This window comes from Lytechinus pictus, chromosome 19 (genome assembly GCF_037042905.1).
Source record: "Lytechinus pictus isolate F3 Inbred chromosome 19, Lp3.0, whole genome shotgun sequence".
Taxonomy (NCBI): Eukaryota; Metazoa; Echinodermata; class Echinoidea; order Temnopleuroida; family Toxopneustidae; genus Lytechinus; species Lytechinus pictus.
Window position 1 is genome coordinate 2,642,240 of NC_087263.1, and position 64,294 is coordinate 2,706,533.

The window sequence follows — 64,294 nt, forward strand, 5'->3', positions numbered from 1 at the left end:
ATTACAACTTCCGAAACACGGACATTGACTTGTCTGCATATAGTATATCATCTCTCCGTCACTCAATAGGCGCTTACTACTATTCGACCGCAAGATCGTGAATTGATGCAATATGTTTCACCCAAAATCACATCATTACTAGATAAAATTGATATGATATCAATCTAAAAGTAAACATTAACCACAGATCGGGTAGAGTTGTAACATTGGAATGTGATACCGTGATCAAGTGTTGAAATATACATCTCTGGCACAGATACGGGTATGAAAGTGTTTCTGTGGAATCGTCATAGCGCGAGTTATTGAAAGTGGATATAAATCACAAATTTCAAGGATTGCTGGCATATCTATAGGAATCGGAAAGATTCTCAGAAGGAAGCCGGTCTTAGGTAGTCTACAAAGAATGCAACTTATCTATTTGGGGTTTTCCTTTTGTTTTGAAATTGGAAGTGATGAATTGCAACATTATCTTACAACCCGCCCCACCACATTCCACATATCATTTCTTTTAATCATTAATCATATTTATTCCCTCATTATTACTCAATTTATTTGTCTACTCACGAATATTTCTTTCTATATTTTTATACATTTCGTTATAAGTATGGCAATGGCGTATAGGCAATGATAGGTGTATAGATATAAAAAAAAAAACGGTCAAAATATTTGCTCCCTCGCTTCGTTCGCTCGCGACATTTTATGTCATACGTTATGTGTGACCCCGTCAAAATGTGTAAGTCATTACGCAGCTTATATATGGGATCAAAATGAAACTCTGTCTCTCTTTTTTTATACCCTCTTGAAACAATGTATTTGGATAGAATTGACGGCAACAGCCAAGATAAATTTCATTTACCAAACAGTGGTTAGATAAACTTAGACATGTTTATCGAGCTGATATTGTCACTCTCATTTTAAATTCATTCACATATGTTGTCCTATCATCGACCTCACATTCATGTATCATTTCGCCTCTAGCATTGTGTAATAGTGAAACTGGAAATGTAAAAATGAATTTTAATCCTCCTTAATGACGAATTCGTTCATGTCATCAAACCGTTAATAAATATTAAGAAAAAATGACATGATCTCTCACTTTTACTAAATGATACCGAATGGAACAAAAATGATGACTGCAGTGAAAAAGAAAATAGTGCATGTCATTAATATTTCTTTCTTTCTTTTTCATCTTTCTTTCTCCTTTCTTTGTGTTCGTTTTGCTTTTTCTTTTGTTTTGTATTAAATTGTTTAGTTGTGTTTTATTTTGTTTGTTTTATTTGTTTTGTTTGTGTGTTTGTTTGGGTGGGGAATGAGTGCAATTTCGTTTCGTTTGGACATGTTGGATATATGTGTGAGCGTGGCTATAAATAGGAGCACTCGACCCTTTCTATTTGTTTATATTATAACTTTTCATTCATGTTATTAATGATTGGGCAATGGGTTATGAATTTAATGCTAAACATAATAACAGCCAAAAATATTTCCAATAACTTGTCTAAATAAGGATTGGCTAAAATATGATTTTCAAGAATAATCGCTGTCCAACGTAAACGCGAAACTGTGATTTGTTTCACCGTCATAATTTCCCAAAACTATATTTATTTGGAATAATGTTTCAACAGTCTTACCATACATAACACTTATTACACCATAATTAATCCAAAGTACATAATAAGCAAACTATACTCTAGGGTTCACCGAATCTAGGCCCCGTGTAAATATCACAAATCTCGTGGCTTAATATATCATTATTTTATCAAATTTAGGTCACAGAAATAAATTGATAGAGACGTGTTATGTTTCAATCATGAAGTCATTCTCGCCACCGGACAATGAATATATCTCATACATTCCCACATCATCCTCGGTGAAGAAAGGAAAAAAATCGAAATAATTTCCTTACAACAAATTGCTTCAGACAATGCTTCAAATCTCTTAATCATCACCATTCTTTTCGAAACTGCAATTGTTCATAAAACGCCTTCAGATAAATGGGGGATGGATCATAAAATTTTGACAATTTAGTAGTTTTGTTTTCGGCGGGGCCTAGTCATGCATTGTTTAGAAAGCTATTTCGCGACGGTTTCCCGGGGCTAGCTTTCTCTTTTCCGCCAATATCAAATTAAAAAAATAACGATAAATTGGAAAAATGAAAGACCGACCCGCAGTTGACTAAATCGTCATCAATTGCTAGGGATTAGCTTGTTAAAAGATGAAGAGATTGGTGCGTGTTAATGCGACTTTTTTTCGGTGTCTATTCGGCTTATTATTCAATGTACGAATCAAAACGGAAAGTTTCTGAATTAATTTGTTTGAAGAAGACAACAAATCCCAAGAATTGTTCATGTTTGAATGCTTCAAAAAGAAAAAAATCAGACAATTAAATTAATAATAAAGTTGACTTCATTGTTGAATGCCCCTTTTCCCCTAAAGAGTAAGTCAGCTTGGCAACTTGGACTATTATGATATAAATGAATACATATAGAATAGTATAAATATGATTTCGGATTTATTTATCTATTTCAGTTTTTTTGACCAGGGAAGGATAAAATGTCATTTTTTTAAACACTGTTCATCATACTATACTTGGGTAGCAATATCCCTGATGCACTCGCCCACAAATTAATCGTTGAATATATAAAAAAGGGAGAAAATATGGAGACTTTGATCATTTCTGTATGTTTCATATTAGATTGAAAATTGATTTGATGGTGATGAAATTATACTTTGCATTACCGAAATTGTTCTTGGCGATAGGTCCACCACAGTTTCAATTATAAAAGTAAAATGCCTACATAATCCCCCTAATTTATTAAGCTTTCATTCAATTGGTTCTTAACCGCTTGCTCCTGTGTTATAAAAATGTCAAGAAGCTCGGTTTTATAAGGCGATAAATGATTACTACTTCGGGCGATTTCATGGTGGCCGCACTCGACCACTGGGCGAGGTACCTTCCCTTTTGCTGGAGCTCGTGAATTGAAAATGGAATAAGAGGTAAAATCACTAGAATAATGTAAATAATGACACAACACACATACTTAATTGATAGATCACCCATGAGCTGTTTACAGTCGCTTCATGATATCAGATCTCCTAATTTGTTGCATAAGTACCCAACATAATTATATCGCATATAAAGGGTGTTAGGTATCTAAAATAAAATAATAATAAATAAATAAAAAAAAACAAATAAATAAACAAATAAATGAGTAAATACATAAATAAATGAATTTGATAAATTGGCATGTAGGACAATAATCATGATATCATTTTGTTATTGGAATGTGGAAATAAATAAATCAAATCAAATATTCAAGTAGCCTATAACTCACATTAGTGTATTATTGACCCTTTAACATATTTACCAAAGCATCAGACATGTTTTAAGCCTGTATGAATTATTATAATAAAAATAACAACAAAACAACATGTACATGTTCACGTGGTATGCTAACTATGTTATTTCTATTAGAAATTTGTTTGCAATTATTGGCGAGCAATAAATCAATTTAAAGAAGGCGCGGCAGGAAAGGCGGGCAAACTTTCATTGCGTTTTCAAGTTTAACGAATGAAAATGTGAATAATTTGAACATTACTAGAGAATGTGGAGAAGAAACAAAGAAAATGATTAATAGGAAGAAAAGACAGAGAAGAATAAGAGACAGAAGGTTCTAATGATAACAAGTATCAAATTTCAACGGATGTTTCAGTAGGTTGGACTAAACTTTTTTGTGTGTGCATCTTTACATTTTTTCCTGCTTTGTCGTCAATTGTCTTGAACTAAATCACATCCGTTGCTATGGCAACGAGTATGGGAATAATATTGCATAACATGAGATGAATAGAAGAAGAAAAAGAAGAAGAAGAGGAGGAGGAGGAGGTAGAGGAGAAGAAGAAAAAAAGACGAATAGGAAGAAGGAGAAGAATTAGAAGAAGAAGAAGGAGAAGAAGAAGAAGAAGGAGGAGGAGGAGGAGTAGTAGGAGGAGGAGAAAAAGACGAAGAAGAATTAGAAGAAGAAGAAGAATTAGATGAAGAAGAAGAATAATTAGAAGAAGAAGAAGAAGAAAAAGAAGAAGTAGAAGAAAAAGAAAAAGAAGAAGAAGAAGAAAAAGAAGAAGTAGAAGAAAAAGAAAAAGAAAAAGAAGAAGAAGAAGAAGGAGGAGGAGGAGAAGAAGGAGAAGAAGAAGAAGAAAAATACGAAGAAGAAGAAAATGAAGAAGAAGAAGAAGAAGAAAGAAAAAAATGAATTTGAATCTTTCTCTATCATCCGTGATCTATCCCTGGTTTAAAAAAAAAGAGGTAACCACTTGTTCCCTTTACCCAATCCATTATCACACTCTTAAAATAGACCTATCCAGGCTCCCCTGTCAGATTTCGGACTATTACGTAGACCCAGTCACATCTCTACATACACCAACGGTCCGTAAATCGGCAACACATTCTTAGGTCCATATCTTTCCTCACACACACTTTATTAAGTTTCTGCACATTCAAATCCATTTCGACAAAAAGAAAATGTATGATTGCAATATAATGTTTCTATTCGTTATACCAAATTGTATAATATATATATAACTTGTAGGTAATTTGGGAACCTGGTTGTGATTTGCAAAATACATGTGCTACCACGAGGGATCCACGATATACAAGCCAAGCTTCTCAGTGGACCTTCCATTTCCAGCGAAACTTTACTAAATTTATCGATAATTTTAGTGTTTTTTTTAATTGCAATGAGTACAATCACATTTTATTTGATTGCAATTTTATATTGCATGTATTATTTTACATTAATTGTTAGATATATGTCTGTTGGAATGAGAAAAGAAAATAAAACCTTAACTGAAAACTGAAACCAATAATTTGTTTTATGTCAATGTATGTGTATGGTACAACACAGATTACTCTCTAGTTGATTTTCTCACACTGTTATGATTATTATTATCTCGAGTGAGGGCGTGCAGGCAAAAGTCTTTTTTTTCAAATGCACGTTCCAACGATCCCTTCATCATATACATGGAAAATGAGAAATAAAATGTCATATCATCTTTGTTAACACAATTATAATCATTTTATCCTTTCTCAATTTTCTGCCTGGTTGAATGTTAAGTGTGACCGGGCCCATAACGCGGGTGTAGGTCTCCCTCATTCGATTCACGTCTACGGGGGAAATTGACATCAACGAGTGGATATCACATTAGATCTACAACCGATGGGTTGTACGATAACGAGCATGACGAGAGTGCGGAGTAAAGAAAAGAAACAAGAAAGAGAGAGAGGGGGAGAGGGAAGAGAGAGAGAAAGAAGGAGATAAAGATAATGATAATGATAGCACATAGTGTGGCAGTGATGCCGTGGTCGAGTGGTCTAAGGCGGCCGACTATACCATGCAAGTCCGGGGTTCGATTACCGGCACGGCCCTTGACCTATTTATTTTTATACGCATTGCGCTTTTATCTTGCATAAAGTAACTGAAAATGTTTTATGCTTTATTAATACCAACGTGTGCACGTGTTTTTTAATACATATTTTTCTTTACTAAATGAACATTTGAAAATAAGTAGGGAAGGTTAAGTGAAAAAGGTAAAATAAATATAAAGAGAAGAACAAAAAAATGCCTGTTCCCTCGTAACCTGAGAAAAAAAATCGTGACGAGAACGGCATATTGGAATTGCCCATTTGCTATTCATTTTGTGTCAACCACTATTATTGTGCATGTTTAATCCAACTCCTTCTCATTCTTCTTCTTCTTCTATCTTCTTGTCCTATTTCACTTTGAGGATTTCCTTGTGACTCCTATGACCAGTTCCATCGTGATCTGGGGTTCATTAATAACACTTAATATAAGCGTGTTTATATAGGAACCGTCGAACAGTCAACATAAGTTTAATCCTTTCTTCGTGTCTATACAGAGAATCCAAGTTCAAACTCATGCGAGATGTTCCTGTAAGTATAATACTATAGTACACTCTTTTGGCAAAGGCCTTGTCAATACAAATGGAAAAAAAACCCGAGAGGTTCTTTTCTCGAATCAACCGTGATCCGGAATGAGCTCGGGTTGTAATTCCCTGTATAAATACGAAGTAAATAGGTGCATCTAACCTCCAAAACTCCCGCATGAAGATTTCTTATTAGTTGAAATGAAGTTAACATAGTTAATTTGCAAAGTAAATAAAACGACCCCTAAGTAGCCGAAATCGTTTAAACTGTTGAAGGTAAATCATCATAACGTTTAGGAACAATAAAAACAATTTAAAACAAAAATAATAATGTCCTATTTTAAAAACATGTGTATACAGAAATATTTTGATATTTTATTTCAAAAGGTATATCATATAAAGCCTCCTACAACCTCCCACAATGCACCATGGCCTAGCCCATCTTCGTGTACTTTGTAAAAGGTGAAAAGAAAAAGTAAAGAATTTTGGCTAGAAATCTTATGGATTCCGTAGCCTCTCTCCTCTCTCAAGTTCATCATCGTGTGTGTCCCCAAGTCTGTGAGTCTGACATTCACATGGGATTTGTTCAAGGAAGGAAGGAAGGTGGGGAGTTGGGCTTGGGAGGGAGGGGTGAAACAGAGAGAGAGAAAGAGGGAGGATACAGAAGTGGAAACAAGACGGTAGAAATTTAGAAACGATTTGCAGAAAATGAAGAAAAAAAACAACGAGGCAAGGGGGGGTGAGAAGGAGAACGAGAGAGAGAGAGGGGGGGGGGAGAAAGAGGGGGATACAGAAGAAGAAAAAAGACGGAAATGTAGAAGTTATATCCAGAAAATAACTAAAACCAACGGGACAAGGAGAGAAGGAAAGGAGGGAGCTCGCGCGCATGTGGGTGGGTGTGTTTGTGTGTGTGCGTGTGAGAGAGAGAGAGAAAGAGAGGAGATCAGAGGGGGAGGGGCGGATGAGGATAGGTCCAGTCCATGAGGGCGACATGGAATGTACAAGAGGGCGATCGAGGGGAGAGAAGAAAAGAAAGAGTGAGAGAGGATGGAAGAAAAGTTTGGAGGGTCATGCGCACTGGTTGGAAATTTTATCAACTGTGATTTGATTGGGCATTAGCCGAGACTCGGCGAAAACGTCCTCGACGACACAGATTTCTCTCTCCCCCTCTCTTTCTTACTCTCTCCCTCTACTTCTTCCCCAGTCACCAACTACTCAAGTCCTTGCAGCTAAGGAGTTGTTTTACTTGAACCACCAGATGACATTTATTTGCCGTTGCCATACTACCGCTCACCCACTCACCCACACACCCCTAACTTAACTCCCTTCACGCCAACCCAACACATTTGAACTTCATAAGTTCATATCGAGGAAGCTCCTTCCATGTGCAAACCGCTACTGCAGGGGGCCAAGTTGCAGCAGCAGCAGCCACGCTCGTCAGGGTTAGAAAGTGAGTAAGAGAGCGCCGAGGGGGTATATGACAGACTTGGACAGCGATCGAGGCATTCGGCATCCAACCGCCACCCGAATCACTTTCCCTGACACCGCGCCACTCCAGCCTACTCATACACCCTCACCTATCTCAACTCATCCAGTTCAGTCATAGCTTCAACCCCGCTCGACAAGGCGTGTTCGCTCCCTGGATCCCCGCTACATCTCCCAGCCGCGATCAGGCACGGATGCACTTTAGGATGTCTGTAGCCTCTTAAAGATCTCTCTCGGGCTAACATTGCTTCTTTTTAAAAAAAAAGGACCAGTTCCTCGGGGCCTGCTGTCATATGTGGACTTGCTATCCACGCCATGAGGAGTGAGAACAGAGGGGAATGCGCTGGATTGTTTCCTCTTTTGAATTTGGATTCATTATGTACTACTCCGGTACGGATTTACTATTAGACTGGTATAAACGTGTTGCCCTGGAAACGCACCACAACGGAATCTTATTTTATCATCACGAGTATGTATGCTTTTTATTGTATTTTATTTGATGTTCTATTTCTATTTTCAATATCACATTAATGCCACTTTTCCTTTCAAAGCAAAGACGTTGTCGTACGTCGAAGGCAGGTTACCATCGTAGGATTCCTGGGTTATCTGGGTTATAAAGACACTCACTCTATTCGATCATAATGATATTTCAAACTAACTCCAAATTCCAAAAGAACATCAGGCGCTTTGAAGTTATTCGACTTTGTACATTCGCAGAATTTTGTTTTACCAACCTTTAACTTGGTTCAAATATGATCCTACCAACTACTGCATAGTTAAACAATTCCTAGCGTTTATTTAACTTAACACCGGTTTGAGGTTAGATTTGTAATTTGATGACCGATATACCTTCTTACAATTTATTGACATCTTGATTATGTTAATTATGGATATGGATGATTTTAGGACGACTATCTGAACTTGTAGGCCTACCAAGATGTCAGCATCCTAGTATATTAACTGCATGAATAGCACGAGTTGAATTGAGTAAATGTGATATTCTTCTTAAGCTGTTTTTTTCATCGAACTGATATTATTCTTTCCTTTTCATATTCTCTTGGTTCTTATATGATGCTATCAAGTCATTGATAAACGGGAGTCAAAATGTGCTCCAAGATTTTGTTTTCCCTTGCGGTGTATAACTTTCCTTTGGAATTGGTTTCCTTCACGGTCCATATTCCCAACTCGAGAGATTTTTTTTTCATTTTAAAACTATAAATGTCTTTGATATACGCTGTTAAATAAATGGATACTTTGGCAAATCTTTAAACAGACAGAGGCTGAGGTAGATTATCATCATGGTTGTCCCGATTGTTATTTTTTTGTCGAAATTGAATTTAAGGCAATGTTTCTACTGTAGTTCACTTGTGATATGTGATATCACATTCAATTGGCCCATAATGATGATTAGTATCTGTTTGAACACCCTAGAAACTTAACCATCACATCCAAGAACCCTCTGTAATATGTGATATTGCTAGATATAGAGGATGGATGGTGAATATATATATATATAATTTGGTTCAGGGTCGTTTTGACAGCATTGAAGTTGATATAATGGTATGCACCTTTCTCAAGAAGAAAAATCTTTATCTCTTTACAGTTGTATTTGAACACGTTGAATGACTTGTTCTATCATGCCCAGTGTCAGCTCACACTACTCAGATAGAAGTCTAATGTTCGGGCCATATATCTTATCCTCTCACACACGTGGGTTTCCATGGCAACCTCTCATGAAGTGTAACATCACACTCTTATTCTATTATTTATGGAAAGTCTCTTTGACTATGACACGCCTCTATTTAGCAATGATATTCAAACTACTGTTTGTAATAAGCCTGTTTCCCACTCACTTGCCCCTTCATTTTCGCCAAATTTGATGCTGTTGATGCTATGTTGTATGTGAATATAATTTCTCAATTAGCCTGATGAGGAAGCACACTTTTCTATACATCGTGGGGATAGCTTCGGAACCCTTTCTCAATTTCACACGTGCATTTGGGTCAGGTATATTTCGTGTTTGATCATGTTCTGCTTTTATAAATAATTTCGTCACTTGCCACTATCCATTGTGCAATACGTCTCGGATATTACAAGAGACATGGTTTGTTTATTTGCAAAGTGCGATTTCATTGCCAAAATGATTTCAGGGTGTTCGTGTAATCACCTTCGCTCCCGCAGACCAACTGCCTCCAACGCAATAGTTGTCGAACTAGATGTCAAAACCATGATTCGTGTCTTTGCCAGTTGTTCGACATGTCGCAACATCGGTTAGGTCTTGACAATGTTTCAATCATCGTATTTAATACCTTTCAACCTCGCCCCTTCACACGTTGGTTTGTGCACTATCAAGGAAGGGTTTGTAGGGGTGGTCCTTAAGGGGTCTGATGTGCGGCGAGGAAACCCCAGTGTTCGATTGACACTGAAACAGCCAGGGATAAATACATCTACAAATGTGCGACTGCCCTCTAATTCGGCGAAAGAAGTTTAGGTTGTGGTTTTATTTGACGCGTTTAATGGATGTAAAAAATCGTATTGCTGGATTGTATAACGCTTATCTACTATACATATCCCACCTCAATCGACATCAAAATTATAGTGGTATTATACTGGAAACTTCAACTTACCTAAAATTCCTAGTCTTTAACTTACCACTCCTCTCGAGATTTGCCAACGAGTCAGCGACGCCCCAAAATATTTATATTTTGTGTTATAATGGCCCCTATCTTCTGAAACTGTCTGTCTCTGCCCACCGCCCCGACCACTCCCTGTCTGGACTTCACATCTCGTCGTTCTAAGCGTGTGTGGTAATGCATAATCTTTTTCATAGTATCACCGAGTGTCAGCCATTATCTCAAAAGTCATTTGTTTCCCTCAAGTAGTTCACAATGGGTTATCAAACCAAGATTGAGTTCCAACTTAGCTTGTTGGCGACACTTTGGGTGCTTGATGGGCCCCTCCATCACTCTGTCCATGATATATATTCTCCCATAATTCTTAGTGCTTCCTCTTTGGTTCATTGTATTGATATTGTATTATAAATTAAAAAAAATATTGATGTCATAACAGAACTTCAATCTTTATGGTGCCCCCCTCCCCCCCCCCTCCTCTTGGGAGTGTATTTTGCAGCTAATGTTTTTTAGTCAAAACCTTTTCAGTATAAATCACTGTGCATGGGGCAACTGTTTTATGGATGTTAATGTAAAAATAAGTATTTGAAATGTTGACCAAATATCAAAATATGAAATCAATTCTGCCAGTTAGAAGTTATGGCCACTTTTCATCGGATGCCAAAGAGTTTGAGCTATAAACAGATAACTATGAAGAAATGTTTAGAAATGTCATTACATTAATTAATATATTGGTGGTAATGACATGACACATTTAAAAAAATGGAAAGAGTTCAGATCGAAATGGAATGAACAATTGACAAAGCATGAGACCGAGTAACCTAGAATTAAATCGTTATGCGTGGTTATAGGATCCGGGAGAAGGATAGAAAAAGTTCATGAGAATCTCATTCTTGAACCTGTCTGTACGTTTAAAGTCATATTCGAGTTGTGAAAGGATATTTTTACGAGTATTGTGTGTTTTGAATTTTGAAATGATATTCATAAAGAGTTAAATGAAACTAACCATGCATTGCAACGGGTCATTTTCCGAATGCCTTCAACTTCATATTATGTTTTAAGAAAATAGCAGATACGGTCTGGCAGTTGCGTTTGTAGTCCCATGTCCGCTCCATCATCATGCTCATTCTGGAAAAATTGCGTCAAGTTATTATCAGAATGTGGACCCATAAGTTGACAACGAGATAATCGATTAATCTTCTTATTATTATCAGTAGCCTTTCCCTGGTACATTGAGGCAGTTCCTTCAAACTCTCAAAGTCAGAGAAAATTCAAAAAACGAGACCTATAAACTTTAACTTTAATTTCTGCATTTCTGAATATTTCTGAATGATGATCCTACCTCCCCCAGCCATATTTTCTCTGTATCTTGTTTGTTCTCAACACACAACCTTTTGGGTAGTTCGTTCCGGCGGTGATGCCTTCTCGAGTTCGGACTTGGCCCTCGGCTTACCACCCCACCCCCTTGCTCCGGTTTTCGGCTATGTCACCACCACACCATGCTCTGCAAATATCAATCACTCAGTGAAGAGGGGGGGGGGGGGGATAACGAGACTTGGCTTATTAATATACATTTTCTAAAAACATGAAAAAAAATTACAGTACTACAGTGAAAGCTTTACGAAAAATTGACAAGGGCTACGAAAGTATTAGAAACTATCCTTTAAATGCCGAGAATTGTCGATAGAGAGTTTAGAGATATGCATTGTGCTAATGATGCGATATTGTTTCATTTTTTTTGTTTTAAGGCCTTGATTATTATTGTTCAACCTACTTTCAACTCTGTAACAAATAAAGCGTGGTTTTGTAGTCCGTAAGTAATGTTTTAAAATATGTCTCAATGTAAAATGGAATATAAAAACAAATCAATAAAATATTACAATCATCGCTTTGGGGCAAGTTATCCATGATTATTCATTTGTTTTGGTACTATGATTTAAACATGTTAAATAACAAAAGAAACATTGGTGTCATATTCAGTAACCAAAATGACGAAAACGACAAAATGTAGCGCTCTTTAGAGACAATAGTGATGAAAGATGTAGTCTTGTTTGATCATAAGATACTGCCTGCCCTGGGAAACAAAGCCGCCACGCATGAGAGAAATTTATCGCGTTTTTACGCCCCCGATGTTTTTAGTCACGTTTTCGTGTTAGAAATCATTCAATGTTCACATCCCATCAAAATAATATGTTTCCTTTGATTTGTTAATTTCGTCACTTAGCGTTCCAATTTTGCGTCCGCCTTGCCGAAGCCGAAATTGATTAAAAACACAAAGTTTGCCAGAAGTACAGGGCCCCCATCCCTCTTCCGCCCATAGAATTGTCATCGTATGATAGGTACATTCGAATTTGATGTGTAAGAGATTCAATGTGCGACAATTTGACATTTAATTCGCTGTATAGATAATGTAATTTTGACGGTGATTCGACCTTTAAACGAGTTAATGCGGAAAAATCATATTTTATTCTATTTTCAAAGTATAATATTACGCTTTTTAATTTCTTATAATGATATATTTTTTGCCAGAGTTCCGTTCCACCTTTCGAACAATATAATAAAACTTTTAACATGTTCAAAGTTTTGTCATTTGATTGCGATTTAAGATCTCTGAGAAACCAGTTTTACATTTCAAAATTATATTGCATTTGACATTTAGATCGACCTACTTTACTGTTTTTATAACAGTATAAGCTTCCTACATAACCTTACAGAAAAATCACATACCTCAAAGTTTAGCATGAACTTAGACATGTAAGAGGGGTGAACTCTCTTCTCAGTCATGGCGCACGTACTACCAGCTGTACCGAAACTAAGACAAAAACTACAACACTCATGGGACTGAACGTAGCCACGTAAATACGACATCAAAATCGTAAGGTGATGTTTATGCGCAAAAGAAGAAAGGAATGTCATCCCCTTTTCCTTGTTGATGTCTGTATCATTCTAATGAGATGGCCGTTGTTATTTTCTTTCCGAAATCAGAAACTGAATTCGAGAAATTTGACGTATAAATTACTCTGTCCTAATTGTGCAGATGGAGTTGAGATAAACAAGTTTTATCCCCAAAGGGATATGATAAAATGAAGGTATACTTAAGACTATTCAACGAAAAACAGAACCTGCATGACAAGAGCCATATTGCAAATGAATTTCTTACAAAATAAATTCCATAAATTAAGCATGAAGAATGAAAATAAGGCAATGCATTGACTCTAACCATTTAAAACATTCAATACTCTGAAATTCTAAGACAATGTACAAACATAAGGATTTTCCTTTAATTGTTGGGTTAAGGAACTCGAACGACAGACTCGCCGAATTTCTGCCATTTATCTTACATTTAGAACGCGATATGATTAAAAAACGACATAAAGAATACACGCCAAAATTATGTGGTTTTAGTCACTGCCCTTGTATTTTTATATCTCACCCTCTATTATGTATATGTAAGTTTTCTTACATAATAATTCAATGAATTTGATGATTTAACAATATCAAAAGCTGAATTCTAAAAGTTACCCGTCGCCTTCGAGTTCACTAAAAGGTGATATTTTCAATAGATTATCTCAGTTGAAAAAGCAACCAATCTTTCGCCTAGGCATCGAGCATAATCAAAGTTTACTTATTTGATTTGCTCAATTAGATTATAAGTCATTCTAGGTTTAAGACAATTTGGGCGATTTTTTTGCAAATGCTGGAATTTCAATTGCATTTAGATAACGATACAGTATTTGTTACTAGTAAAATTGTAATTATACAGGAAAAATATAAGAAATTCCTTGAAATTCATATATCGAGATTTTTACTAAATTAAAGATCGAGTATGTATTATTGGTTAATTATATTTTTCCGCGTGATGTTAAGACTAGTACATCGATAATATTCCCTTGCGATAGTATGTCATGTATGTTGCGTGTCTTTTCGCGATAGTTTGCGAATAAAATTGTGTGTACGGTTTCCGCTGTTAGTTTTATCTGATCAAGGCAATTATTGAGCTCATAGGAAATGTATCGATAATGGATTTGACTAACAGTTGTGATCGAGCGATAAAAGACACTTTTCTTGATGAAATCCAAAATTGCCAGTGAGCCCAATGTTGCGTCAAATCACGGTTATCAATAAACCCAATCTATGCGTGTGTGCGTATGTGAGGTTTGTAAACGCGCGTGTGTGTGTGTATGGAGGGGTTTAAAGGAGCTATGATTGTTTTTTTTTTTTTTTTATGTCTTACCTTTTTGTACGTGTGGTCTTTGAATTTTTAAGAAAACTGTTGATTAACTCTTAAGGACGAATCCTTGTACTTAGTTTTCTCACCCAGCAAGCTACGGCGGGCACAATTTTGATAGAAATTACCACTGGAGGACGTCTTTCATATTCCAGGTTCACAGAGAAACTTGTTTGTCAAAGTAAAACGATATCACCTTCTGATATTTTTTTTCTCGGGAGGGGGGGGGGTCCAGTTGGATAATATTATCTGGTTTATCAAAGTTTAAAGTCATTTCTTATATTTTCGATTCTTGTTAACAAATGGAGGAAATATTATCCCTGTATCCTGAACAAATATTAGCAAAAAGCGTAATGAGAGATGTACATGTATATTCAGCAATTACATTTAAAAACAATGAATTCATTGGCGATCAAAATGTCTTCTTGATTAAAGGCTATACAATTTCATCCTACAAAAGTAACAAATGAAATACACTATTATATTATCAGAATGATAACAGAGGTCAGAACTATGTAAAAAAAAATAGATTCTTGTAATAAAAATAGTAATCAGTGATCTCACTTTGTCTCAATGATCGAACGAATAAAAAAAAGTTAAATAAAAAAAATAAAGATAGCAAAAAACATATATAATTCCAAAATTAAAAAAGTGAAGGTCATTTAGGGGCTGGACGTGAGTGGCTGGACCTCCGTCTGACCTCTCAAAAAACCGCAGTTGTTTTGGGTTAATTAGTAGCGGTGAAGTCCAAACTTAGCCGCAACCAACATGACCAAGGTATCGGGTTCCTTAATTCCCCCACCCACCCCCAATATAACCCGCAGGTGAGCTAGGACCAGCTGACTAAGGTCGGGGTTAGGTCAAGTAAAAAACAATACTATTGATTGGGGTACAGACAAATGTACATTTCACGTTTGGAAGTAGGTGGGTGTGGTCAGTAGGGGCGTGCCATTGGCTTGGGGGTGTGTAGGTGTGGTCAATAGGGGGCGTGGCATCTTCTAGGTGGACCCTTGGTATAAAATGCACGGTTTTCATAGCCTGGGCGGTGACGACCTACCTTAGTTTTCCTGTTTTATTATTCCTTGTATGTACTGAGCGCAGCTGCTGAAGCGGTAGCTCGAGCTAAAGCCGGAGTAACGATAGTTGCAGTTTGTATCCTTTGGCAAAAAGCGATATATAAATATAAATATCATGATTATTATCATTATTCTCATTGCCATTCTGTCTGTCATTATTGTTATTGTGTTATTCTGTTTGAAACTTCAAACTTGATATATTCAATATACGTATACATCACGTACTGTACGCCTTACTTTGCTCACAGTTATTCACGATAATTCATGCATGATGCTATTCCATATGGTACGGACATTCACTGGAGGATATTATTATTTTATTTTCATGAAGAAACAAAAAGTCATAAAACATTTCTACAATTTTTCCTCTTTTACCTGTTCCTGACCCAGAAACTTCAACCTCACGCCCGCTCCAATTCCCCTCTTTCTAAATCACGATACGCGATTCAAGATGTTTATTTTCCCTAATTGGTTGAAAAAGAAACAATTGAATCTAGGTCATGTTTTGCCAACAAATGAACATATGAAAGGTTTTGTTTTTAAATAGTCACCCTTGAGGCTTAGACATAAAACAAATTTCATTTCTCTGTTGGAATAATTGATTTTGTCATGAGTGATACACTTTCAGAAAAATTCAGAAATAGATTTGTGTTGCTTTTCGATGTATTATTTCTTAAAAAGATCTCGCATTTACCCGTTAAAATTCAATACATATTTTTTGGTAATGTTATGCGGCAGATGTTAAAAATAAATATAATTTCAACCAGGTTAAATTGAATAGTTTATTAGCAATGTGACAATTGATTTGACAAAACTTGGCGCAAGAGACAAAGCTCTTGGCATTTTGTATGGCATGTGCATGTAAGTCAACTACATAATTTATATAATTTTACTTATTTATTCAGAGGTTCGAGTACTTGGCCAGTTCTTTCGAATGATGAAGATAAAAAAATTAATCTGTTAGTTGCTTTCTTGCAACCTTTCATGCTTTTCCGCGAACAATATGAAATAAAAATAAACAAGCACTTATAAAAAGGGCATTTTGATATGGCTTGATTTACCAGGCATAATCATAGCATATCAGTCTTAATCAATATTTGAATTGAGTACGAACAAGTGGGCTTTTGAGGCATCAACAATTGTGAATAAGATGGATATGTCATGGTTTTATGCAGAAATAATGAATATAAAAAAAACCCGCCAAATTATGTCTACGTTTTGTGTATTTTGTGAAACATATTTATATTTTAAAAAACCTAATATTCTGCCCATCAAACAAGCACGTGTCCTTGTACTTTATATAAAATGCCTTTTCATTCGTTCTATTTTTCAAAAAGATTTTCTTATCAAACTGATCAAATACAAAATATAATTCGAGTTTTTGTAGTCCCACACGCATTGACTGGCTATTCGAGATAATGTTACACGGAGATTGTAGGTATTATACGTTTCACTCCTATATAGTTCAAACTTCTCGCATGTGTTTTTGGCTCTTTCAGGACCCAATTAGGACCTAATTAGGACCAAATCTGGTCCGGTCAGTAGGTGCTAAGGGGTTCATTAAGTCATTAATCGGTGGATCGAATGGGGGACATGCGTTTACCTTGCTAACGAGTGGAGGACACTCACTTCTAAGGTCAATGTATGGGACTATAGGAAGGAAGGGATTAAAAGAGGGTAGGATTACTTCCTGTTAAATCCTTTACATTGCAAAAGCGCCGGTGTTAACACCAACTCGATGTGTATTATGAATACCACATAGAAGTGTATTATACAGGAGCACATTCGCTTTGGGATAGGTGTTTGTACACCTTATAGTGTTAAAAAACAGCAAAGGCCGAGCAGCTAACTAGTTAGTCAATTAGTTTGTGTGTTATGCTGTGAGAAATTCATAACTATACACATAATAACTTGAGAAGACATTAAATATTAACTACATGAACTAGATAAGCTTGTAATGATGAAATATATATTACAAATATAAGATAGTTCAAGTTTACTACGATGTGCCATATGAATGAATAAGGTTTCCTACTAAGACTTCTCGGCCTATGATATAAGCGTGAACAGCAAATCAAATTCATTGTACGAACTATCAAAATAGGGACATTTTAAGATAAAAAAAACACGAACGAGTCATAAATAGCTAAAAGACGAGACGAGGAACAGAGAGGAGGGTGAGAGAGATGGGGAGAGTGGGGGAGAGAGTGAAAAGGATCTCGAGGTGTAAACAATTATACTGACCAATGACTTAACAAATATTCCGTCATAATTATGAAGACAAAATGCGATCAATTTATGAACTGCTAAAAATAGAGCCGAGGTCATTATTTCTAAAAGGCAAGAAATGCCTTGCACTTTTTTCTCCTTTTTATCTGCACTGTAGAAGTCGAACCTGTCTTAAACATCATGAAAAAAGAGGCCAATATTTGCCAATTCATTCGTAGATATCATCACCATTACGTGTTATCTCTTAAGTTCCGATATACCGTTGAAATAATAGATGAAAGATATTGAGCTGCGGACAAAAACTCGTGCTGCACACCTTGCTTAACTTACAGGAACATTCTCACTGCAAACTTAAAAAGGTTAGCCTTTTACTAGTTGTGTGCATGCTTTCCCTGTCCACTTACGCGCGTTAACGAAATGAGTGCGCAATTCGTAAGGATGCGCACGCACGATAATGTAGACGAGTGGTAACGTGCGGCGGAAACTTGTACGCATCGGTATTACCGGGCTGCGACCAATTTGTGTGTGTAACACTCGACTTCCTCATGAAAAGATGAGGCGGAAAACGAGAAAATTAACAAGACTCACTCGAAGTCATCTGTAAAAAAATGTTTCTAATTATCAAGAAAAATGGCTTATAATACTAAAGTAGGGGAAAGAGAAAGAGAGGGGGTCGAATTAAAAGAAAGGAGAGTGCGTCGTATTTTTTTATGGTGGGGATTATTTCGTAAAGATAATGGCGATTTAAAATCCAAATTTATTAATTGATCCTATAAATTGTTCATGCCAAATTCGTAAAATTCATTGTCTCCAACTCATTGCGGTATTTTTATGTCCACTTGATAAATTAGGGCTTTCCTCAACTTTTTTATATACCTACTTAACTTAAGTCTTGAATCATTTTATTATGTTTTAAGATTCATCCAATTGTTTCGCCCACTATAATTAGTCGGGTAGACAACAAGACTTTTACATGGTAGAACATTAGTTAGCATTTGGCCTGTTTGTCATTGACACGGTTGGGTCTGGAATGTTTCAAACTAGATTTAGAGAGCGCCATCTATCAGCAGAGGAAATGCAGGATTAGTTGTCAAGATGCTTCCCGTCGTTACGCAGCAAAAATATTCTTATTAAGGCCTTTCGGTGGGGACAACGTGCGTGAGTGTGTCTTTGTTAAAGTGTGTATATGGGATGGGAATTGATGGTGGTGGGTGCCGTTAGATGATAATACACTGGTGTTTAGATGGAGGACGCCACACACACCCAAAACGTTCCACGATCAAGAAAAATATAAAAGAAAAAGAGATGAAAAAATTAAAACGTATTAAAAAAAATACGTTGTCGAAAGCTTACGCAAAATCACCCTTTTGTAACAAAAAATGAATTTGTAACTTTTGCGTTGCTCGCTTTTGATTTTTGGGGGGAATTTATTGGCCCTATACGCTATAATCCCAGAAATCTTTCAGTTTTGATTTGCCAAACGCAACTTTGTCATAGATGAATAAAACAACCCTGATTTTGTTTGTGATTAATCATTTTTGGCCAATCAATATCTTGCGAAATTCTCTGAAAATTAAACAGAATATTTCTTACGAGAGATTAGATTCCAAGCTGAGAGGGTGACCTACTAAATTATCTAATGATGGTTTCTAGGGACATTTCATTGCTGGTTGAATTCAATTGTCGTTGGAAATTGCTATGCGATGGACAGTCTTGGCAAAGCAAGACTACGATATTTTCATTCTTTTTTTATTTTTCATTCATTCCTTGCCTAACTCTTTAGAGTGAAACATGAAATGTTGGAATGACTAACATTTGGCTGAGAATGTCAATCAAGCGTTTTTCCGTCTCGATTGTAATGCAAGAACATGTAATATTCCACAGGGCCCGTAATGAATTCTGTTTTACCTTAACATAGACTTGGGAGTTCTGAGGTCTGCCTCGTTTTCGCTGATCCTTGCGTGGCACTTGATAATGGATTGCGGGATGATTAAAGTAGGAAGCAGCGAAACGAGTTGAACTGCACCATGGTTGTACGGCCAAACTTATTCAAAGTACAATAATCATTCTCTAAACAAAGCTAAAATCATGAGAATATATAAGGCCAAATAAAAAATGAGCACTTTAATACAGGAATGGAAGGATTCGATAAAATGGAGGTGGACACAGTAATAGATATCATAAAACCGTATTACATATTGCAATGTTACCAAAGCATACATCTGAATCCTCAATGAACATTATGAAAACTTGAAGTGAGAATCTAATAGAAGGGAAACGTAGAAAGGGTGATGAACTTGAAATAGAGAATACAAGAATATCCATCATCGTGGAGATAACATCAGTTTGCTTCCGATGTTGGTGCTCGGCTCTAAATGTTAGTGTAGGTAGCGGTAGGGACGACGAAAGATCTAGCGTTGACACAACACACCATGATTCACCTGGTGAATAAGAGTCAAATCTATCTGCAATTCCTGCGATCGAACATTGACCCTTTCACACACGTTTCCCATGCCTCCCATACTTTTTGTTTTATGATCATCCGAAAGGACAGCACCAGTCCTTTTTTACAGGAGTGAGGTTCTCTATCATAGTCTGGCGATGTCTTTGAAAATCCCGCTGCTGAAGCACAAGGCACGTCCCTTGCTCTTTCATGAAATGTTCCTGAAGGCGAAAGTTTTTCAATCGAATGAAATCGTGTGTATTTTTCATTTAATTGTATATTGTCTTTTCATCGTTTCCATTGCATTATGTACGCAGGGAATAATTTGATGCTTTACATTGAACGTCGGCATAAAACGGGATGTTGAATTGTATCAAGCTCAGCGCAGCCAAATACATTGCCTCCCGAATAAAGCAAAACAGAACTAGCGATGTCATGGATGTCGTGGATTGTCAATCACTGTGACTGATTGACCCATTGAGGACACCCTACCTAGGAATCCAACTCTATGCACGTCGCTTGCTTCAGTCGAATATCTTAGGGCTACAGGTGAAATTAAAACAAAAACACAATGCACAATGTCAGACCGACACATGGTATGTCATACGAAGTGACGTTATAATCTTGGTCCGTTTTGAGTCAGTTTCACATGTGAGCCTGTGAGACTGTTGCTTAATATTACGTGGGTACGATAGTTTCACTTCGAACATGTCGAAGTAAATTAATTACACTTTGAAATTTGTCTCTTAAATGATAAGTATTCCCCTGATAACGTTTTGTTGGTCGGGGCAGCATCGAACTTTTCCCCAATCGTGCTCGCAGAAGGTCTATTCGGATTAAAGAGAATGATGTTCAATGGAATGAGGTTCGACTCCCCCCCCCCCCCCTCCAAGCGCTCGCGATTCCACATGTGATGAGATTTTAAACAATAATTATGTTAGCATAATACAATTATTTATTTTGATGTTGTGAAATGTGAACTATCTTTCTCTAGGTCCTACTTTTGTACAGCATGATGTATTTACAGGGAGCACACACATCCCTCCCACACACCCACACTTCGCTCCCACTCTTAATCCATTCCCTACTGGAACCGGGTGATTTCTGTACAAGCCAGCACGGAGGGGACTAGCTTTCCCTCCTGGACCATGTTTTCTTATCTGAAAAATATTGTAGAGTCGGAAGTGAATGGACGAAGGCAATTGTTTTAATGACGTGACCAGTAGGGCTTGTTATCGCTCCAGCTGATTAACATATGCAGCGCACCTGCATGGAAATATACTTTCAATATCATTCCATAATTTGACCTGTTCGTCATCATTGTTTGCTGAGAAGCGGGGCATGGTGATAACCTTATATTCTCAATCCTTTTTATTAAAAAAAGTTTCTTACCGTTGTCTTTAGAAAATTAGTGGGGATAGTAGTAACCCTTATATAAAAAAAAATAAATACTGGTTTAGTTCTTTAACGTCTAAGCCCAATATTAAATAGATAAATGAAAATATTTTTCAAAAAATATTTGATTAAATACCAAAACCAATACATGTATATACGAAACACAATAAATGAGATTAACAGATAAATGGATAGATAGATGAATAAATAAAAATAATGATACAAATGATACTAATAACATCAAATAAATTTACAGCTAGTAATAATAAGCATAGACAAAACAAATAATTTTTTTTCCAAAAAATATTATGCAATAAAATGCAACATACGACGATTCAGAATATCATGCATGTCAAGAGAGCGAAAGAGAGAGGGAGAAATTAAATAATTGATTGCCTTTACATATCATACGAACAAGTATTGAAGCACATCCATAATATGCAAGAACTTGCGAAGTCACCGATTTTCTAACGAGCGTTTGACATAAATGAAATGTGCATGTGTCATTGCAAATAATTTAAAAGGAATTTGGCTTTACAAACAGGTAACAGCTCATCATAAAGCACACCATCGTATAATGTTTTACAGAAAAAAAAAGTTATTTGTCAACGCAAAGCTGAAGATGCAGCTCATTATCATCCTTTATTTTTCAAGTTATTGGATTACGCTACGGGATCCCCGAGGGGGCAAACTCGAAGTGACAATGACCTGCTACTTGGGAAATCACCTAGAGACGTAGTGTATCACGTTACTCCCGCTCCTATAGGAATTATGAATACACTATTCCGGATTAGATTTGGCAAAGGATCGATGACCAGAAGAAGAAATGGGATATAGACGATGATAAGAGAGAAGCGTATCCATCTTCTAACTATCATTCAGTCATGTCAACATGGTCAATGGTCATATATGTGTTTTTGTACCTTCCACTGGACATAGACCGATATCCACGGCTTTTCGGTTACTCATGTCACTTGCAATTTTCCGTCTTTGGTCTCGGGGGAGACAAAAATTGAAATTGGTTCTTCTAGAATTTCAAGAGCACTACAATTATAGTAGAAATTAATGGACTTGATACGGTTGTATTGTCCGTTGGTTTTCCGTTGACGAACCAAGATGGATTCAATGCGGGGATACTGTCAGGTAGAATTAAGATAATCAGACGAGACAATAAGCAGATCTTCCAAAGTATTATTCATCAAGTTAGAGAGTCACGCGTTAATAACAGATAATTTCACACCGACAATGTTTTGCATGAATGATTAGTTCAGATAGTCGATTGTTGATATTTCAAGGATACTCCCATGTATATATGGACGTCAGCGGCTTGATACCTGTTTCAAGTCAATAACTGTAAATGCGTGAAAAGAATCATCTTACGGACACAGCAGGTGTGATGTTATTCCCTTTCCGTCTCAGATTTTGGTTGAAGGCTAATTTTTGAACGACGTAGTAAAGAATGGCCAGAGATTATGAAGACAGTCAAGGTCGTGTGGATTTACTTTCTCAAATACCGGGTCTCGCTCGATTGTTTGATCAGAATGATCATCATGACTTGCAATAATACCTGGCGAAAGACATAATCGTTTTGACCAAACTTAATGATGTAATTTCATTATGCGCCATTCATTACGTTTCCATGGCCAAACCCATGTAGGTACCTGTCTGTCGATAGCTAGATAAATCTACTGGCTAAATTGTCCAAAGAGAACCTTTGAGGAAAACACTATAGAAATAGACCACATCATTCATATACATTTTAAAGCGCTGCGGGAAGCATTTCTAAATCTTGAAAATGCTATCTAAACTTGATTCAGCACTTAGTTTTAACCGTAGGTCCACTACCTTTAGATGACAGAGAGCCTGTTCAGACCGGCAGAGATAGCGCGATCTAGCGCGCGCTAGATCGCGCTATCTCTGCGGTGTGGAAGGTACAACGTCGTTTCGGTCCGCCCAACAGCGAGCCACGGCGAGCCAAAACGGCGTGCCACTGGAGCACCTCTTGGGGGTGGTCTAAGAGCCTGTTCAGACCGGCAGAGATAGCGCGATCTAGCGCGCGCTAGATCGCGCTATCTCTGCGGTGTGGAAGGTACAACGTCGTTTCGGTCCGCCCAACAGCGAGCCACGGCGAGCCAAAACGGCGTGCCACTGGAGCACCTCTTGGGGGTGGTCCACGAGAGATAGCGCGGTCTAGCGCGCGCTAGATCGCGCTATCTCTGCCGGTGTGAACCCGAGCTACGATAGCACGCCGGAAGTCATCTACACGCGGGGAATTTTATACTCATTCTATTTTGGTGCGATCTGAATCTGAATCGGTACAACTCAACACTCCTAATTTTATGGAGTAAAACGCGTCGGAACATCGTGAAAATAGAAATATAGTAAGTAATGCGTCATGGCAACAGGACCTCTCAAAAAAGGGGGTGCTACGATAGACCGCGCTATCTCACTGCGGTGTGAATCCGGCGAATGCCAATGGGCGGACCGTGGATCGCGCTACGATAGCGCGATCCACGGTCCGCCCACGGTCCCCCCTTGCGGTGTGAACAGCCTCCACGAGAGATAGCGCGGTCTAGCGCGCGCTAGATCGCGCTATCTCTGCCGGTGTGAACCCGAGCTACGATAGCACGCCGGAAATACAAGAGTCTAGAATCTAGATTAATCAAATTAGAAATACATGCACAATGTATACAACGCCATGAAATAAACGTAGGCCGGCTAGCATAATAGGCACAGCGATATCGAGCTCTCAACTAACTAGTACGGGTTCGTAATAGCGCGCGAAATCTTTGACCGCTCTGACCTCATGACGTCACGCGTCATGGCAACAGGACCTCTCAAAAAAGGGGGTGCTACGATAGACCGCGCTATCTCACTGCGGTGTGAATCCGGCGAATGCCAATGGGCGGACCGTGGATCGCGCTACGATAGCGCGATCCACGGTCCGCCCACGGTCCCCCCTTGCGGTGTGAACAGCCTCAGAGAGTAGTAGCGTAATGACTTTAAAAGAGAGAGAGAGGCAGACATGGCATAGGGCAAATCCCCCCCCCCCCCCACAAAAAAAAAGCTGCGAGGAAGCGAGCTAACAAACGTTTTGAACTCTTTTAATGCAAAATCGAATTATACTAAAGAAAGAATAATACCGTATTTTTACCCCTTTTTCTGTACCCCCCCCCCCCTTTTTTTTCTTGGTCGTGAATATTTGGAGTCCATGGCCCCCCAAAAAACACCCCATCTGTACACAACTGACAGGGAGCCAGCCATATTGATCAACTTGAATGCACATTCAGTTTTCAGTCATTTCGGAGGACTTGTGATAGTCACATTCTGTTTCGTTTAAATTCTAAAAAGCTTAATCAGAAACTTATACACTTTGAATTAAATGTGTTCGGGCATTTGTATAATTTTTTTTTTCTTGACGCGGCCATGGCAACTCTCTTATCGTCGGCTTCAGATTTTTGCTGAAAGTTTACTAATTCGGGCCGAGTTGCTTCCTTAATGTTATGGCTGTCTCAGAAAAAAAACTTCCTATCGTTGTTCGATCAATCATGATATAAGAGCGATGAGTGATCCGTTAGGGTGGGCGGAGAAGTTGTGATTAATCAGAGTAATCAGGGACACGTGCCCATTTGTGAAATTGGGGCGATACAAATAGAGCATAATAATGTTTGTAAACCTGGAAAGGTACATTACAGAGTTCGTAAAAATAATGTTATAGATATGAGATACCAACAATTACCAGGGGGTGTTTTACAAAGATTAAGTGTGACTTAGAATCGCACTTAAATCCCTTTTTGCGTGCGGGATAAAAGGCATGACCACATTGGTCGAATCATACCAAGAGGACGCGCACCCCTGCTTATTAATCAATAACATTGCGCGTTACATTATCATGTGCACGTCGGCATTTAAGTGCGACTCTAAGTCATACTTAAATCTTTGGGAAACACCCCCCCCCCCTGAAAAGGTACATTATAGAGTGTGTAATAATAATTTCATACATGTTAGATACTAAGAGTCACCTGCTTAGAAAGTGAGGGGTGGGATGTAGTGGGTTTTGAGAGGTTGTTTCGGGGTTGTTTCACACATTACTGTTTATACATGTTTTTTGTTTTTTAAGTGACCCGCATATGTTTGTTAGGTTATTAAATACGCATTTAAAATAGAAGACGGTAAAACCTACTTTCAATTTGTAACAAACTATAACATCATAATGATATGCGATTGCCACTTCTAGGACATAACAGAGTCTAGCGCGGCGATCCCGTTTCGATTTCTGTGTTATTACCATCCTCACTACCATGTCCTTCGGAAAATATGTAGATTTATCGGTCCTGTGGCTGCATGATTCCGAAAATATTTACTCATTTATGAACAGCAGCAGTGATACGACAGATAGACCGCACTTAATCCTACGTTATCAGGTTATGCATGCTATGGAAACAGCTTGTCCTCCGTACTGGACTCTTCGTTGGGGCAAGGGTATAATAATATTCAATACGTTCAATACACATGATCCAGTAAGTATTCCATAAGACGCTTATTATTCAGCTTATTATTACCCCAGTTTTTGTATTCAATCAGACTTGCCAACATACACTGTATACATATTCTCCACTCTCTGGGGGAGAATTCAAATACTGGAAGAAACAGCCACTGACCATGCTTTTCCGTTACGCATTAAAAAAAAAGTGTTACTAGAACCTAAGATCCGCCGTTTCGCACAATGAACATGAAATAAATTCAAATGAGGTCGCGGTGATTCAAAATATAGTACATTCTGCAATCAGCAATTTGAATGAAAAAGATTACGATTCATAAATTGCATTTCATTACACGGTGCAAAATGAAATAGAATGAATGACACTTACCCAAAGTAATATACAAACGGAAACATGCATTTTGAGTAAAAAAATATAGGTAAATAGCTTGTTTCTTATTTGAATATCATCTCAACAGTATGTATAATCCCATTTGACGTCATCCATTAAAGATGCTTGTAATATTTTTAAAACCCAATGTTGGGTAAACCTTTTTGATGTACGTAGGACGTACCGGCGATACCCTTGCAAAATGGAAAGCAAACTTGATAAATGAGAACAGGATGTATTAATCTTGGCCTAATAACCGATTGTGTGGAGCAGTGTTAAACAGCCACGCATAGGAACTTGTCTCTCAATCCAGTCATTTTTTGTGTCTTCCTTATTGACATATATATTCCATTTTCCCGATGGTGAAGACAAGTCAAGTTCTGCAAGTCATCCATAACTGAGATTTAGGAAGGGAATTTTTTGAAGGGATACACACAAAAAAAATCGACAATTTTAAACAGATTTTCCTTAAGCTGTATTGTGCACATCGATATTATGTGAAGAAATTCAGACATTTGTTTTTACTGTATTATGAAATCATTTATCTTGTTAAGTTCCCAACATTGCTAATGACATTTCAGTAAAGCTTACGGATTAAATATAGGTAAGCATAAAACCTTGCTGGAGAATATGTATATGAGCCCACGGATGAAGACTTTGGACACATTGAACAGATTTCCGCATTTTTTGGTAGCCAGTATCATGAACAGTATTACATAATTTTATTGCAACATTCCATATGATTGAATGCATTGAATGCACCTTGAAATAGCAAATAACACGATTTGAATAAAACAAAACCAAGAAGTTTAAACCATAGAATGGTTTTACCATAAAACATGTCATTATTTGAAAACAACATCATGGCACTATTCGAATTCGATGTAAATCTTAATCTAAATCTCAATCAAGCAATGGCACTTGCACAAGATGCACTTTCCAGTCGTACCTTATCTGGCTGAAGCATTTCAGCCTCAAGTGTGTTCCTTCGTGCAGACTATAGCTCTCGTAGTTTCCCGCGCATCTCAAGATCGAGTCCCGGGAGAATTCGCTGCACCTTGGCGCCACGTCATCATCACTCACCCTGCCAAAGGCGTAGATTTCCAAAGAGGGAGGCAGCGAAAGGGTGATCCCCCTAAATTTATCTGATGGCGGTCAAAGGCATTTAAAATTAAATTGCCTGAAAATACATTACATAGGTATGAGTACAGGTTTGGAACATTCTTTTAAATGTTCAAATAGTATTTTTTTTTCGCTCCTTCTAACAGGTTTAGTGTGCCATTGAACATTGATAATTTATGAATGCATGTGTATTTAGAATTAAAACAAACCAAAAAAAATGTAAAAATCATTGCCAAGGCAACATCATACTCATATAATTCTGAAAATGTAGGATTATTTAAATACAGGCATTGTTCAAGTGTTCGACTGTTTTGAAACTCTCGACATGGACAAACCTTTCAAAAATCAAACAGAATGGAATAAATTCAAATGGTATTGTTATCTCTCTTTTTTTCTTTTTTGCTAATGATCTGCTCTAGTTTTACATATGACGGGTTTCACTTTGATATCACAATAAAACTTAAAGCTATTTTCTTTATTGAATGTGTTGGTTAGGATAAATACTGTGTGCTCTATAATCTCACTGCAACATGTATTGTGACTCAAATGTCAGAAAGACACCCTTTGCTTCGAACAATGTTCAACTGGAATGGCTTGGTCATCCCACTCCATGCCTGGTTCTTATTAAGAGCTTTGACCTACTCAAGAAATCAGACCAACTCATCCCTTAAATTTATTCGCTGCTTCTTGTTCTTACACCCACTAATCCCCGCTTGAAGATATGTGGGACGGAAATGGCAAGGAGCAGCAACCTTACTCGTTTGAGACAGGCGTGGTCAGAACACACCAATTAGGAAACACGCTCGAAATTGTCGACTTCATTTATCAATGCCGCGAAATCCGACCTAAAGTGCAAATTACCAGCCCTCTTCCTAATTGTCCGTCTTTCCTCGTGCCCTTTAACGCCGGGGACTCGTCGCGGTAGCAGCATTGATATGAACGCATGGGACTACATAGATTGAGGTAATCCTACTCGTGGTGAGCTTAGCAACATGTCAGGTCCATTCCTTTCAATTGCCATCATTCTGACAGGGATCTCTGATAATGAGCAAGGATGTATGTTAGTTTAAGCTAATAATTATGTGTTTAGAAATGAGTGTGTACTGATTTATGAACTGTCAGTCGGGGGAAGATGATTATTTCGACATGTTGGGGGCGATTCTTGCTGGTGAGGTTCTGACATGTCCAGAGTTTAGCTCCTGGTCCCAAGGGATCTGATGAGAAACTAGTGCCGCTAGACGATAGCTTTTATACAATTACATATGTCTGAGCCTCGTCACTAGGGATATGAAAATATGCATGCTATCTGGGTGACACCTATTTACTATGAAATATAAAGCATTTACCAAATGGTAGTATTATAGTAATATTGCTAGTAAAGGTTGATATTACTAACCTACCAAGTCATATATTACTAACATTCCAAATCATACTAACCTACCAAATCATTTTCATTGAACCTGAGATGGCAAAGGCTAAAGCTGGTTCATGCCCTCGAATTAGTGGTAATAGATAATACTGTAGTTCTGAATAACATATACATACCAATGTTTTTGAGGGGTAGACTTTTTTGCAATTGGAAAATGTTACCATGATATATTTTACTAACTGCCCATTTAAGGTGTCACGAAGATTTGGAATACGCGAGATGATCTACAGTGCGTATAAAGAAAAGTTTGAAATAATGATATAAATATATACTTGTAATATCTATATTTGCAATTTCCGGGACTTTTTTCAAGATGTAAAACTTTTTATCGATACACACTGTTTGTTATTATAATGTCCGTGCCCTGTTAATTTTATTCGACATGAACTTCTGGCATGATGAGTGAATAATGATAACAAATAAACTCTTTATTTTATGCTTTTTAGTTTATCAATAAGATGTCGCAAAGTTGCAGTAATGCTCTCGTGTTTGTACTTTGTCTTTTTTGTCATCTTACGATTCTCTTTGGGGGAAACCTCACTCCTTGCAAGTATTAATTGGCAACATTTCCATGTATTCATCGACGCCGATTGCCATCAATGAACTGTCATTCGCACAAAGCACTGTTCACATTATGCCGTTGTCTTTGTGTTTACACTCGCATCTATTGTTTCATTAACCTGTTCACACGCCAATGACAATGTTATTACCATGATAACCACAGTTAACCATGGTAAGTGCATTCACACTTTCAAGTGACCAATGCATCTTGATATCTTCCTTCAAATAATTACATTCGTGTATTATTCAGGCAAATAATAAGCCTATGCAACAATACATGTATACTAGATCCTCCAAGCATTTTTTTTCTTCTGTCTTAGTGTTGACGTGTTCTGTTTCGCTTCTGCCCTTGAACCTGAAACTGACTTGTTGTCTCAATTTTCTGGGTGACACAGATTTTTATGAAGTATCACAGCAATATTTTCAGAAGCCTTTGGGGTTTGTTGGAGTAGTCGTGATTCATCCACTATTAAAAGAACCACGGGCAAATGCGAACCATGTCATGAGGCATCGAGACATCTAATGTCACTGTCTTGGTGAAGTAGTGAAACCCCCAACCCACACGCACACATATTCTCCACACACCCACACTCACTCACTCACTCACTCACATCCCTTACCTCCTTGAGTACCGTGAATACAGTCTTTAACATTGACACCAAAGGACGCTCAAAAATGCAACATGGATACAATATTTCAATCATAAGCTTAAAGGTACTAATTCTTCAAGTCACATTGGACAGGTAGAATAATGGATACTAGAACGATTCGATGAGATTTCAGTATTGTAATATAATTCAAATATATGTGCACATGATAAGTTGATATCATTTTTTACGCATCAGTGACCAGCATCATCTTTTGCATGGCTAATGGGAGCGCCCATGGAATAGGACATTGAAGAACTGCGATCTTATCCACAGACCAATGATATGTTTTAGCATTGACTTTACGATTCACTTTACGCACAACTGCCAACTGGGGGGTGTTTCATGAAAGTTGTCAGCACTGACTATATTGTCGGTGCTGACAATTCCAGTGAAATCCTTGGTTTTGATTGGCTGGGAGGCACTTGCCTCTGACTGTTACTATGGTAATTGTCGGAGAAAGCCAACTTGTCAGTGCTGACAATTTTCATGAAACGCTCCCCAGGTCCCCCTTTCATGTATTGAAAGATATATGCCTATGTAGCTGAATTAGCACCTAAGAACATGTACCAGCCGTGCGTAAAGACGTTCGTAACTTTACGATGAGCTTTATGAAACCACACCAGTTGCGACACCACACATGTGACATCTCAGCTCCCACCATTTAACCAAATTGAGTAATATCCACTCAAATCAACCTCAGTCATATGACAAAAAAAACGATAGACACACAGACAGATGGACAGACAGACAAGGGAACGTAGAGGGAGAATAGAATGTTCCGGTCACTTTTTTATGAGTCATCATGAGTATTTAACATATTTTAAGTGCCAAAGTGTATCAGTTCAGTCACAAAATGTGTAGATTTGCTTCTTCGGAGGGAAATGTTTTATTGCGATGTTGTCGACTTGGTTTATCTGCAATTATTATGCGCTCATTTTGACCTGGTTGATTTGGGTCAGAGACACAATATCCGTAATTGAAATTCGTATAATTAACAGAGTTATTAACAACCGGGTGTTGCATTAAATGTTTCGAATGGTCAAGGAGTAGTCATGGTAGTGGGCTAAGAAAAATGATGTTGGAATTTCAATGATCATTCGGACTTCCTAGAAATTGATCCATTTAAAATGTTGTCCAAAAGAAACATTCTCAAAACTTGTAAATCTCCTAAGAATAAATTCCCAAACTCTCCATTTTCTAATTCAGGCTTCTTGATACACTAATCAATCTTCAGACCAATCTAATCTCCAACAAGGACACAGTCTGCAATTTATTGTGCGAAACAAAGCAGAGAGCAGGTGCTACGGTGTCATTGAAACAATTGTCATTCTTGTTTTTTTTTCTGGTTGATGCAAGGTATGAATTTCAACTAATGGTGTATAGTCAACCAATTCCCTCAAAGAATGTGGGTAGGAAACTACAATGAGTCGTATAGGATGTTACTCTGTAACTGTTTCCGCCAAAGAAGAGTGCAAGCAAGGACACCGATCGGACGGTGCTAGACAAGGTGTAGGCCAGGTGTTTAGATGTCACCAGCGATGCCGGTACATAGAAGATCACTTAAGACCGTCAAATGATTTAAATTGTCGCAAGAGTCTGAACATGTAGGCCTATACAACAGTTAGAAATTCGTCACATCGAACGTCCCGGCCATTTTGGACATAGTAGGCGTAATTTCCGTGACCATAGTTACTGAAGCTCTTTCTAAAACAAAACAGAAGACCTCTTTGAACGGTCCTTCAACGTTTCTCAATTAAGATTTGACCATTTATGTTAGGCCAATTTTCTAAGACCCTTTTTGATGAGATTTGTCTTTAAAATTCAATTTCAGTGAGTGCTCAAGGTTTATCTGATTTCGGAATAATACATGTTCATGAGCGTCGGGAATTGCACCTCGAATCGTGGGTTGCCAAAGTTTGTTAGTCATGTTAATGATCTTACCACGGGAACCAACTCGTATTAGCTACCACAGACAGATAAAAAAAGGGAGGAATGATCAAAAAGTGCGGTGACCTTGATACGCTTATGTTGAGAGAATGTTAAGAAGTGATATAATACAACTACCTAACAATCTAACCATGAATAGAAAAGGAGTTTTAACGCGAGGCAGACACGGACATTTTTTTTTAGCTATATGGAGACGAGGAGAAGTAAATAAGCATCCCCGAAAACAAACTTAGAAAGTTTGTATTAAGCAAGTAATGCAAGAATCGTGTTTACATCAGACATAGGCCCCTGTTACATCTGAAAGTTTCCTACCCGAGACCCGACCGAGTCCACTTGCAACCTTGACTGGATTATTGGTGGATTAGCTTCGCGAACGGACCGAGTCCGAAATGTGGTCTGTTTACATTACAGCATTAATTCCCTCCCCTATCGGTACAGTTTCGAGCGGTATCCGATTGCTGACACCAAAGGGCGCTCTCGATCTAGGCTCTGATTAATTTGCGTGCTTACTTTTATAAGTTTTTTCTCTGATATTTGTTTGTTAAACTCGTCTGGTAGTGGTACGATGCAGTCATAGAATATCATTTCATGATGTGCATAATGTATACGAGTTTAAGAAATTTATTTGAATTATTATTTACTATTGTTACTTTATAAACTGCATTGTATGAAATTTGATTTGAGAGAAAAACAATAAAAAATCTTTAAAAAAAAATAATTTGCGTGAGCTAATTGAAGTTGTTTACATTTCATTAATCTAGAAGAATACTGATGATCCCAGCAGTCGTTGAAGATGTGATGACTTGAAAAGGATACGTTTAAACTGCTTCCTTCTTTCCACTCAAAGACTTTATCAATCACAATTCACCTGTCGCATGCCGCAAAACATTCGAAGAACGACGGGGCTGGGGAGGGGATAGCGCGCGCTATGACGTAATTTGACAGCTGGCGAACGGACCGAGATAGGTTCAAAAGCTTGTGTGTGTTTACATCTACAAATCGGTGGACCGGGGCCGGCCCGATACCTACCCGAGACTACCTCTGGATGTGGTCTCGGGTAGGTTCGCTAAAAGGTGGCCCGAGGTAGGTTTGGGATGTTTACATCTGATTTCTTTCCGACCCGAGGTAGGCCCCGGGCCGGCCCGAGGTAGGGAATCTCTCAGATGTAACAGGGGTCATAGTTTCTTGATCTCATAGACATAACCCGAGATGCCTGGATTTCCATGTTCTAGTTTAAACGATCACCGCTCTCTGTCCGAAGTCTTTATTGTTCTGTACGTTCAAGGCTACCGTACATTCATGCCAAAGGCTTGTTTCGCCGACATCCACTCTCGAATTTCAGGATTCTAATTACTGCGCTCATGGTCAATGGCAAATTCCTCACTTTTTTGGCGGGATAAACAAGTGCTGCCTGGCATGCGGTCGCCAAATCATGCAAAAACAACAACGAGTTTGTAGGCAAAAAATATATATACGAACTTGAATACAATCTGTAAAATAAATCGCACATATCTCCAAACGCTGTAAACCATTTTCGTCACCTGTTTCATTCGAAGAAGAACGCAAGTTGTCTAACGACAATCCATCCAATCGTAGATGGTATAGGGTTAGTGTGGACTGTATCCTAAGACAATTATGCCAAAGATTACTCAATTATCAAAGTGACTATTTCTTTTTATTATCATTATTTAATATCAAAAAAAATATTTGATATTATTTTTCAGCATTTTAAGGCCTCTTTACCAACACATACTTTCAATTTCCCTTTTCCTCGCTTAGGAATACCTACATTATTTACAATAAAGTCTTCACATGTTTGAACATAAGATGCAACAGTCATTTCCTTAAGACGGCGGATGGCATGCATGGTCCATAGTTACTTTACTATTAATAGTCGTGCTAAAAATTCATTTTTGATAAATTCGAAGATAACGGAGTCTCTCCCCTATTGGCCGTCACCAATATGACCGAGGACTGCGCCCGTACAACCTTCATTCGTGCTTCTTTCACACTCGCGATGCCGACTCCAGGGCCCCGTCTCACAAAGATTTGCGATTGATCTGATCAACCACAACTATGGAAAACCACCAACGTCAACATCTAAAATGCATGTTTGTTCAAAATATTTCCTACCTATGCTGCATAGTCCTACATTCATTGTTTTCGTGTGCTTCTCATTGTTTGCAAATGACTTTGTGCAAATTTTCTTAACAAAAAATTATGACATTGATGGATTTCCATAGAGATTGGATTGATCGGATCAACCGCAACTCTTTGTAAGACGGGGCCTGATCGACAAAAAAAAACTATTACGTTACTAGTGGCAGAAGATCGATCGTTTTGAAGTCGGTTTCGTTGGTGTGAGAGTAGAATAATGTTTCAAGCTTTAGTAGTTTAAAACTTGGTATGGACTGACTTAAGGTCCGGGTACATCCCTTGTGTCCCGAACATGATCTTATCAAGTTGATCTCTTTTAGAATCTGATAGAAATAACAATGTTACGTTTCAGGATATGGATGTTTTTACACGTCATCTAGACGAGGGATTTCCCTTTCGAATAAAAATCAGTGGAAAGTATTCCTCAACAATATCTGTTTAAGAGCAGAAGGTGTTAGGATTCTTGGTGCAGTGGTTCTGACACCAACCTTCTAACAAGAAGGTCGTGCGTTCGAACCCCATCACGGCAAAAATCGTCCTTTGACAAGACATCATTCTATATACGGTTCAATGACATTTGCTCCAGCGACAATAGCGCCTAATGAAAATATGTACGTTAAGCCAAACATTAAACGCAACCTCCGAAGCTAAGTACACCTTAATCTTCATCTTTACATTATTTCTTAATCAAAAACTATATTACAATCCAAACTCTAATCCTATGCTTTCTGAGATTTTAAGACAGGAGCATAATTATGTCTGCCACTCGGGTTTTATTGGTAAAATATTGCCACCGTCAATATTTGGTCTATGGACTATCGGCTGCTCACTAATGAAGTGGGGAAAGTGCATATGAATTGTTGTTCTAGTTATCATTATTATCGTTATAATTATTAGCATTATTCATGTAATTGTTATCATGATGGCTTAGTGGTAGAGCGCTTGTCTCCTGAACGGGAGGTCGTGGGTCCGATCCCCGCCGAGTCCTACTATAGACTTAAAAAAAATGGGAACGTTGTTGTCGAGGTAGTACTAGTAGTAATCCAAATAAAATAATTTTCATTCTAATAATACCATTACTACTGCTAATGATAATGATAACAATAACAACCATAATCAGAACAATAATGATAATATCTATATATACCATGTTATAATTATCACCATCGCATTGTCATCTTCAGAATAAACAATAATCATCGCCGTCGTCATTATGTATATATCACGGTGATACCCGAATAAATGCCTTGAATCATGTGAATAGTGCAATGTGTACTCATATGCAATATCTTAACTGACCTCACAGTCTCTCGTGATAGTGTACATCTATTTAGTTTGGCCTCTTATGTGCTAAACCCTAGACACTGAAAAACCTTTTCACGTCTAACCAAATATCCTGATTCCCAATCTCTCTATATCTTATCTTGATCGAGCCTTGGCAAGCAATATTCAGGTTCATATTCGTTATGAATACTTGCATCTTTTTTGTATAGACACAATCATAATGTTTATGATATCCTGGCCGTTTGTCCCATCGTCAAGTAAACTAGAAATATATTTTCTTTTTCGTGGCAATTTTGAAAATTAATGTTTTACTTTGATGACTTTAAACTTCAAGTGAGATATTCATATATTCAAAATGTATTGTCATGCTCAAAGAATATAAATTAACATTGGCATAAAAAGTCATATCCTGGCTGTTAGCATACACATAATACAATGTATAGTATATAATAAATAATTACCAAATTATGGCATTGAATGATATATGATACAAAATTAAATAAGCAAAAATACATGATAATAATACTAATAAAAAAAGCAATTCTAAAGTACATTGTACGGATTTCATGTTAACATCATGAACTGATTTTTATTGAACAAATGCTCACCTAGTTACCAAGAATGCGTATAGAATGCAAGATACAAGAGCATTGTCAATCAACAGATCAAATGCCTTTCTCACGGGCATAGGTGACACGGCCGGGGATCGAACCCCTGACTTCCAATGTATAGTCAGGCGCCTTAGACCAATCGGCCACGGCACGCCACATAAATGCTTAAGAAAGTATGATAGTTAAGAGAATTGCTTGTAAAAAAACAAACTCATTGACCATGTTGACAGTTTACTACAAAGGCAGCGCATGTTTATTTAAAAAAGTGCCACGAGATCCTCAAGGTGACGTCATTTTTTATCATGAAATAAAAAGGTTATTGCCTTTATAGTTCAACAATACCCCTCTCATATCAATACTCTCATAAAATCTAATGCAAAGTGCTAAACTGTAATCTTTTTATGTTTTTCTAATGCTGCAGTAGAAATGAACTGAAGTAAAATAATAATGTTGTCAATGTTTCATGAGGGGTACTTGAAAGCAATGTGCCAGGATATTGCATTAGTCGTGTTACCAACACCTTGTTACGGTATTTTGTGAAATCGTAAATGTTGCGTGTGACAAAATGATTTTCTATAACCTCATTATCAATCTATTCCCTATCTTTCTCTGTTTGTCTGGAATGTTTCCCTCATTTAATTAAAGGGGGAAGTTCACCCTGAAGAAAAGGTTGTTGTTAAAATAGCAGAAAAAATTCCTTAAAATGTTGGTAAAGGTTTAGGAAAATTCATTTAAGATTAATAAAGTAATTATAATTTTAAGTTTTGGATATGTTACGTCGTAGACGAGCAGCTGCCCTATATGTTAATGTAATATAAAATACATGAATTTCATTTTTTAATGGTTCCTGATAAATTTTTGTTTTTCTCTTCATGATCAGGTGTGAAATGATTTGTCTATTGAAATAGCAGAGGTACAGTAAAAACCATTTTCAATTTTCTGAGAAAATGACATTTTACTGATTTTCACCATTCACTATGTAAAAATGCTGCTCGCATATGACGTCACAAATCACATAATCAAAATTCTATTAACTTTTTAATTCTTTGATGGATTTTTCTCAAACCTTCGGCAATAATTTTATTATTTTTCTGCTATTTTTACAATAAACTTTTTTTTAGGAAGTACTTTCCCTTCAAGGTCAAACGTTTTATAAACCAATGTCATGCCATAGTAGGAACAGGCCCAACCTCCACACCCGCCCCCCCCCCCCCTTCCCAAGATGCATTGTTTTTGTTGTTTTTGCAGAGGTATGCTGTTTGCACATGCGCAATTCCTTGTGTTTGGCTTTTGCAATTTCGCCCCTGAATGTATCAAAAGTAAATGACTACATGCGGCACTCTTTATAGGGTTGGTGACACCTCTCGCTTTGAATGGTGTGAAGATATTTCTTTATTTTGTACGGTAAATGAAAGTGAAGCAAGAGAGTACCAGAGAAAATGGAGAGAGGGAGAAAGAAAAGGAGAGAGGGGAAAGCGGGAAGAGAATGAGAAAGAGCGAGGGGATTAATAGAAGGGACTAAGATGATTAGCATGATTAAGGTGACGAGATGTAAAGAGCTAATGTACAATAAAAAGGTAGATCCTTACAAATATTTCATGATACGAATAGGTACGAATCAGGATATTTTTTTCTCTCTATCTGCTCCATCGTTTCTACTCTCTGCGAGATCCGTAACGTGGCTACAATTTAGCAGAAAACACACTATAATAGGTTGGTTACGATCTGTTATGGATTATAGCCCTCATCTTTGATTTCTAATCCTCTCGGATAAAGTCGACTAAACCTCAGACAGTTTATTAAACACCTTAAGCCCTGTCTTACACAATATTTACGCTGATGCGATCCCCTTTTCCAAAGGCCGAGCTTTAGTCGGATTTCCCGTTTTCTATCCACCTGGATTGAGGCCAAAGACCCCCTTTTCTCAAAAAGCGACACATTTTCTCCTGCTCCCCCTTTCCCCTTCTTTTTTTCAAGAGCGTGCAAACTTAGCATTTCGGAAAGTCAGAGATGAACGGATTTCACGTATACAGATACCGAGTTGATTTAATGCCATATTTGGCTTCCAAGTTTTGCAAGTTTTGCTCCAATTACCTCTTTTGGGGGAGATGAGAATTGTGTTTTTCTTCCGCCGTGTGTCACCATTATTTTTCTTGGTATAGGCTTAAAAAACAAAGAAAATTTGAATTTGCTTAATACTACCACTGCATGAGTATAAAGTTTCTGAGACATCTTCAGCATTCTTTTAAATTAAACCGAGGTCACCATTTCCGTAGAACCTCCCCCCCCCCCACCTCCTAAAAAAATTGTGCAAATGCTTATCTATCCAAGGTAAACTTATAATTATAGGGAGGATGAGCGCACAGGCAGCTGTTAGTGAAAAGATATAATTATAAAGATAATTATAGGATTTCGCAAGTCAATAAAAAAAGTAATCGAACCGTCAATCAACCGAACTTATCAAAAGAAAATAATCAATAAAAAAATCAAACGACCAATCAAACAATCGATTAACCAATCAATCAACCATTCGATGGATGGATGAATGAATGAATGAATCAATTAATGAATCAATCAATCAATCAATCAACTAATCAATAAATCAATCAATCAATCAACTAATCAATTAATCAATCAACCATTCAATGAATGAATCAATCAATCAATCGACCAATCAATCTATCAATAAATCAATCAATCAACTAATCAATCCTATCAAACAATCAATCAACCAATCAACCGTCCAAACAATCAGTAAATAATTCAATCAAACAATCAGTCGATATGGCATGCAAATTAACAATTAGCCAATCTGTCAATAAATAGTTCAATTGAATGGATCATTCGAGATCTAAATAACATAATCATCAATTAACAAATAAATAAATCAAACATGTCAAATAGTCGATCAGACACCGAATAGTCAACAAATTACCCGGGCCTGTTCTTCTGAAAGATATTTGATACATGGTTGGCATGTTTATTTATTTGGATTGTATGTCTGTTTGTTTATTTGTTTGTCTGTATGTCTGTTTTCCCTGTGTCTCTTCTGTTTACTGACGTAATTTTCTTTAGCTTAAACTTGGTGCCAACATAAGTATTTGTAAGATATGCATGCACATGCATTCTGTTTGTTTCAAGCTACTAGATTGCGTTGACGTTCGAAATTATAAGTTGATACATAATTTGTTTTCTAATGGGAAGCTCTCCCTTGGCTCGCACCATCGAGAAAGATGGCATCATTTTATATTCATCAAATCCCTCTAGTCCCACCTACTCATAAGCGAGTGCCAAGTTTTGGTGCGAAAATTATGAACATCCACCTAGGCAAAGCCAGATCGGTGTCTCCGTGTGTTATGTGTGTAACGCCTTTTTTTTTTGCAACTGCACCTGTAGATCGACGGAGAGAGGGTGATGTTCAAAATATTTTGAATGTTCACGTCACTTGTGCCTGACTTTGTGTTGATTAGTTGTTAATTTTCCATGCAATAAGCAGGAAACAGTGGTCTATTTCAATTTACATGGAATAACATCGTACCTGTTGATCACGAACGCCCATTGACAGATTCGCATACTCATGACGCCTCTGGTATCATTCTGTGGTGGAGTTTGCACGCATACCCCTCCCCCTTTCACTCGCTCCCCCTTCCCTTTAACTCGTCCCTCCCTCCCTCCCTCCATCCCCATCCTTCCATCTCTTTCTCTCTCTATCGTCTTCTAATACTCTCTATCGCTGTCTTTCTCCGCCGATTTATGTTTTAAGACTTTACACCCACAAGGGATACTGTGCCCAAACCGTTTCATTGATGTGGGTGCACATACACCCTGAAATAACAATGACACGACATTTGCTCCTACGACAATAGCTCTTGGCTTAATTTCGTCTAAGATGTAGGGTTAGGGTCAGAGTTACAATAGGGTTTTACGTTAGGTTTAGGGTAGGGTAGGGTAGGCCCTATAGTGTTAAACCGTAGGGTAGGCCTTATAGTGTTAAACCCAGGGTTGAAGTTGGTCTTTCGATTGATGATCAATTAGTGTGTGGAATTTAGAGCGGAGCAATTGTCGCCGGAGCAAATTTCATGGAATCGTCATAACCATCTTGATAACAAATAAGTTTGATGCCGTTAGATGTAATTTTTACTTCTTCTACTTATTTTATTTTTGTCTATTTATTTTTAATTTGTGAAATGAGAATTTCGGTCATAATCAGTTCTGACCATAAAAAACAAGCGGTGCTATACTTTAATTGGTATAGCCTAGCCAAGGTGGAAATAGACATAACGGTAAATGGCTAAATGTCAATTAGACCAAGTGGTAGTTGATGAACCAGGATTAGACCAAATGGGATGAAACCAAACGGAAAGTAGACCAAGTGGATGGAGACCGATTGGCAATTTAACTTCGCCCTTATCACGTGATAGGCTGTGTCACATGGAAATACGCGCAAATGAACACCAATGAGCTTAATCATAATGCAATGACAGCTTATAATTGCTTGATTGCCTGTGGTAAGAAATTTGTGTAACATGTGGTTTTAAAAAGCCTCCATTCGAAATTCACTCAATTGTGTTTTCTTAGTTTTATCGCGCAATATAAAACTTCCGATATGACTACAGAAGCGCAGTTAATCTCTTTGGCAGTGTTTTTCTCCAAACGGGGTTTAGAAATCTGCTTAACGGCTACTTGAGTAAACCAAAAACAATTATCTCCATTTAAGAAGTCATGCTTTAATTGGTTTGAATATGCGATGGCGATTAGTGATGTCAATATTTGTGAATAAACCTTTTTTTATAACCTCTGAAAGCGTATTGTCAGCTTTCAACACACCGTGTGACTCAGTTTGATTAAATGTACGATCAATAATGCTCAAGGAAAGTCAATTTCACTATCTTTTCTTTTTCTTTCTCTTTCTCTCCGTCTGTCTCCCCCCCTCTCTCTCTTCCACCAACCCCTCCTGCACAGCTTTCCCTTCTTTTTCTTCAACTTTATCTTCTTCTTTTTCTTCATCTTTATCTTCTTCTTCTTTTTCTTCTTTTGTTTCTTCTTCTTCCTCTTCTTTTTCTTCATCTTCTTCTTCTTATCACTATTATTATTATTATTATTATTACTAATTATCATTATTCATCTTCTTCTTCTTTTTCTTCTTCTTCTTCATCATCATCATCTTCTTCTTCCTCTTCATAATCTTCTTATTATTCATCACCTTCGTCTTCATCATCATCATCTTCTTCTTCTTCCCTCTTCTTCTTTTTCATCATTACCATCTTCCTCTTCATCATCATTTCCTCCTACTCCATCTGCTTATTATCATGCTCTCCTTCTTCTTCTTCTTCTTCTTCTCCCTGTCTTCTTGTTATAGTGATGATGATTATGATGGTGGTGAAGACGAAAGTGCTAATGATTTTGAAAAAAATAAAGCTTCAACATTGAGAGGAAATACAAAACTTTATTACATTTGTTAATGTGTCATTCACCCGGTTGAGTTTTTAAAGCCTTACAAACTTACCGCCTTACAGCTTATTGTGATCAGAATTAGATATGGAGCTACTGTGGTTCTATGAACTCCTATCCACATTTGTGCAGTGCTGGTCAGCCTGCTGGGAAGAACGCAGTGTCATACAGCGTTACCACAGTGTGTTCATATAGTGGACATTGTCAAAATGTTCAAATTCAATAGAGTGAACATGTTTTCACACTGTGGACACATCGGCAGTGTGAATGTTCACAGTATGTTATGGTCGACTATGTGAGTATGTGATTCACACTGTTAAAATACTCAAATTTAACAGTGTGAAGGTGATTTCAAGTTGTGTTCCACACTGTGAACACACTGTGACACACATTTTCATGACTGTGAGACACTGTGTTATTTCCAATATGGAACGATCAAAGGCAACTTGAATTCGAACCAATCAGGAGTGCATATTTGGGACTGGCGACTTCATTTCCTAAAAACTGCGATTTAACATAACTCTTTTACAGCGGCCATCAGCATTAGAAGTGTTGCAGATCCCATTCCGTATAGTATAGTGGAGCAGCCAAGCAAGCGAATCAGACTTCAACCCGATCAAAGCGATTACGTTATATCGAATAACCAACTATCGATCGATGTGGAATGGGTTTTGCCAGTGTGCCCGCGACTCTCGAAGCATTACGAATACTTATCTACAACCTAATTTGAAAGTCAGCTCGTCAAACATTGAAGAAATAAGGACACATATCACCATTTGATCCGATCAAATTAAATCCGCTCAGCTATGGATCAGCTCGAGTGGATTTGAATAGAGACTAAATCGAATTGAATTAAAAATCGCTTAACACTGTGACACTCCTCGCATCAACGCAGTCGAAGTGATTTTTTTAAGGTCCTCATTTTCTGTTACTTTGATAGAAAATTAATAGAGAAAGTCAAACAAGTTTTACACTGCATATTTCATTTTGAAAAATGGTGTCAGTTGTGGCATATACAGTATGCACATCACCATTTTTATGGGCAGACATGCACATGTGAAAGATAACGACGTCACAAACACTCATTATTATGCTCTGTTCTATAACATGGAATTACATATATATATTGTTTTTATTCATTATGCCCTAACCTATCTCAAATTTCATCCGAAGTGAGGCGAGTTTCAGCGTTGTGTTTTGGTGGGTATTTCCTTCTCTCTCTCTCAATTCGCTGAGTCAATGTGATGGGCAGGCCTTAGCCTTTAGGGAAAAAGAGAGGGAAATGTAGAAGAAGAATGAATACATAAACAAATAAATAAATAAAAACATATGGCTTTAGAGGCATCAATAATAATAATTATAATAAAGTGTGTTTTGGCTAAGAGAATACTTGAACATCTAGTTCATTTTAGTTGAAACCATTTTGTGCATATCACCGAAAACTGTTAAGACTTGAAAGGCATTCGATTTTTTTTCTTCACTATCCTACTTAAATCACATATACTTTAAAGACCATACAATTTAAACTATTTATGTGACATGCTCCTGCCTATGAGGGAGGAATGTGTGTGTATTCTATTAAAATGTATATAAGTTAAAAATTCCTTAAGAAGGATGAAATATGCACCAAGGTTGCGTTCCGCTCCATACCTATCTCTCCCTCTCTCTCTCTTCAAATGTCATCTTCTCAACTCGCATGTCAAAAATTTTTAATAGAGTAGATTTCTTTTACAAAGGGACATTAGGCATCAACGCTTCAGACTTAATCCCGAATTTGTCTTATCTGCCACTGTTTTCAAACTCGTTTTCCACTGCTTGAGTGAGAGCGAAAGGTCCCTTTTTTCCTCTTAGCCCACTTGTCCATGTGAACCGTAAATAGTGGCGATTGTGTTCGCAAAATCTGCAACTAATCGTATTATCTCAACGTTCGCCTTTATTGGGATCTTTATTTGTTAGAGGGTCGCCAGAGCCCGGGCCGAACTCCAAGCTCTTTCCCCGGGTCAACATGCTCAATGGGGGCTGGTCCGATGTGCAGACCCTGCGCCTTTTGTTTCCCGGAGTTATTTTACAACACTTGCGTCGTGTATGAGGGCGTGAAAAACAAGTTGCCATTAAGTGCACAAACATTCTGATTAATCCATAGCGTACCCACGTTGTTTCAACACACACGCCGACCCGCAAAAGTGAAAGGAAAATAAAGGGGAAGAGTTACATAAAAGATGAAAGGCTTTTAGGATGGTCATGTTGACAAAGCATGTCGACTTTTAGATGTGTGTTTATCTGTTTTAAGAACTTTTATTCTTCTCTGACCGGGGGTGCTCCAAAACGAGCTTCCGGATGAGTGGCAGAGGACTCGATGCTATGATATTTTTGGAGGATGCATTTGTCGATGGGCTGACAACATAATAGGTGACGGCATCTCGAAAATCAAATCGAGAGTCCTTAATCGCTTATGTACATCTATTTAATGACGTCATAGTCGGGAGCAGAAGAAGATCCGAACAAGGAAAAAGGAAGGAGGGAGTATATTGTAGAATCAGGAATGTGGCTGAGTTGACCAGGGGTAAAGAAAGTGAGGATGTTTTTTGATCTCTCCATGGTTCCCGATATTTAAGTTGAAGTCCGCCCGGTCACTCGGCTTCCATCGGCTTCGCAGGGCGCACGTCTGCAACACCACCGGCACCTTTTCACAAGTGTTCATGCAGAGTACTTGCCTGGTATATATCGCGATATCGTCATATCCTGATGCTTGCTTCATAATATACAGGAGCTTCTTTTATCTCAAGTAACACAAATATCACCTGACACCAACTCTCGACCATGTCGACATCCAAGAGAGGACGATAAGTGACTAACACCTTAGGGCGAGAAAGAATAAACCATACCGAGCAACAATTTAATTCAAGTTCTTAGACTGCTTCCAACAACTGTACATCAAGTAATTGATTTCTGGTTTTACTTTCCCATGCATTTCTTACACAATTACGAGGTTTCGACTTAAATCGACTTACTTATAGGCGAATTTACAAGTCATGTACTAAATCCATTAAGGTTACACAACCACAGCAATCATATCTGTTCGGAATCGGTTGTAAGGACGGGATCTTCTATATTGGTATTGATTTTATATTTCCAAGTTGGTATATTTTGGAGGACTTTGGTGCAACTGAGGAGGAATATGTTTAGCAGGAGTACCAGGGTGATAACTTTGAGATCGTCACTTAGGAGATAACGATAACTCTTGTTATTGGTGAGTCAAAATATAGATATTGTGTGGGTATGTTTCTACTTATCCGCCATCGTCGCCAACTTCTTTTTATCCTCCTCCCCCTCCTGATTTTTCTTCTTCTTTCTCTTCTGCTCCCTCTTCATTTTCTCTTATTCTTCTTCGTTTTCTTCTTCCTCTTCTTCTTTCTTTGTCTTCTTCTTCTTTATTCTTCTTCTTCTTCTGCTCCTTCTTCGTTTTCTCTTCTTCTTCTTCTCCTCCTTCTATAAGTTCTAGTTGACGTTGTGAAGTTCGTTTACTTGTCGACAAGACTTCTATAATGCTATACATTTGGAACTATTTTGAAGATGCGGCCTGATTGTGGCTTTTACGTGTATCCTGTCCCGCCACCGATGCCACTTTATCGTCCTATCCCTCCTCCACCCTTGAGCTTCCTCATCTCTCTCATCAACACTAATTACCCCAGATGCACTTTCACAAAACCCTTATCCTCCCCTTCTCCCCCCCCCCCCCCTCCTCCTCCTAACCCGTCATCATCCCTTTCGTTCCACTCTTGAGTATTTTCTACCCTCTCAATCCAGAACGGATATAGGTATCATATTCCGCGCGTAATTCTAGGAGGCTTTTAATTAGAACTTTTCAACATGCAATACAGCTTGGACTATCATTATCATTTTTCTTCTCCCTTTTAATTTGCCGCCGTTTTCTCCTTCTTGTCGGCCATAATACGTCATCACCGCCTATTTTTCTCTTGATTTTCCACAGAATTGTTTGCGTCGTGTGTATTTTTGTAGATTTTCTTCTTGGATAAGTATCATCAATTCTAAAGTGCAATGGCCGTGTTGGCGCACCGAACTCTGCCTTTTAAAAATTCACGATGTCTAGCCGTATTTAAAGGTTCATGCTCCATTTGATGCATTTCTAAGAAGTGGCATCTAGCTTACAAATGCATTCCTTTGTAGATTACAGATATAATAAATGAGAAATCTGTTTGTAAGAAGTGATCATCTCTTTAACGTTTACTATGATTGAAAAGCGTAAGTGAATGTTACCCGGAATTCTCTTTTCAAGTGTTTCACTTAATCATTGAAAATACTCGTTTGTAGATTAAGATATTTGTATCAATTAGCTTGAATTTCAGACAATTATTTCAATCTGATGATAAATGATTCTATATTGAACTTTCTCATGTTTCTCTTTCTTCTAAAACAATGAATTGAAAGAAGGGGTCATTCATACCCCCTTCTGGACCATATTGATTGATCCCTATACAATTTTAGGTGTTTAGATAGAAAGATATTAGATACTCAGTCATTCAAAATTTGTTGTCATGCTCAAAGTAAAAGTGCTTAATACAAGGCCCGTACATATACGTTTATGCATTTGCATATTATTTTATTATTTTGTCGTTACTTTGCGCGATTAACTTATGTTGTAAGTATAAATGGAAGTTTATTAACATTTCAGCAATAATATTGCATAACTATTTTTTATCGAAACACTGATGCCAAAATACCATGTGCAAGTAAATTTTACAGTATGCAGTTATATAAATATGCATATATTTAGAAAAAAAACGTACACGTTCGAAGATACAAAGAAATCTTAAGGTTTATAAAAGAAAAAAAATCTCAAAAAATATTAAAATAACCAACCCCTTTTCTTCTTGTTTCTTTGCAGAAACTGGACAATGGACCCGTTCAGGGTACTTCTATATATCCTCACCTTCCTAATATATGTGATAGGACCCATCTCATCGTATCGCCTCTGTGGGCGTGAACTGGCTGATGCTCTAGCGGTCGTCTGCAAAGGGCGTGGCTACTATATCGACGATTCAGAAATTGCACAAAAAGGTACGTTTCACATTCAAATAAAATTTATGTTCGAATTAAGATTAAAATTGAAATTAAAATTAAACTTAGAATTAAAATCAAATTTAAATTAAAATTGAAATTGAAATTGAAATTGAAATTGAAATCAAAATGAAAATTAAAATTAAAATTTAAATTAAAATTTAAATTAAAATTGAAATTGAAATTGAAAGTGAAAGTGAAATTGAAAATAAAATTGAAATTAAAATTAAAATTCGAACTCAAATTCAAGTTCGAATTCAAATTCAAAATCAAATTCAAATTCAGATTCAAATTCAGAATCTGATTCTGTTTTTTTAATATATATACAACGTTATTTACTGTATGAACAGTAACAGTAGTTGTTTAATAACAATGTATAACATTTATGAGGCGCCGATTATTATAGTTGCCTATTCAATGGCACACTATATATTACCCAAGCTGTAACTCCAGCTGCTAAAAGCGCTTGGTGCATTAAAGGAATTAATCCTGCCGGGTTTACCCATTCACCTCACCTGGGTTGAGTGCAGCACAATGTGGATAAATTTCTTGCTGAAGGAAAACACGCCGTGGCTGAGATTCGAACACATGTCCCTCTCATTGACAGACGAGATTCGTAACCACTAGACCTCGACGCCCCCCCCCCAAAAAAAAAAGCACAAAAAACAAGTGTGGGATTTGATCAATGGACAGTTGTTACTATATCTGCAAGCCGTGCATCTTCCCGTCTGAATAGATTGACGAAAAAAAGGGTGGAATATTTCCCGACATCCCTTTGATTGCTACCGTAATTCTCCTCCTTCACAATTGCCAGATTGTTGGATTTTTCTTTTGCTTTTGATAATAATAATAATAATAAACAGTTCTTGTATAGCGCATATCACGATTATGAATAATGTCTCTATGCGCTTCCAAAGGACTTGGATATTATTACCCCAGCTGTAGCTTGGCATCCGTAATTACTAAGATTACAGCGCACACGCATTTCAAGGAATAAATTCCTGCCAGGTACCCATTCACCTCACCTGGGTTGAGTGCAGCACAATGTGGATAAATTTCTTGCCGAAGGAAATTACGCCATGGCTGGGATTCGAACCCGCAACCCTCTGTTTCAAAGTCCGGAGACTAATCCACTGGGCCACAACGCTCCACACGATTTGATGAATATAGGGTATTAATTCAAGCACGAAAATAAGGAAGTATATAGAATATACAAACGGATTTATTTCATTTATTTGTTTAAAAACGTATGTGTTCATATGAAGTAATTGCGTACATTTCTTTCCAAAGGAGCATTGCCTAAGCCAACATGATAATACTGTTAGTTTGCTTTTTTGTATGATCATTTATTTTCATATTCACATAAAACAGGTCATTACAATGTAAATAAAATGCATGCAATACATATTGACACAAATTAAATACATCTAAAGAAATTAAAGAATATCATTACAATGCATTAAATAACAAAAAAAGGGTAAAACATACCAATTTATCAGTTGAAAATGAAAATGGAAACTAAAATAACGCCATATAGCCCTTTAAAATAAGTTCCCTTATACGCAATACAATGAAGTATTATATTACAGAAAAGTTACTGAAAGAAACAACAAACATTATTATTAATATTATCATTATTATCATTATCATCATTATTATAACTGTTATTATCATCATCATTACCATTGCTATTATAATTATAAGTTTTGTTAGTATCATCATGATATCAACAAAATTATAGCAGTTGCTAATCATATGACATTTTTATACGCTTTGCAGAACATGAAGAATCTGAAATATTCAGGCCTATAACATAATCGGCTTAATGTGACCTCTCCTTTGCTCAATCTCCACTAAAAGTCGGACGAATCTCTTGTTTTGTTTATGTAACATTCGTTCCATTTCCAAGATACTCTTAATACGATATTCGAATTGACGATCGTATGATGCGATTTGAAGAAACTGAAATATTTTTATTTTGTAAATCGGATTATTACTGTGAGCCCTGGATTGTGTGTTTTGGCTACCTTACTTACTGCCAGTAAAGGTGAATCACTTGGTATAACGAGTTCCCTTATTAATACACGACCAAGGTCGCAACATATGTTCCTGGAATGATTGACATCTTAGTTGTCTTCAGACTGGGTGTTTTGGAAAAAAAAAATCAAAAAAACATTTCAGATATCGACCCCCCCCCCCCTTGGTCCCTAAATCTAAATACAACAATATTAATGATGATGATTAGGCCTCATAACTATGATTAATGGATGAAGATGCATGATGATGATGATATGATATTATCTTTCTGTTCTATTATGATAATGACGCACATGATATATACAAGTTTCAAGTTTATTTTATTGATTTCAAATCCAAACAAAAGGAATACAATCAAAATGAAATTTACAATTTTTTTCAAAATACAGTTATAATAACCATAATGAAAACGATAAAAAAATAATAGTGAATATAATTATGATAATCATGCCAATTTTAATGACGTGCAGTAAATGAGGGGAAGCAATTGTAAAAATATGGAAGATACATTGTCAGATAATTTTTTTGTAGGAATGATAGTCATCAAAATGGCAAATTTATTGATGGAATTGTGTATTCTTAAGATCTTATTTTAGTCTGGCTACCCCCCCCCCCCCCCAACACACACACACCATCAAACAAAGAAGTGAAATAAATTTGTAAAGAAGGCCGTTATTGTCGCTGCTATAATAATATTCTACGCTTCTCTGTACTTATAGCGATATATTCACTTTATATGAACAATTAGTTTGAATGATATAATACACGCATAAATGTAGCATTGAAATCTTATTGGCAGTGATTAAACATCGGTTCTGAAAAACATGATAAATCAATATATCAACGAGGCCTTTCCCGTGTGAATTGCCCCAGAAGTACCCGGAAGTAATCGCGGGGTCATTTGATAGACAATTGAAATGCTGGATTGTAAACCTGTCGATGATATGTCTGTAAGATCAGGAAATATTAAAGATTGCATTACGTATTGTCTGTGTCAGGGAGACGTAATAGTATGCCCCCTCGATCCCCTTCCCTCCCCCTTGCTCGGCCTGCATAATGAGTGTAATTATGACTGTTATCATTATAATGTGCGCTTTGAACAATAAAATAACATCAAGAAGACAGCGAATGTATCATGTCTGTGCAATAAGTGTGTTTTCCTGAGCATTAAAAGTTAGTTATCACTCAAATTTCTCGTTCAGGCAAGACTCAATTCTGTTTCCTCAACGAATCTATAATTTCACTGAGGCAATCGCAAGGTGGCGCTATTGCGAAATACTGAAAAGTATCGTATTCAGCAATACGGACACTTCCATAAAATTACGTACATCTGACAAACCCCTATATGGGATAATCCTATAACATGATTTCTCTGTGTTTCCTAACTCACATGAAAAGTTGTAATTCTCTCATAATACCATCACTTGAACAATTCTTGAAGTGAATTTTTTTTTTATGAGTGATACGGGGGTCAGAGATACAAATAAGGTTTGAATTATATATTTTATGGACTTGCCAAATCCGCGTAGTATTTTCAACACTGATAGATGGCACGTCGAAATAACCATAAATATGCTAGCATGGAAATTTATGTATGATATTTTGTTCATAACATTATTTATCATCTCTTTCTTTCGTTCAGATTCGCCGATTGTACCGCGTCATGTCGCTTCAAGTTTCTTGGGTTCATCCAGCGCATCGACCCACAGTCGACAACGACGACGGGTTCGGACAGGGCAGATCGTCAACGAATGTTGCGATAAAGAGTGCTCAAACAACATCATGGAAAGTTATTGTAACAAAAGAACACCTGAGGTGCCTTCCGAGAGCGCCATTTCTGAAAATCCTTCAGGAGAGAGGACTGAAGACTCCACGGTGCGCACAAATGACCAATCGACGGAGAGGCGGACGGACGACACAGATGACGCGACGAACCTCGAAGTGCCGAGTCCGGACGCGGACGCCCCCGACGCGACCGCGACGTCGGACGTTGAGCGACCGCTTCCAGAGGAAACAACCGCGGTCGAAAAGCCGAAGAAAAAAGACAATGGTAGAGGCAAAAACTCCTCTTCAGAATCATCAACGAAAAAGAACAGGACTTCCAAAGGTATGAGTAAAGAGGAGAGGCGGCGGATTGCAAGTGAAGAAAGAAAAGCGAGTAGGGAAAGAAAGAAGGAACTCAGTCGGGAGAGGAGAAGGCGGTTGAAACTGCAGCAGAGGAAAGACAAAAAGAAGAAGAAGCGGTTGGAATCTGCTGAAAGGAACAGAGGGACGGACCACATGGGGCTGAGCGAAGATTCGACGTTATTGGCCAGGGAACCCTTAGGCATTGATGTAAGTTATGACTGTTCGAAATCTTATTTACCACCTCCCCCCCTCCAGAAAAAAAAACCTTCATATTTAACAGTATATGTCAATAAATTTAGGTAAGCGAGCCAAAAAAAAAGTTTTGCATGTTTGTTTATTGTATTTTGATCAGATTTTGACAGGAGTTTTACGAGTTATTGCTTTTTTTGGAAAGAATCACATACAATTTTCATTCTGATCATTTTATAAGCAACTTCTTTCAAGGTATAACCTCATTTTCTCCCTCTTTCTGCTTTCTCTCTCACCTTTATATTCATTCCCTTTATAGCCTATTTCTCTTCGTTCTTATTCCTTTATATTCTCCTCTTTAAAGAAAATTTTATTTCAATTGTGAAAATTGATTGATTTATCGATCATTGATACATTCCTTAAATGTGTGTGCCTATGTAATCAATAATATTAAAAGAATAATAAATCACTGTGAATATCTATCTCAAATCGATGACAGTAGTGCTTCCAGTGGAATATTCATTAATTTTCTCTCTTTCCACTCGTAGGTGAGAAAGCGCTTCCATCACACGCCGCGGTCATCGAGAGAGCAAGCGTCAACCGCTACGCATACGTCAGATGACGACCCGGCAACGTCGCGGCACGAGCGTCGCCGAACGCAGGCTCGCCTCAGCTCGCGGGAAAGAAAACTGCATAGAACGACGACAGCGACGGCGAGGGAAGAATCTCAGCGTGACAGAAGGAACGTTTTGCAACGCCTAACAGGAATATTTCTCTGATGAATATTTTCGATGCTGGTGGAGGTTTTGTGTGTTCTGCAGGACTATGCCCATTCATTTACAAAAGCGACGCTTGTTCATGCAATCTCAAGACACTGATATTATCAGAGATATCCACGAAGTGAGCTCGTGAAGCTCGTGCTGCATTATGAATGAAACGGATTTGTCACGATGACGAAGAAGGCTCGTGCTTTATTAGGTCGTGCTTCAGATAACCGGAACGAACTCGTATCATGACCTAGATGAAGCATAGTTACACTTCTCAAAGTATCGACTTCTTACTAACACGAGTCTGCGACATTGATACGATGCATCTACGACGTTAGAAGAAGAATGTCACTACGATGTTATCTAACTACGGAGTTATATTACAACTCATGCTGAAAAGACATCACGCAGGACACCTCCTTTCTGCATGAGGCGAACACTGTGGGCTGTGAGGATGTTGCTAAGCAACATGATAACTATGCAAACTAATTTGGTAAATTACAGACACATTGGACCATAACGATGACGTTTTCAACTGAAATGCAATCGTCAGAAAAGATGAAATGAATTTTTACTGCCAACTGTAAAGGCTGAACAAATGTCCAATGTTTAGGCTGAACAAATGGCTGCCTTTTTTATATTCTTATTGTTTTATTGACGACAAAGATGAAATGTTTTTGTATCAAATTTACCCTAACTGTAAATAAAATCCGAATTTCCTAGAAACATTTACATAATCATCGTTAAATGAAAGGGGTACTATGTGTACAATAACGACAGATTTAAAAAAGGTCGATTTCTTTCTAGAAAACATCTAACCCCTTTGTATTTTCTAGATGTCAATAATATTTATATTTATTATGGTCAATAACCAATCATAAATTTTGTGATGTATGAAAGTCTATTGTTATTTACTATTTCAAAATATGACGATATTTCAAGACGTTAGAGATTAATGTGAATTATTTCCTAATCAATGTTTGGGGATTTTTAACAAGGTGACCTTGAACAACTTTATTTTTTATGTTTACATGGTAACCAGTTTGTCTGGGTGGATACAATCATAATTATGAAAGGGGATCTAACCTTTGAAAATATAATTCAATAGATCTATTCGTTAACGTATTCTTCTGTTTGTATAAAGAATAATGTATTCAACTGATTGTGATATTTTTGTATTGTTTCCTATTGACCGTAATGAAATATGAATTGTGTAAATATTCGTTTGGAAAATCTGTATTCCATTTTTTTATTTAAATGCACTGTTAGAATAAGACCCACGAAGGTGGGTCTGTATTTATTGATTGGAATAGTTATTTTGGAAAAATCCTGTTTTTCATATGCATGTAATATTGGATGCAATTCCATCGGTTTTAAACCCCCTCATCCTTCTCATACCAGTATATCCATGGTATTTATAGCGCCATCTACGATGCCAATTAGAGCTTCTCTTCCGCTTTCTGATAAACAGCCAATTACATTTTGCCAGATTGAAGCATTAATAATTTATGTTGAGATTTACCTTTTTCTATTTTCTATTAACAAAAAAAAACTGTGTAGTGGTCTCTCTTGGTTTCTTTATTTTTAAATATTTTCATAGCAGCATCGTAATAATGTGTATCCTATTATGCACTTCTCATTTCTATTTCAAACAGTTCAATCATTATTTATTTCTTAATTCGCGCAATTCTTGATATTTTCTTGCAGCTCGTTTGATGGAAATCATAATTACGTTCAAAGTATTGTATTCAAATTATGTTCAAACATTGTATTCAACGTACATCATGCAGCTTGTTACCTAATATCACTTCTTAACTTCGTTAGTGATTTCATTAGCGATTCGCAGAACAGTTTTCATATCCTACCACCCCACCCCCATCCACTCTTTTCCCCGGGACATGTGGTCATGGCCATGTTGCATAAAACATTGTATTCAATTGTAAATGTTAAAAATCAATGCAATTTAATTTCAATCGATCTGGAGAGCAAAAATTTATAAGATAATCATTGTACTTGTTTGAGTTGTTTTTCTCCCCGACATTGCAACGAACCAATAGTCGTGAAAATTTACACGTTTCTTCATGAGTTCCCCGGTATTCATTTTTGCAATTAACAGAGTATTTATTTGGCTTCAATAGCGGATCCAACTTCAGATCGCATGGATTAGATTTAGTGGTATTTTTTAATATCATACTTAAGGGTCTTAACGTTCAAAACAATTTTAATTATTCACAATTGTATTTGATACTTAAATTTGTCACTCTTTAGAATTATTAACGTTACCAACGATAGTCTGTCTTTTGATGGAGAATCCACATTAATGAAATTGAATTGGAGAAACACGAAAACGGTGTACCAATCATTATTAGTATTGATGATGAATAAGCTGGCTGACAATATACAAATTAATGTGTATTCAAAATTTGTATTGCACAAAAGATTGTATACATTCAAACATATGGCTGCATTTGTTGTCATTTTTGCTCGTAAATATTCGAGTTGCTTGTTTGAAATTAATTTTTTTAATAACTATTATTGAGTTGAAAAATGGATAAGGATCCAACTAGCAGAAATGTATTATTCAACTTGACGCAAATGTTAGTGTAACATTTGATATCTATGTAATGCCTCATTCGAAAATACATTTTGCAATGTTTCCCTCAATATTTTCTACAACGTATATAACTTAAGTGGTTTCATTTTTATCTTAATAATGAGGGAGGAAAGTCTCATCTTATTTTTATTTATAAAACATTTGGACAAAATTCGTTTCTTCTACCTCTATTAAAGTATTCAATGCATAGGCAATAATATCAACCGTAAATCGCTACTTATTAACAGAAAACGAAATTTAAATGATGTATTCGGTCTCATTCTTATTCAGTTTTTGTTTCGGAGAATTTTGTCTCGCATTCAACTCTTCTTTAAGTCACCAACTGCCCTAAAAACTAATTTTCGGTGATCGTTGAGATTTATTGTTAACTCTGTTAACTTTGAATAATAAGTGATTTTGTATGATTAATGACGATATTTCCCGTAATGTTTTTATGTTACTGTGGTTTTTCATTTTTCATAGACTCAAACCACTTTATTAAGCTGCATTTTAATGACGATAACGAGGCTGATAAATTAAGACAATGAAAAATATCAAAATAAAACAAAATCTTCAGATAGAAAAATATAAATAGTTCACTGTAATTGTAGTTATGTTTTAATCATTTAGGAGGAGGAGGGCGGTGATCGATGACCATGCAGGTATGCAAATGAGTATGATGATGATGAGGAGGATGGATTGATGAAATGACATAATGATCATGAACAAGACGACGATGACCAGTATAATGATTATGATAATGATTAATAATGTACATAATAACAATGAAGATGATGATGATGAAGAGGAGGAGTAGGAGGATTGCAAAAGTAAATGATGTCGATGTCAAGTCAATTATGATGACGAAAAACAAATAATGATAATATTTTTGGAAATGATAAAGATGATAATGATGATGATGGTGATGATATTGGTGGTGGTGGTGATGGTGGTGGTGATGACGGTAATGACGAACGAATAATTGTAATTGTGATATATTGCTGATATCGACGATGGTGCATGCGATCACGATTAGTAAAATGATAGTGATGATGATGAAAAAAGAGGCAAAAATATAAAATCGGGAAAGGAGAGGAGAAAAAGATGTTGAGGAAAAATAAAAGGAAGGAGACAAATCAATAAAATAAGATGAAGGGAAGACTTGAAAAATATATAATCTTTGACGTCACTATAATATAAACTTTCGCTCACGCTTCGCGCTCGCATTCACTGTACATATTTTGCTCAAAAGGCTTAATGAAGTTTAAAATATCAAGTTTGAATTCAAAATACAAATAGTTGTATCAGCTCGCACATCGAGCTTTCAATATCTCGCTTCATTTACAAATCAATATTAAAAAAGTGCTCAGTAAAATGTTCCGTTTTACTCCCTGGGCATATTTTTCAGCTCGCGTTCCGTGCTCGTATTTTGATTTGTGGACCACATAATCCTCTTCCTGTATTCCATAAAGTTTGATTTGATTTGATTTATGTATTTTCACATTCCAATAACTAAAGTATATACAAGTGTAATCATTTTTTCTTTCTTAGCATATCATAACAATAAGCAAATGACATAATTAATAACATATATGCATACATACAATCTAATTAAAATATATTTATACCTGATAAATTTCTTTTTTTTTATTACAAAAACAAATGGCAGAAAAAATTATATATATACATATATCGACATAATACATTTTGAAATGTGGGAGACCTTAATCTTAAGCTTAGAGCTTGAAATTGATAAAGGCCTCAAAGGAAAGGGGAAGGAAAATCAGACAAACAGTTCTAACAAGAATCATCTTTCGGCTTGATTGTAAAAACATATCAGCTAGCGCTGGGGGCTAGCATTTTGATTAGTGAGATATGTATACTTCTCTGTGATTCTAACAAACTACTTAAAATCCACCTTTCATGTCAGATTTTAGCAAAGAAATTTCGGATCGTGCTTTGCGCTCGCATTTTATTGAGATTATTAACCCAGGTATCCTGTTCATGATTACAAGAAGTGCTTAAAATTTTCTGTTTTCAGCCCTGAATAAAAAAAAATCGCGCACTGATTAATGAGATACATACCGTTTTATGAGTCCTACAAATAGTCCTTACATTTTCACTCATTCAGATCGGGATATCAAAAATTTCCAGCTCGCATCATCTCTTTTTGAGTGCAATCTGTATCCTCTTCTTAATTTCCCTACATATTCAAAAGTGCTTGGAATATTCTTTAAATTTTCTCTTTTTTCAGATCTGATTATAAAGAAGTTCAGCTCGCGCTTCGCACTCGCATACTCAATTTAGTAAGATATAGGCCTACCAACCTTTTCATGATGACAAAATATGCTTGGAATGTCCCTTTTATTAAAAAACGTGCTCCAAATGTCCAGTTTCGGAATATCAAAAGTTTTCAGCTTGGGCTTCGCGCCTGCATAATTCATTTAGGAAGATACCCTTTTTATGATTACGAAGAGGGTCCCAGTTTTAGGTCTAAATCTCAGAAATTTTTAGCACGCACTTCGCGCTCGCATGATACATGATTACAAAAAATAACAAGAATGTCAAGCTTTCAGGTCGGAATATCAAAAAATTCAGCTTGCGCTTCGCGCTATCTTTATTCGATTTTCGAGATATGTATCGTTTCCATGAGTCACTGCAAACAGTCCTCAACATGCAGGTCCCTTTTCAGGCGCTAGCATTTATGTTTAGCATCTTCATGATACAAACATTGATCAGAATGTTCAATTTTAGGACAAAATACATAACATTTCCAAAAATTTAAGTGTGCGCGCTTTGTGCTCGCATTATCTAATTAGGGCTTAAAAGTTTCATTAACTTGTTTATACCTGTAATTTTAAAGCTAAGAAATAAATTAGTCTTAAAATTTTATTTTTACTAGTCTTTATTTTAGTAGTTGGGATTATCCCATCAAAGAAACCAACAAAATTAGCTTTTAGCGGCCAATCGAACCAAATGTGGGTGAATTTACCCCTACCCCGCCCCTCCTATTGGCGAAAGGTGGATCCTCCCCTCATAATGGTAGTAATAAAGCTATAAAATATTTTAACGATGAAGATGATGATTCTTATAATAATTTATTCATGACTATACAAGCATATAGATGGATTGCTAAAAGTGCTAAAAAATTATGATGGCCATCATCAAGATAAAGAGAATCAAAATAAGATGTACCAGGAGGCCATCGTCATCACTATGATTATGAGGGTGGTGATTCAATGATACGACATTTGCTCCGGCGGCAATTACTGTGGGCTAAATTTCGTCTAAGAAGTAGGGCTTGGGTTAGGGTTGAAATATGGTTTTATGTTAGGTTTAGGTTTAGTTTTAGGATATAATAGGGTATGGGGTTAAATCCAGGGTTGAAGTTGGTTATTCCAGTAGTGTGTGGAATTTACAGCGGAGCAATTGTCGCCGGAGCAAATGTCATGGAACCGGTGATTCTGACGACGATATGAATAACGAAATGGAAACAGATAGTACTAATAATAATAATAATCCGCTTTTTTATATAGCGCTTAATACATCGGAGCGACGTGACTAAGCGCTTTACAGATATATTATTACCCCGGTCATCGGATTCAATCTGTCATTCCCACACACAATGTGTGCACATCCTCCACTCCCTGGGGAGTATTCCAGTCAGTCGCCTGTGAGGCGCACACAGTACTGGGGGCCGTTTCATAAAGCTGTTCGTAAGTTAAGAGCGACTTTAAGAACGACTGGTGATCATTTCTTATGCGCTAAACCATCGCCAATGAATATATACCATTAACCACAAGAAAGGATCACCAGTCATTCTTAAAGTCGCTCTTAACTTACGAACAGCTTTATGAAACACCCACCAGGACAAGTATAAATAGTCGATCAGCCGTCTCGGTAACTAAAGCTGTAAGAAAGTCATCACTAGGAGACGCTATATAGTTTTTCATCTCGGACTGCATTCAGCACATTCAATCGACACCCTTTTTACCCATTAAAACACAGCTTTCAAAAACACGAAAATTTCATGCTCAATTGATTTTAATCGGTCGTGAACCTACAGAAGAAATTTCTGACATCACGGGCATTCTATTTTCACGAAATATCTTTGTATTGTCTGATTTTAAGAGAGCAACAACAAAAATTAACATTTCAAAATTGCTAAATGGTACATATTTTAACACCAATCAGTCATGTTAAGAACTGGCAAATCATCCAGAGTAGAACAAATATGAAAAGCAAGCGTTATGTAATGCCACTTATTGCATAATGGTAAAATCATAATCAACTATTCCCTGGCCTGGCAGTTTGCTATCCCCACAAGATGACTATGTTACAGGTATTTCCAATGTCTTAGGTAATCTTATTTAGAAAAACAATTCCCTATAACGAATTTCAGATTTTATATTAAAATTCAAAATCTATATTTATTTCATTTCCACCATAAAATATAATCATGAGAAAAATACAAATTGAGACATATCATTCAATTCTTTTTGAAACGTTATTCGAATGTTCAATTGTTTACGTTTTCCAATTTTGCTTACTTCCAAACTTTATTACAATATTTTAAAAAGAAACTTAAAGGTAGATTTTTAAAAATAAATGTTATGATTAAGATATGAAAATGTATGCAAGAGAGAGAAAACAAATTGTTGAAATGACTCACGTTGTTTACGTCATTTCCTGCTTTCTGTTGTTTTTTGTTTGTTTGTTTTTGTTCTTCTTCTTTTTTTTTTTTTTTTTTTTTGGGGGGGGGGCAAAATGTATTATGATGACCGTTCGTTAACTAGATTGGAATTAGGTTGCAATTAGCATATTATTGTAATTATTATGATGAAGACTGTGATAATAAGGATAATAATAGTATGGTCCATTTTTATAGCGCAGTTACTATATCCATACGCTCCGGTATCATAATTACCCCGTCTGTGGCCGAGCCGCCATATCGACGTTAAAGCGTTCATGGAATAAATCATACCAGGTATATAATCCAATCAGTCACCTCATCTGGGTCGAGTGAAGCAAAATGTGAGATAATTTCTTGCTGAAGGAAAACACGACATGGCTGGATTTCGAACCCCAAGTATACGTCCCTCTGATTAGTGAACGGATTCGTAACCACTAGACCATGGTTATATATTCCTATCCATTATTATATGACATGTTCATGTTTATATCCTGGTAGACCTATATTTTAGAAATCTAAAAATGTCCACTTTTGATAATTTCGAAACATTATAATAGCGTCTTCAAAGAAAGGAAAAACCACTTTAATAAACTTGTACGAAATATTTTTTGCTAAATGTTAGGCCTAAATTTTTTTCTTACCATATGGAAAACACAAACCCCTCATTTCGACATTTTAAAAGTGTATTGTGATTTTTTTAATATATATATATATGCAAGCCGCTTTTCAATCCAGTGATCCCCCAAAAACTAATTTGTTTAGATGCGGGATGAAAATCCGAATTGATCTAACTACAGTTAGAACTAGACCAAAAGCTTCGGTCTCTGTTATAATGGCTGTTCCGCTGAACTCCGTTGTCTCCACTCACCATTTACAGAGACCGAAGTTCTAACTCGATCTGTACAGGGACTTAATTAATGTCCATGTTTATACCATGGTCACATTTGTTCTACGGCAGCCGTACGGCGAGTCGAAAAACAGCCGTTTTAACATTTTTTGTCCAACTACATATAGGTGGTTTGAATCAAAATTAATAAAACGGCTGTTTTCGACTCGCCGTACGACCGCCGTAGAGCAAATGTGACCAAGGTTTTATTAGTATTAAGTTCAGATATAAACCGGAGAAGTGGGAGTTGCACGACATCCGAAGTAATCACTGATTTGTTTTCCTTTTAAGTTTATTTTCCCGTTTTTTTTGTGCATTTCAGGCCAAAAAGGAATAATAACCTTTATTTTGGTCCAGTTCTTTTTATCTTTTTTTTTTAATGAAATACAGACAAAAATCGATGAGCCCCGTCGGAACCCAGGACCAAAATCCAGTTAAAACCAATTAGGGCAAAACCAATTGAAACCAGTTGGCCAACTGGTTTCAATAGGGAAATTGGAACAACTGGTTCCAATTGAAAACCAGTTGCCAATTGGTTCCAGTTAAAACCAATTGGTTCCAATTGAAAACCAGTTGCCAATTGGTTCCAGTTAAAACCAATTGGGCAACTGGAACCAGTTGGCAATTGGTGTCAATTGGTTCCAGTTGTTCCAATGTCCCTACTAAAACCAATTGAATCCAATTGGAGGCAACTGGTTTAAATTGGTTCCAGTTGAAACCAATTGGAGGCAACTGGTTTCAACTGGTTACAAATTAGTTACAAATTAAGTAGCATTTGCACTAACTATTGCTCATGCCAACATAGAAGCAGTGTTATATGTCTATTAATACCAATGTAAAGGGCATTGATAAAATACAGACTTTCATATGTACATATTTATATGGAAGATCTTCAAATATATGTATTTTTATTTGATGTAATTTGGTAACGGTTAGTGGTGTACTAATTATCCTTTAATCTGTTTTAATTATAATCTATAACATTTATGAACATGGTTTTCACTGCTAAGTATTCTAAATACTTATCTTTAAAAAGTGTGGTACTTGAAATTGAAAAGAATTAAATAGATACATTTTTAATGATGATGAATCTCATAAAACATTAATCTGTGCACACTGGCAGATAATATGCAAATTAACTGGTTTCAATTGGATCCAGTTGGGTAACTGGAAAATTTCCAATTGGAAACCAATTGGAAATCATTTCCAGTTACCCAACTGGTTCCAGTTTTATTTCCAGTTACCCAACTGGTTCCAAATATAATTCATTTCCAGTTACCCATCTTTCCAGTTAGAAGTCATCTCCAGTTACCCAATTCAACCAATTGGTACCAGTTAGGATTTCCAGTTACACAACTGCATGGTTCAAGTTAGGATTTCCAGTTACCCAACTGGTTCCAGTTAGAAATCATTTCCAGTTACCCAACTGGTTCCAGTTAGGATTTCCAGTTGCCCAACTGGTTCCAGTTGGGATTTCCAGTTGCCCAACTGGTTCCAGTTGGGATTTCCAGTTACTTAACTGGTTCCAGTTAGAAATCATATCCAATTGGAAGCCATTTCCAGTTACCCAACTGGTTCCAGTTAGGATATTTCCAGTTGCCCAACTGGTTTCAATTGGTTTCAACTGGAAATTGTTAAATTCCAGTTAAAACCAATTGAAACCAGTTAAAACCAATTGAAACCAGTTGGAAATCCAACTGGTTTCAATTGGATTTTGGTCCTGGGAACTTTTGCACTGAGTAACCCCCTGATGGCGGCTGCTTGCATGATCGATCGCGAGCCGTCTGTGTGTGGAGAGAATAAAATAATAATAATTTTTTTTTTAAACTCCTCAAAACAGACGGCCTCCGGCTGTCTACAATTAGACATTAACTTAGCCTAAATTAGGTTTAAGTAATATTAACTTCTTCATTGAAAATTTTAATAGCTTTTACCTCGAGAAAGAAGCTATTCATCCTTTCAAAGAAAAAAAAACTCCAAAAAGTAGTATAACAGAAATAGTCATTTCTTGACTGGTTGCCAGCCAAACCAAAGAAGAAGAAGAAGGGGAAGGAGAAGAATCGCATGAATTACACTGAACGAGCCTGATAGGTAAATGTCAACAACGCGTTATCGCGCGACATCAAAGTGAGTGTCTAAAGTATACGCAGTGCATGCGCGATGAAACAGTACAAATGTTGCGCGATCCCATGCCCAGATTTTAGCAAATATCACAGAACTACATCCATGGATTCTACACCGGATTCTGCAATTTCATTGTGAGTATACAGATATCGTATGCCGAATTTAGATCAGTGTGACAATGTTTTATTGATAACCCCCGTGTATTTACTTGCGCCGAGCCCAATTGTCAAAATCACCACTCAGCTCGTAAGGCGTGCTGTCTAATGCATGCATTATATAACGCAGTTGTTCTTGTTGTGTGTGCGTGAACCGTACGTGTATGCTATTTGTTTACAATTATACACACGCGTTCAATGTCGGCTGCCGCTTCCCACTGCAACGCAGGTCAGCTCGAGAAGTTATTCATGAATGGAGTCCGTGACTGTGTGTTTATATTGAAGGTCTAACGTTAGACTTATGCATTGACTTCAGTATTCTTCGCTTGCACAATTTCGTGTAATTTCTCGGTGTTTTAATCACACCGTTGTGTCCGTCATGGCATCATTTTGCGGGCGAAATACGAATTCAAAGGACTGAAATTACCGAACAGTTTTGTTGTATGTTGTGCTGTGGTGAAGGAACTTCAATCATGTGTACTATGGTATCGACAATCAAACCAGTCAAAATGAATTTCTTGAAGGCATAGGCAGACTGCACATGCCTTGACATTACATTCTACTTGATAATTGTACACATTTTTCAGTTCATATTGCTTGTTCATTAAGGAAAGGAAAAATAGTGAAATATGATACTATTTTCTGAAGAATGTAAAAATATAAATCTATCAAAAAATTAGAATTAGATACATACAGGTCCTTCAATTTAACCGTAGAATCTAGACCCCTCTAGTCTATTCAAAATGCTCCAAAAAAATTGTAATAAATTCATTTTTGCTCATGCAAACTTTAACGAGCATTTTGGCACTGCATCTGAATAACACATAATTTTCTCCTTTTTTTTTCTTAGTCGTGAAAATATGGGGGTTAATGATGGCCCCTGGCATCGAGCATGCATGATGATGTATAGTATAAGACCAAGATATACAACTTGTATATCAAGTCAAATTGAGACGGCAAGTTTTTTGCAATTGCGATCCTAAAACAGTAGGCTGTAATATGCATTTGGAAGTCCGCTGAGAATGAGAGGTCTTAGTCGTAAATTAGTGAAGGGACAACAGATCGTAAGTTTCGGAGTTGACGAAAAATTGTAGTTCTCAGCTGATTCACCAATTTTTTTCATGAAATGCCTTTGACAATAAAGCAATATTGACTGGCCTCGGGGTGATACGACATATATCGCCCAAACTAGATTTATATCGCCCGAGTCGTAGACGAGGGTGATATCAATTTAGTGAGGGCGATATATGTCCTTTCGCCCCCAGGCCAGTCAATATTGCTATTATTAACCAAATCAGACATCTAGAGCAAAAAATCGTTAAAATTTAGACATTTTAAATTTTTTGAATGAGAACCTAGTTTCTCATGTTGAACAGACTGGGCCTCTGAACTTTACCATTGTGACGTAATTGAAATGACGCGTCCCTGGCCTAGGGACGCAGTATCCAGCGTTGTCTCAACTTGATTACCATTATGACGTATAGAACTGCGCGGTTCAAGGACGCGTACAAAAACGCGTAGAATACCCGGATATTAGCGCTGCATTTTATTGCCCGCTACATTTCCACGCATTTTCTCATTGACTTTCCTGAGCAGGCAATAAATTGGGCCCGTGGATAAACAATTGGAATTTTATTGACCGGTCATTTGATCCCAGTCTTAAGCAGGCAACAATATTTCAAAGTTGCCCAGCTCAGATGTCTGATACGGTTAATAATATATTATGTTCCAGAAAGTGTATGTGCAGTGGTTGCGAAAACCCCCTACGTGTATCTGCACAGCAACAGCATGCATTGTAGTGTATGTCAGAATGTCAATGTAACTGAGAAAGCAACGGTCAACTTTTGCGACGCCATTGGGGGGGGGGTGGTGAACTAAATCTAAAACAACAGTAAGACACACGGCTCCTGATAGAAAATGTGTGACACGAGGAAACCCCTATTAACAAATAGAAAAATATCTCTTTATTTTTTTGCTTTAAGGTGTCGTGATTTATGATTTACAAACATTGTTCTATTACGGGGAACATAGTGTTTGATACTTGTTTTAAAAGAAAACCCTTGCCCACCCCACCCCCTGGTGTTGTTGTTCGTTGTGGGTCGTTTCCACACCCAAATGATCTCCTCGGTATACTCTCA

General features: G+C 37.0%; 2 protein-coding genes across 3 annotated transcripts in view; both read left to right on the forward strand.

The window, feature by feature from the left end:
• Nucleotides 1-43,262: 43,262 nt before the first annotated feature.
• Nucleotides 43,263-54,890, forward strand: LOC129283343 (RNA-binding protein 25-like). The gene is made up of 4 exons (XM_064113826.1): nt 43,263-44,756; nt 46,413-46,585; nt 50,265-50,956; nt 51,487-54,890. The coding sequence occupies exons 2-4, from the start codon at nt 46,423-46,425 to the stop codon at nt 51,715-51,717; spliced, it is 1,086 nt and encodes a 361-aa protein (XP_063969896.1). The 5' UTR covers nt 43,263-44,756; nt 46,413-46,422; the 3' UTR covers nt 51,718-54,890.
• Nucleotides 54,891-61,948: 7,058 nt separating this feature from the next.
• Nucleotides 61,949-64,294, forward strand: part of LOC129283932 (uncharacterized) — a 22,121-nt gene continuing 19,775 nt past the window's right edge. The window contains exon 1 of one of the 2 annotated variants that reach the window (XM_064113698.1): nt 61,949-62,135. The gene's annotated coding sequence lies outside the window, so the exon portion shown is untranslated. Of the gene's footprint in view, nt 62,136-62,282; nt 62,642-64,294 lie in introns of those variants that run through there. The other variant, XM_064113699.1, reaches the window with a different exon arrangement.

Bases quoted from the DNA above. Each gene is read 5' to 3' on its own strand.
- LOC129283343 (XM_064113826.1), top strand. From the start codon at position 46,423: ATGGACCCGTTCAGGGTACTTCTATATATCCTCACCTTCCTAATATAT. The intron at 46,586-50,264 runs GTACGTTTCACA...TCTTTCGTTCAG, and splicing joins TTCAGAAATTGCACAAAAAG to ATTCGCCGATTGTACCGCGT. The intron at 50,957-51,486 runs GTAAGTTATGAC...TTCCACTCGTAG, and splicing joins GGGAACCCTTAGGCATTGAT to GTGAGAAAGCGCTTCCATCA.